The 68,394-nt window shown below is 40.9% G+C and overlaps 1 protein-coding gene across 3 annotated transcripts; it reads right to left on the bottom strand.

Annotated features, from left to right (window-relative positions):
- Positions 1 to 16,093: 16,093 nt before the first annotated feature.
- PLK2 (polo like kinase 2) lies at positions 16,094 to 29,601 on the bottom strand. 3 transcript variants are annotated; one of them, XM_027708594.1, is made up of 14 exons: positions 29,532 to 29,601; positions 21,285 to 21,392; positions 21,016 to 21,132; positions 20,696 to 20,825; positions 20,329 to 20,416; positions 19,836 to 19,931; positions 19,412 to 19,610; positions 19,179 to 19,326; positions 18,659 to 18,756; positions 17,896 to 18,019; positions 17,399 to 17,639; positions 17,177 to 17,306; positions 16,980 to 17,090; positions 16,094 to 16,857 (listed from the first exon to the last, which is right to left on the bottom strand). In XM_027708594.1, exons 2-14 carry the CDS (start codon positions 21,366 to 21,368, stop codon positions 16,666 to 16,668), a joined length of 1,758 nt encoding a protein of 585 aa, XP_027564395.1. In that variant the 5' UTR covers positions 21,369 to 21,392; positions 29,532 to 29,601; the 3' UTR covers positions 16,094 to 16,665. The 3 variants fall into 3 exon arrangements, with proteins under 3 accessions (XP_027564395.1, XP_027564396.1, XP_027564394.1); XM_027708595.1 differs by lacking the exon at positions 29,532 to 29,601 and adding an exon at positions 29,496 to 29,517; XM_027708593.1 differs by lacking the exon at positions 29,532 to 29,601 and adding an exon at positions 21,828 to 22,150.
- Positions 29,602 to 68,394: the final 38,793 nt, after the last annotated feature.

Raw genomic sequence — 68,394 nt, 5'->3', positions numbered from 1 at the left:
CACCCATCCAGGGATGAATTGGTCCCAGCCGTTCTAACCAGGACATTCACAAACTGTCAAATCAGTCAGCTGAGAAATGTAGTGCTAAGGGTATAAGAGAATAATGCAATCAGTGGAAAAAATACTGAAAGATATTTTTAGACAGTTCAATACAATGAGGAAAAAAGTCACTATGCATAGTTGAAGAGAAGTTAAAGAAAATATGTCCATTCCCATATAGTGTTTGAAATCTATAGCAGAGACATAATGTGTTTTATGAATAAACCATATATGAATTAAAGTTTTTATTACAAAAGTAATTTTTCAAAGATAGTTGTTAGATGTCAATTTTTTAAAATACAACACACAATGTTAAGGAAACTATTTAATTGCCCAGCTCTTCATCTAGAGCAGCTATTTAAACTTTAGGCACATGAGACAAAGAAATTTGTTACCTCAAATTTTTGGTGTTGCTTCAGCAATAGAAAGAAGAAACCTGAAGAATAGAGTAGGGACTGCTAATCCTGAGGAACTCAAAAAGCAGCCAGGTGAAACAATCTGTCCGTCTTGGTCACAGACACAGTGCTTGGTTTTTTCTCTCCCTTTAGTAACATTCGAAACTACCTGAAATTAGAGGCCTATGAAATTCTAAAATTTAAAAATGAAGATATTGCCTTTTTTTTGCTTCTTTCTGCATTTTGGTAAGTGATCAGAAGTCAGCTCAACCAGCAGCATCAAGCAAAGCAGCTTCCAGGCTGCTCTTTGTGGCCTGATTCCACAGCATCAAACAGACTGGAAGTGGCAGCACAGAACTGGAGCATAACAGCCCTCAGCCTAGATTACCTCCTAGATTACAGTTTTACCTGCAAGATGCTTCCTTTGCTACCAAATTGTAGTTGAGTTGTCTTAGAGTTGCCTCAGATGTCCTATGGCTTCTATAAAGTAACCTGATTGGGGTTTTTTTTCACATACTGTCTTATGATATAAAGGAACAGACATCCCACTGTAGCTAACTAGGAACTGTACCTAGTGCAGCACTAGAAAGATGAAATATATCTGAGGGGTGCCAGGCCTGGTTTCACTTCAAATAAGTAGTGTCCAGAATGTTGTTTAAATAAAAGGGTGCTTGCATTAGATATTCACATTGTGTTAGCACATAACACAGCAATAAGTTGTTCAATTAGTTTGAGGGAGAACAAAAAGCTTATTAGCATATTTATCATTATACTTTAAAATAAGATTGAATACTCGTTAAACATGCATAGAAGAATGTAAATGAAATTAAATCATCACAGACAATTTTCAAACACAGGACTTCACCACTTCAACCAAAACCTTTTGCCATAGTGCTGTGTTGAGATTAAACATAACGTAAATGGATGTTTTTCCACTGCCTCTGCAAAATAGCAACTACATTTGCAGTGTTTACCTCTCCTTTTGACCGTGCTACCACCTTTTCATCCCTACTCCAATAAGTAGGCTACAGTTTCTTTCTAGTCCAGCTCTCTACAGCCTCTGCTAACAGCTTGTTTTCAGTATCAATTCCTGAAAGCATTAGGTATTTAATAAAATCTTTAATTTTTCCCTTTTGTGATTTATAGTCTATTCAGAATAGCAAAGGGTGATTCAAAAAATCATGTTCCTTCTGAGTACTCATCTATGAAGGCCCTTGTTAAGGAGAACAAATTAATTGTAGTTTTTTAAATTACTATATTTAGAAGCTAAGTCTTTCCTGATACTAACACCATGTACCAACAAAAGAAAACAGCCTGTTGGCTTATTTGCCAAATTTATGTTGTTATTACTTATTAGGTATATAGCTTCATTGATGAACAGCGTGCTATAAACACAATTACAGATAAGTTCAGTTTTCTTGTGATTTGAGTTATCACAGGAATCTTGCATAGTAAGTTCAACAGGCAGAGGTTCAACCCTCAGCTTACCCAAAAGCAGGAACTTTCCTTTCTAAATATCCCTAACTATTCTAAATTTACATTGAAACTCTACAGTTTATATCTAGTAAGAGTACTCTTTGAACCTGCTGTATTCACCACTAGGAGTTTGGCTGAAGAAAGATTGACTAAAAGCTGAGAAATTTTCACAATTTGGACTAAAGAACATTGAAGGAGTAATCCTAGCCCTGAAAAAAATCTCAGTATCAAGTATGAAAGATAGAAAAGAAAGATAGAAAATTATGTTTGTTTTGCTCAGTTTGCATCATTTTTGTCAAAAGAGTGGTCTACTTATGTCTATAGATTAGGAAATTAAAAATAGACTCCCATTTGATAACATACCATATTCAATTAAATTGCAACTCTAGCTACAGAAAGGTAGGGGAAGACAGTGGTAAATGGGTCAGGCAAGGTGGAAAAATACTGTATTGATGTTGCTGCTGTAAAGAATTACTTTACTGTGACATACTTCATTATTCATGCTGATGTTGGTTTGGCACAACAAAACTGTCAAATATGTAATTGTGATCTAAAAAGCAAGGGCTAAATAGGAAGTAGCTTACATTTGCTTAATTAATGACCATAATCCAGGACAAAACCAAAAATTTCAAGTTTTTTAGAAAGAAAATTATCAATACATTTGCAGCATTACTGTTGGAGAATGTTAATTTCCATGGCAGGGTAATTCCAAAAGATCCAGGCTATTAAATAACAGATGCAGATATTGGACAGAACAGGAAAACCATCTGTATTTTCACAGAAAATACGATGTTACAGTAGATTTGACCTTGAAAATATAGTGTTTATCATCCTTGTTTTATTAGTACAATGCTTTTTATAAAACTCACAGCAATGTTTCTTAAGTCTTTGAAATTCCTGATTTTATTATTTCTAAATATTAGGTAAAATAAATAACAAGTCTTTCTCCATAGCGGAAGTCTTAAAACTCAGTAGTAAGCAGGCAAATTCAATTAATGTTCTGATTTTACAGTGAATGTTTCATGTTTGAAACACTAAAATGCAAAAATTAGATTTTTTTTTTAATTGCTTCAAAAAGTCAAACCAGCAAAAAAGGTCCAAAGTAGTCTGAGGAGAAAATTTTGAAACAGATTGAAGTGTTAAAATACTGAGCACTGAAGTGTTAATCCTTAGTAGTTTACCACAAGTGTGATCCACAGTCCCAGAGTAAGCACGAGGAAAAAGCGTCTCTGAAAGCCTCTGCCAATCAGGCATAGAAGCTTGCCAAACTCACCAACAAGAAATATTGAGAAGGACAAGTGTTAAACTTTGTACTCCTAAAGGATTTGGACAACTTTCCCCAGTCTGTAAAGAAATGGTTTCTTATAGGTGGAGAGGTCTGAAACTTCACTTCAAGGTAGCTGCCTACAGCAGCCTTTCTCCCAAAACTCTACCAGTAGCTTCCCTCTGTGTGCCAGTAACTCAATGAGCCAAGACAATTCAGATTGTTGACAATCAATCCAACACCAGATATGTACCGAAGTCACATCTTTCACAAATTTTGCTTCTGACTTCAACTGCCGACTTTGCACCTACTGAAAGGGGACTTTCCTTCTCCTCCTAAGAACAAATTTATCCTTCACTAGCAGAAAGGTCTGTCAACTACTAATATGGATTGGATAAGCAAAAACTCTTCATAATAATACGGCAGCTCAGTGGAGCATGGTCCACCAGCATGGACTGTGTATAAATCTCCACACCTAATATTCCTTGAGCAGTCTATAACTAGAGAAGTTTGACAAGGCATGCCAGAAAATAGAGAAGGCTATTTCCAGACTGTGAAGGGATAACATTTGTGTCATATTATCTGATTGGCAGAAAGAGAAAAAAAACCATGCCAGCCAGCATCCAGGAACATTTATGCAGGTCTCTTGTAGATTCTTTTACAATTCAGTGTGGGATAATACTGTACATAGCATTTATAAACAACATTTAGGCGGGAAAGATTGTTTAACTTGTGATCTGGATCAGCACTAATCCAATTCTACTTCAAATACTAGCAAAGCAGAGCAGAGAATAAGACTGTGGTAGGCAACTAAATCTAGTGTTGTCTGAGGAACTCCAGAAAGTTCAGATGAAGGGGAAGCCAAAGGGATGTGCATTCACATCAGAGCTGTGTGATCTCTTTGTAGGTAAACTAAAAAAACTAAAGAATAAAACACCAAAGTAAGAATCAATTGAGATGGCAAGGAAAGCAGCTAACAAAGAAGCACAGAAGAGGCAGCATGCCAGTCATGCTTCTCAGGTCATCCTGTGTTAAATAACTAGGATGTCCTGTGTTAAATAACTAGGTCTTTCTTAGAATAACAATTAAAAAAACAAACAAACCAAACAAACCAAACAAAAAAAACCCCAAACCAAAACAACAACCAAAAAACCCAAACCAAAACAGCAAACCAAAACAAATAAAAAACAAAAAAAAAACAGAGGGATTTTCTTATAAGTTGCTGGGTACTTTTCCTGGTGTTTAGTATCCCACATTTCCCTACCAGATGAAGAGTGGATTGATACAGAGTTAACTATGTTTCCTGTACAGTAACCCCAAAGAATCAGATTTGCTGGGCATGTGCAGTACTATATATTTGTTCATATTGGACTCACACTTGAACACTTGCAAAGGCTGAGCAGTTCTGATATAAAAAGACATTTACTTTCTAAATTTAAACAAGCTTTTTTAAATTAATAATATAACACTCCTTCAGCAGAAAAAAGAAATGGAGCCATGTTCAAAAAGACTAACTTCCATATAACTTGTGCTTTGGTATTGGAAGGACCAAAATAGCCCAGGAAGCTTTGAAGGGACAGTCAGAAGACGTAACATAGGAACCAGCACAGAAAGGAAACTAAACTTATCAAGAATTTGCACCTGAGTGCGAATTTGTATAATTAGACAACACTTCACACCAGGAATTTTGGGTAACTATTGTCTGTGTGAGTTCAGAAGTTCTCCACATCCCTTTTTCATCCTGGGCAGGGGAAAAAAAAAAAAAAAGATGGAGAGTTCAAAATTAGGAGGACTAGTAAAAACTAGGAGAATTCATGAAACAGATCAGGTACAAGCAGCTATCATCACTTTCCACAGTTAAAAAAAGGCAAGCCTTATGCCTCATAGGAGATGACAAGTTTTGCAGTAGCTCTCACAGATTTCCACAAACCAGCCTTTGATTCCTGGTTCCAGAGCTCCCCCACTATATATTCAAGCCATGCTACTGGGATGGATGAGGCAGGGAGCACATTCTTTGAAGTGTGCTCCCAGGTGGTATGCATGAATGGAAATTCACACTTCAGAGGACATGTTTAGAATTTTCCATTTGTTGCAAATTTAAAGGAAAAATACTCTAGATGTGGAACTGAAGATTTCAGAGTTAGTGGCAGAGTCAGTAAGTTCATGTAGATGGGCAGAAGACCACCACTGCCCATTCTGAGCAGCCTGAGTGCAAGCCAGCTCGATCCACAAGCCATGTAGCTATGCCATAACTAAACTGTTCTTTGTCAGGGTGACAGCTACAAGGACCAGATATGATTGCTTCTGATAGGCTTCAAGCGAAAGGAGTGTGAGCCCATTGGCTTCTGTCTGTGAAGACATTTTCTCAAAAGTGGTATATCTAGACTTGATCATGCCTTTTATCTGTTAATGGTTCACTGATCTTATTGGTGTCAAGCCATATCAGCACTATGCTGTGTTTTGTTACCCAGGTGTGTGACCCTATGGTTAATGTTCCCTACTTTGCCAGTGCCAGCAGCCTCTGTATCTTGGTCCAACAACAATCTCTGGGTTTTCTTCATCTCACGCCCTCTGCACAGAGTGCCTGTCCTGAGTTGTTTTGCAAGTTCACTGTCCTGAAAACTCCTAAGTCCATTCCCCAGAAACACTTCTTTCACAACACCTCAATAATATTAGCAAACAGGACATACATCTTAATTAGAATAAAACAACAAATAAACAAGCCTTCTTAACTGCATTATACCAAGCACCGCCCCTTGCCAAGTGATCACATAATCTTATTGTTGTTCCTCCTGTCATTCCTCACCACCTTATTACCCAACAATTATTCCATGTCTATTTTTAGTTCACACTGCTGCAACAAGAGATACTAACTCAACACCTTGGGACTGTCTGAACATTTCCTAAAACCAGAAGGATTTTGCAGGGAAGAGCAGCCACTGGTGGCAACTGCTTGGAAAGTTCCTCATGAGAAGGGGTCCCATGTCCTTTTGCTTCAGAAAGTCACTTAGCAACCCCTAGAAACCAACAGCACTGGTTTCATTCCTGCTATCTCAGGCCCTTACCTAATGAGATCTCTGGCAACAAATACATCTTCCCTTTCTCAGTGCAGTTCTCTTGATATCAGTTCAAAAGTTAGAAAAGTAAGCCAGGTGAGCATGATTTGCTAATAATAAGCACCTAATGTAATAAGGAATGTCTATTCCATTTAAATTAAGATTTCACACCTCTTCATTTTTAAGAAGCATTCATCATAGACAGACATTCCTTCTTAAAATGAGACTACTAAGTCAAGCTTGGCCAAAATTATAAAATTTCTTTACATTTCTTTATTGCTCTATTCAGAAAAGAGGTCAAATCTATGCTGCAATTTGCTGTGCAGTACCTGAAATACTACAAGTTTTTTCTTCAAAATTTAACCTATAATCATATTATGGATTTTCTTGCACCAAGATAATATTAGGTAGAGTTATTCTACTTGTTCTCTCTGTGTACTATAATCTTACTTTGTAAGCATTCTTGAAAGCATGAGATTTAAAGGACTTAGAGCTTTACGGTTGTTTTACATCTGTTCACTAGTAGAAAATATTGGATAGCTGATCTCTCTAGTGAACTCACAAAGCCTTTTATAAGCATTATTGGAATTACAAACATGAAAATGCTCTTTTTTGGGCTATTAAAGACAGAATTAATATAATAAAATGTCTAAGCATCTTTTAAGTGGTAGACAATACACTGATTATATTTTATTCTATTTTCTAGTTTAACAGAGTCCTAATCAGTTCAAAACCAGCATTTAAAAACCTCTGCAATTGCACATAATAAAATTGCAATGTCCCATACTCAACTTTAGGAAACGGTAGAACAAAGGTTAATTGTACACCATAAACTGGATACACAATTACAGGATCACTCTTTGTTTTTCTATGACCCTAGTTTCAATAAGTCCACTGCAAAAATCCACAGTTTAAAGAAAGAATGAGGGTAAAGTAGAAAATGCCGTGTCTGTCTATAGGATCCTTGCATGGGTTTGGTTGTTCCGACTTTGAGGCCCCAGGAGTGTGATTAGGAAAAATGCTGGGCAAGAAGAGGAGGATAAACAAATTCCCTCTGTGCTGTCTTGCTTTTGCAAAATGGATTGTGTTAGTGCCTCTTATCTGACAGGCATATTCCACATAGCAATGTGTTAGTATCCAGGAAGAATTTGTGGAGTAGAAAACATTTCAGAAGAACCCTTAAATGCTAAAGAGATACCCCATGAAATCTTCAGCAATCTAGGTGCGAGTTGGATGGATACAGCACTGGTCAGAGCCAGCAGGGCTTCATGAGAGGAAAGACCTGCTTATCAAACCTGATTTCCTTTTATGACAAGGTAACCCACTCAGTTGATCAAGGGAAGCCAGTTAGTGTAATCTTTTTGGATTTCAGTAAAGCTTTCAATACTGTCTCTCACAGGATCCTTCTGGACAAAATGTCCAGCATATAGCTGGATAAACACACCATGTGGTTGGTGAGTAATTGGCTCAAGGGTCGGGTATAGGGGTAATAGTGAATGGGGTCACATCAGACTGGTGACCTGTCACTAGTGCGGTTCGACAGGGCTCTATCTTGGGCCTTGTGCTATTCAACATCTTCTTAAATGACTTGGATGCAGGACTGGAAGGGATACTAAGCAACTTTGCAGGTGACACAAAACTGGGAGGAGCTGTTGACTCTAGAAGGCAGGAAGACCCTGCAGAGAGACCTTGACAAATCAGAGGACTGAGCAATCACCAGCCATATGAAGTTCAACAAGGGAAAGTGCCAGACTCTGCACCTGGGATGAGGTAACTCTGGATGTACAGACAGACTGGTGAATGAGATGCTGGAGAGCAGTGTCGTGGAAAGGGACCAGGGGGTCCTACTAAACAGCAAGTTGAATAAAAGTCAGCAGTGCTCTGGCAGCCAGAAGGTCCAACCGTGTCCTGGGGGCATCAGACAAAGCTGGTCAAGGGAGATGAATGTTGTGTGCAGTTTTGGTCACCACAATATAAGAGAGATATTAAGCTATTGGAAACCGTTCAAAGGAGGGTAACAAAGATGATGAAGGGCCTTGAAGGAAGCCGTATGAGAAGCAGCTGAGGTCACTTGGTGTGTTCAGCCTTGAGAAGAGGACACTGAGAGGAGACCTCATTACAGACTATAACTTCCTCGCGAGGGGAAGAGGAGGGGCAGACCCTGATCTCTTCTCTGTGCTGACCAGTTAAAGGACCTGAAGGAATGGCCTGAAGCTGTGCCAGGGGAGGTTTAGGTTGGATATTAGAAAGAGGTCCTTCACCCAGAAGGTGGTTGAGCACTGGAACAGGTTCCCAGGGAAGTCACATCACCAAGCCTGACAGAGTTCAAGAAGCATTTGGACAGTACTCTCAGGCACGTGGTGTGACTTTTGGGAATGGTCCTGTGCAGCACCAGGAGTTGGACTCAACGATCCTTATGGGTCCTTTCCAATCTGGCATATTCTGTGATTCTGTGAAAATTTAAGAAGTGGAACCAGACCATGAGTCACAGAGAGAATAATGCTACAGGCTCTCATTTTCGACACGACACCTGTTTCATGTTGTTGAGTCGTTACCCTTTTCAGGTAATTCTATTTCCAGTGTCCATACATCTCCCGGAAAATTGTTTAAGCCACCAACCGCTCATCTGTACAAAATGTTTTGGATAACCTTAGCTGTGTGAGCCAGGAGACAGGCAGTTTACTGTTTTCTTTATTTAAGTTTTTCTCATTGAAGAATAGAACTTTCTACTGCAGTTCGATATCTGAAACTATATGAAAAGGAAAACCTGAGACAAAAGAAGCAATCTATTAAGAAGACACTAATTTCACTTATAGATAAATTAGAAAACAGAAGTTATTTACTTGGGCAGACAAATGAAAACAGTAACACCCAAAAAGTCAGAAAATAAACCATAGTAAAGTATGAGGACATGGGAAGCTCTTTCCATTCCAAGTAGCAGTCCAGAACAGGTATAGCATACAAATCACCATCACTGCTGAAAGTTTAGGCTCAGAAAATCAGTGTTTGGTTCTAAAAAGGGTACCCGTATGTCACACATCTCAGGCAACAACCACCATTTCCCTGGTCACCCACCCCAAATACTCCACGTAGTCCCTGACCAGTCAGGAGCAACTTCATGGAAACAGGGTGTTTTAGTTGCCATGCCTGTTGCTTAGTCATTAGCCTTCTTCCCTCTGAAGACTTCTACCAAGGATACCAATTAATGCAAATGGCTTGTAATTAGTAGTGATGATTTTTCTCAGTATGAGAATACCTTCTCAGTATGAACAGAAATGAGCCACCAACTCATTTCACATGAGGCAACCATCAGGAGGTAAAGATTTGCAGTTAATAAAGGCCCATGTGAGAACGAAACCAGTGACTCAGTAGAGTAATGCATTGTCTTGTAATACTGGTCCCCAGTGCTGGCACCACTAATCTAACTGAATCATTGTCAATCCTTTGCTTTAGTGAGAATGTGAAAATTCTCTAAACACTTCACATTTAATTTCCTCAGAGATGCATGTTGTGTGTAATACGTGCGCTGCCTCCTGACAGGGCACCTTCTCCACTACTTGGAGGGGAATTTAATCCCTCAGTATGCCTTCTGTTTTCACCTGTCCAGTTCCACTCCCATCTCGTGCCAGCACAATGCCTGTGTCTTCTGCCTTCACTTTCGCGCTGCTAATCCTCCTCTTGACCCACTTCAGCACTGCTCCCCTGGTTCTCCTGGAAGCAGATGTAGAAAGGCTGCTAATAAATAAGTTCCAGTATTTCCCTTCTCAGCTCCACTTAATGTGGCCAGGCTCTAATTTTACTGTGATTTTGAACTTCTTCACTTGACTCATTCCCTTTTGTTCCTTGATCCCTGTTACTGTCTTTTCTGTAGTCACAACACTCAGTGTTTCACGTCTGGTTCATATCTGTTTTTATCACCCATAGAACATGCTAGCTGCCTTCTCTGTCATTTCACATCCCCTCAAACACCTTTCTTTGACACAAAACATGAGATAACACTCGAGCTCACTCCACTGCCCCAAATACACGAGCACACACTTAGTCCTTCTTCTCTTTTATGTGCCCATCATGGATCAATTATCATGGATCAATAATTCTTTGTGGCTCCTAATTGCTATTTTTTTCTCCCTCAAAGACAACTCTCTGCTTTCCCTCCTCAGCCCAGCGATGAGGAGCCCTCCTCTCGTCCATGTGGCAAAGGTGGCTGAAAGCAGGCCTTCCCCACTCCAGGTCCTGTGGCAAGGGCACCTCTGAGCTGCCCTATCCCTGCTCCAAGGTGGCACCTGCAATCAGAGCCACCCTCAGGCAGCCCCTGGATCCCTCTGGGCCTGCTGTGGCCCCTGCCCTGGACCTGCCCACCACTATTGCACCACAAAACTCATCTGTCTCCTGCCTCGCTGGCACCATTGTTCAAATAGTGGGGTTCAAATGAGGGTTCAAAATGGGGGTCTCTGTCTCCCAGGATTCCCCCTCCACCAGTCCCAGCCAGCCCTCCCTCATGGTTCAATCCCAGGTCTCCCTCCCCTGAGTCATGGCTCTCCAGCACCTTCCCTTCCTCCTGTGTTTTGAGCTCCGTCACTTTTTCAAGAACTCTTCTGTAAACCCATGTTCCCACATACCCGCTTGTGCCATGACTCACCCTCTCAAGCTAACCTTCTAATTATTTGTAATTAACAATAACAAGAAGGAATTGACATGGAGATGATCAGATGTGAGTATGAGTTCAGTGCAAATGCTTAGAGAGACAGAAACAGCACCATATAAGACTGAATAGTCCTATAATCATTCTGTGTACTTTCCTCTTTCTATATCCACTGCCTGACACTATCATGCCCTGTGTCCATTTATGAGATATCTAGCCTTGATTGTAAGCAGAAGCCATCCACTTTTATATCCACAGTGCTCAGCACTAACAGAGGTCAGGGCATCTGAAAATCAGACTAGGTTTTTAAATTTTCCATGTAAAACAACATCAAACATAACTGTTGCAGCCTGTGCTAATCTATAATACAAGGCATTTAAATTACTTTGAGCTTGTCTCAGCTTCCTTGGATTCCCTGTACTAAAAAGTCCAGCCTTTCCTGTTATACCCACTTATTGCACCTCTCATGCATCTTTTACTGCAGCTATCCGTGATTTTATGTAATGGCAGACATGAGAATCTGGCCTTGAGGAAGATACGCAAATTGCTTTTTTTTTCATAGAAGATTAAACTTGCTTTGATGGCACAACCTTGCTTCCTTTTTCCCGCTCTCATTGACTTTCCTCCTCTGCCACAGTCTACTCCATAATGCAATATACTTTCCCCTTCTTCTCCCACCGTAGTTCAGTTGTCTTAATCCACTGGAATCAGAATCCCACTATAAAGGCCCTGTCACTTTCACTTCTCCGATGAAGGGCATTCCAAACTCATAAAATTTCTTTGATATTTATTTATTTATAAGAAAGAAGGAAAAAGTCTTATCATAATAAGCTATAAATTACAGAGGGGACTTTATCAGCAGAAAATTTTATGTGTGTAGAATTCTCATGAATTGTCAGACTTTACTATTAATTTGATTCTAATTCTTGTCTCTGTGAAATCAGTGAAACATGACCAGGAGCAGGTGGGGCCTCCCTGAGCTGGAAGTAAGATTGAAAAAGTGACATCAAAGCTTCTTTTATTCATCTTATTAACACTGTTGCTGTGGTGGTCATTTGACGTGAAATACTGTGAACTGAGTCCTTCTGAAGAAAGGTCCACAAGAATGTCCAAGGTGTCTGAGATGACCAGGTTTTAAAGGGCTTATTTGTATTACCATAGCTCTTTGGAGCATTTTGTCTAGGAAGACCTAGTTCTGTGATAGGTTATCAGCCCCAAAGTCCTTAAATCCAGGTAAACAATTTACATGACCTGGTATTTATTCCTCAAGGTGGGGAATGAGACAAAATCCAGCCCACCTCAGCCTAAGATTCTCAGTATGGAGAGACACCCATGCACCCATTCACTCACCCCTAGAGAACATTTGTCCCACCTTTTCCTTTATCTGACTTTTGTAACAATCAACAGAAAATAAGCAGTCATTTTCATGATCACTCAATATATGCAAGGGAGGCACAGTGTGGATTAATCTTCATTTCTGGCCTGCCACATAAGAAGTCAGCCCCACAATCTGGCAAAGTCTAGGTTATTCAATTCTTCCACTCAGCATCCTTAGTGAAGACAACCATGAAATACCTTATTGCTTTCTAACCTCTGAAAAAGGGAGTTTAGAAACTGCTCAGCTGGGACAGTTTAGTACTAATAATGCCTCTGTGTAAGGTACTGTTTTCATTAACTCTTGTATGTTTTCTTCATGACAGATCAAGGTGTTTCTTCAAACAGTAAGCAGGAAAGGGCATTAAAATGAACCATAAAAATGGTCAATCAGGATAACACCTTACTCCTGTTCAGATCACATCTACTTGAGATAGATGATGGAAAATGGTTTTTTTCCCCGTGATTTCACAGTAGAGGAAAAAACCAATTTCAACTGTAGCCTAGTGCTATGTCAGTATAACAGAATCTTTCAAATCAATTTTGTTTCCATACTGAAGCTAATTTACATGGATAAATCCCAGAGGCTAAGTCTTTACTTTCTATTATACTAATTTCCAAATACTCATGATCCATTATATTTGTCTCCAAATTTGAATGGATTTAAATATGTGTATTTTAAGGGAGTTTAACCTCTTGATTTGCATGTATTAGTCTAACATTGTGGCAATTCAATCAAAGATATGTCTGCCACTGTTGATATTACTAAGGCACAGAGAGAATAAAACCAGATCAAAACAAAAAAAGCTGTGGTCTATGCCATGAATGATTCTAGTTGAATTCTTGGATATGCATGTAGCTGGGGGTTCATAATTACTTATAAGAACCTATAATTTTTTTTTATTCATATTTACATTTAGAATCCACTTAATCAGGCACAAAATTCCCTATTATTGATGGGCAGCTGAAGGATCAGTATGACTGTTTGCAGAAGTAACGAAATATCTTTAAAGTGACAGGATCTTTTTGTAGTTTCCTAAGTAACTTGGAGAACGTTGGAAACTTTGTTCAATATTGCAAAGTACTGTATACCTGAGCTCTTTTTTTTTTTTCTTGTATACATTACATAAAGTGATTTCATGAAATGGAATAATTTCAGAACCCTTAAAAGGATTACTGAATGCCCAAGACTATTTGAGTGATTAGTGGCATCACTGGGTCATATATTTTGTTAATGTTGAATCATGACCTATTTGAATAATTTTCTTGACTTAGTTGCTACTGGCAGGTTAGTGCACTGGGTCGTACAAGTATGTGTGTATATTTGCAAAAATATATTTTAAAACTTGAAAATGACATTTTGATAAGAGACATTTGATAAGACATTGTTTTTTCTTTTTTTTTTTTATTTGACTATGTTATTTCCTGTGCCCACCACTCACAACAGAGAAATGTGTGTGCTTTTACCTAATCTTTTAATCCCCACATTTCCATTCAAGTACATATGATCCCAAGCTAAAGTTTTATGCTGTGTTTTCTCTTGGTTTCAAAAGAAAAGATTAGAAGAATTGCCTGACAAGCACAGAATGCTGACCATATAACTGTCTTTCAAGAGAAAGTAGGACATTTCTTATATAGAGGATGCGGACAAGTACTTTTCTAATATTAATCTTCCAATATGCAGAATTACAACAGGGATGTTATGTGTTTAAGTACACTACAGTGTCTTATTTAAGACAGGATCCAACCTGGGAAAGAATTGGAGAATCTTTGTTCCTGATGCAAGTTCTTATACTAAGAATTTTTAAGTGGCTTTCCCTGCTTGGGCTCAGAGTCTATGGCAAAGGTGTACTTTCAAAAGGGTATTTCTCCTTAACCTGATCTAAACATCTTATTTTGCAATACGAAAATAAAAAGTGAGGTAAGAATACAGAGCAGAAGCTGCACTAAGCAGCGCTCAGCATAAGTTACATAAGGATTTAGAAACCACTCAGCATGCTGGTACCACACATAAACGCTGCATACAAATAGCTATTCATTTAACTTATTTTAGTGAGGTGTATTTCAACTGTCCACAAACACCTAGCATCCTACAATAGGATTTGGGGCCTTTACATTCAGTTTTAAAAATCCTACTTTTAAAGTCAGTTTATTTGCTTACACCAGCCTCAATTACAGCAACACAAACATGATTTTGGTACCCAAAGAAATTACAGCAGCTGAAATAAAGGTTCGTACCTTTTCCAGCACATACGCAGTCAAACTAAAGATGCTTTTTCCATTTCAGGAAGTATTATAGCTCAAGTAAATTTTGTGTTTCAAATGCACATAAACTGTATGCTTATTGGTGTCCTAAACAAAAAGGGAGATGTTATTTTGTAAGAGAAAAGCAGCTGGTAGCTGTATGTGTGCAGGAGAATTAGGTAAGTCATGGCCTCCCAGGAATAAAATCAGCCATTATCCCTTTAAGAAAGTAGACAGCTGGGATGCTGAATCCTGCTCACTATAACAAGTATATATTTAACTCCACTGAACTGCCTAGAGTTACATTAACAAATCCATCTGAAGAACTCAGTTGGGTCTTCCTGTCTAGATTTGAAAAGTAAATAAATATTACCTAATGCACGGTATTCAATACACCACCACCTGTCACGTTTATAGACACTTGCTGCAAGATCAAGCAAGCCAGTGATAACTTCTCTGCTCACTATTTTGGGTTGACATCTGTACTTTGTTTAGTCTGCATTTTATTACTCTGACTGCCCATTCCTTGCATTCAGCTGCTTTGATTGATACACTGATGGCAATTGATGTCTCCATTTAAGAACAGACCTTCATTCTAGGTCGAGTAAGCCACTGAGCCACTACTTGGTGTTGTATCAGAACAGTTACTTGAAGACTGCTATGTGCTTATATACATCTAGGAGCTATGTAGTATCTAAAGACAAATAAGTCCAGCTCCACAGGTAAGACCTTTTCCCCTCACATGGAGTCCTGAGTCCTCCACAGTCCCACCTCTTTGCATGGTTTTAACTGACAAATGGCATTGCCTTCAGTTTTGGAAAGCATTTACTCTTCTAAGCGTATGCTTAGTAGCAGTGGGATGGCAGAAAACAGCAGGCTATCCCTATGTTGTTCACAGCTGATTTGAGCTACTTTACAGAAAGTAAAGTACTTTACTTACTGCATACCATGAATCTTACTTGCAGTTGTTTAATATTATCAGTTGGGTAGAATAAGCTCAAAGTTGACACTAAATCACCTTTTAATCTTATCACCCTTTTGATTTTACTTTACATGGTTTACCATTTGACACAGTAAAGCACAATAGAGGGGCAGTGATAGCTAAAGTCAATTCATTCTACCTTGAAGGTATCAGGATACTCCCTTGGCGGGTAAGAGCAGTGCTTCCCCAGCAATTAGAAGAGAAAGCTTATACAGCTCATTATCATAGCTACTGCACGCACCAAGTATTATCCTGAAGTAAGGAGTTCTTTTCAGTCAGTGTAAAACACAAATGCTGAGATATAGCACCCTGAAGAAATCCATGTTTTTGTTTTTAGCCTCTAGGACCATAACTAAGTGTCAAGGCCTACATCATTACCCTAGCAAGATCCATGAGCAGTTGCTTTAGGGATGCAGCTAGAATTAACAGCAGTGTACTTGTGTTCGGAGCGCAAGTGGGCATAGAAACAGACAAGCTCTTCAGGGTTAGCACTTGTCATCCATACCCTGAGCTGTCACAGACTTTTAAAAGATAGCATAAAGAAAGCAAACCTGCAAGATTTTTTGTTCTGCAAAAGCACAGGATGTTGTGTTATAGTGTAGAAAGAGTAGAGAATGCTGCTTCAGATTTCCATTCTCTTTATTGCCAACAGATATTTAAAATGCCAAGGTCCAAAAAACATGTAATAAATACTTCACTTTAGGCTGTAATAAATTAAAAAAAATTAACAAGGAATGCACTTTGCCAGCCACAAGTGTAGGTATTTTTGAAAAATAACGGGGAAAAAAAAAAGTATGGCCATAGTTCACAGTTAAGCAACCATAAGCTGCTTGTTACAATTATCCCCAACAAAAGAGCTCTCCCTTCCCTGTCTTTTCAGATGTGTATTTCACAGTTTTAATCCATCAGAGATGCTCTTTTACAGAGCAAGTAGTAGTGAACTTGCTCTGAGTTCAAGTCAAATATGTCTTTAACACACATGAAGCAAGGAAAATTATGATCCAAAGAACTCCTTGTCACAATAGTTTAGTCCAAAAGTAGGTTTAGGCTTCCAATAGATGTGTGCCCAGCACACTAGGACAGTCAAGTTTTCGTACCACCACACATCCATCAGTATACTAGTTGCTCCATCATCTCCACTGTAGATTCACAGTGAACAAGAGGGTCCATTTGGTTTAACTGAGCCAGTGCCTTCAGTTATATCGCTGCAGCAGCATGTTCAGAGCATATTCCATTCTGTGTTTTAGTTCCAACGAACATCCAGAAACCAAAAGAGTTGTCAGACGAAACGTTGTTGACATCCTGTCTTCATTGATGTATGTAAGGAGATACTCCTCACTCTGATTGCAAATTATGACTTTTGTGTGATCATGATAGAAATTCACCTGTAAAAGAGAAGTTAGTTCCTGTTTATATACTTTCTCCTCTCATTTTGAGACTTAGCCAGTTTTATTGCTAAAGTATTGCTAAAGTATTTTAAGAAATACAGTGATGCTACCAAACTTACTTGAAATGTGCCATCATTAAAGAGCATCATTAATGCTTTATCAGATTTGAGCCACTGTAAGAGATAAAGCCTAGGGCTGCGTACATCTGTTAGGCTGGGCAAGTCTCCTCCCTAGGAAAGGGAACAGACTGTGTTAAGTACTCAGTTCACATTTAATGTATTTTTACAGCTCAAGACCCTGAAGGTGCTGAACTTACATCCATGAGGTTCTCCTCCATATAGTGAGAGAAATACTTCAGTACAGTTACTTGGCTAATGAACTGTTCAGGAGCCTCTGCGGCTGAGAAGACAGAGCATTGGCCCAGCTCAGCATAGTAGTGCACTGTCCTGGAAAAGAAAATAAAGAGGTTAGTGATGAAAAACAAGTATTTCATGTTTAAACTGCCATACTGAGTTGCTGGCTTTGTAATGATTCTTACTTTTTATCTGGCAGAAGGCTCATATGCGCCCCATTGTTGAAAAGGACACCAACAGTGTGGTCTGACAGCTGGTACCCAAAGCCATACTTGTTAGAGTAGTCCACCCATTTTGTAACCCACTGGAAGGATGCTGTCAGCTGTTCTTTGGGAATGCTGTCTGCTTCTGGCATGTTCTCCAGACATCCTCGCAATACCCTTGCGACTGTATCAGCAACACTTCCCATGGTACTGTCTTCCAGACCTCAAAAGGAATGATTAATTATTAGACTGACAAGAGCACATAGCATATTTTAATTCTAAACCTCTCAGTTACCTAGATATTAATTTTAAAAAGTTTAGCCTTTATGACTTCCCAATTTTAATTTTTCAAAAATTTGGCTGTAAAATTTAAAGCATAAAAAATAGAGGATGAAAGCAGATGTTTGTTTCAAGTGTTAGAAGCATAAAGAAAATAAAGGTGTGATTCAGAATTAGAGATTATATTTTGTTGCATTTACATTCACTGCTACTGCTGCAGCTTCCCAAGGTTCCTCTGACTATCATCCGAATAGAGTCTCCAATCTGCTTAGTTTCTGGCAATGCTCCTGGCTTTGCTACTGTTGTGATAAGAGGCTGGATCTCCTAGAAGAGATGTCAGACACACAAACATCAAACATAACACAAGGCAAGGCTTATACACAAGTTTTGCATGGCTCTCCTGTTTCTCAACAAATGATAAATTATAGGGAAACTAGTATTAATGTTTCCAGCACATACAAAGAGCTGCTGTTAGACTGAGCTTAGACTAGCATGCCAGGTCTTTCCATTCTTTAGATCTTCAATTTGCATCTCACAGGCTATTAATCAGTTCTCTGCTCTCCTGCCCTAGCAAGGGAACAGCTGCATGCAGGTCTGAACACCAAATGGCAAGAGCTAGATCTCAGCAATTTATTCTTTTAAGAAGTCCTAGTTAATCATGAACTGAAGCTCTGTATTTGGAATATTGAGAAAGAGCACCTGGCAGACAAGTTACCACATAGCCAACAATGGAGTCTAGGCAGATACTATAATTACTCAAAAGACAAAATTTATAGTCTCCCTACAAAGGCTACCATACCTTGGTGATGCTTGGTTAAGCCCTCTTAAAGCAACTCAGTTAATCATTTAAGCTTGATTATACTGTGTACAGTCCCAGCTCTGATATCCAAGTCAAATATAATTTAATTATAGCTACTCCACCCAACTGTTACTGGATTTGAATTGAAATGAACTTGCATATACCTCATCTGTTCTGTGTTTAGGGGGCTGCTGAGTTATTGAGGTCTTCTTCAAATCATGCCTGAGCCTGTAGATTTCTTCGTCTTCTTTAGCTAGTTTGTCTGCAATACAGGAAAAAAATACTTAACACCAAATCTGGAAGTGCTGTTCAGTAACAGAAAGCATAACAAATTAGCTGCAGAAAGCACACTGTCCCCCTTCAGTAGCTTCTTCTAAACATGCAACAGTCTCCAAGAAGAGTGATGCCATTGTACACAAGTTACTAAGAGAATAAATTTCAATTAACAGTACAAACTAACAGATGATCAATTTAGATTGTCAGTATGCCATAAGAAACATTCACTTACATAAGCTGGCGTAGGTGGGCAGGCTACCATCTATACTTATGAAGAAAGAGGTCAAAATAACCCAGGGAAGCTCTGAGACAAGTATAAGTGCTCCAGTGCTATCTCACAGATGTATATTACCAACATGACACTGATGTAATAGAGATAAGTTTTAAGTCTAACTACAATCCACTTACTATGTGTGTTGAAGTATCTGGCTTTATCCTTTTTACCACCAAAGAGAGCAGCAGCTGCTTTTTTGAAGAAATTTTTAGCAGGACTTGACAAATGGAAATCAGGAACGGTATGACAACAGCTAGCAGAAAGTCTATCGGGCGTAAAGCCCTGTGGAAATATAATACAAAAAAATTTTAGAACAGTGCATCTTTGTGTGGATACTTCTTCAGCTAGAACACTAAACAGTACAAACCTGTAAGAAAAATTCATGTCGAATTATTTCATCTAAACTGGGTCGATCTTCAGGGTTTTTTGACAACATGCTAGCTATTAAGTGTTTTGCAGGTGCCAGGAGAGATGAAGGCAGGCTGTATCTTGCTTCCCTTATACATCTGTACGTTTCTTTAAGATTTGTAGTCTCAAATGGGGGTCTTCCCAAAAGCATTGTGTACCTGTTTAAAAGCAAAGGAAAATAATTTTATTTTACACACCCACAGTACTTACCTACAACTGCAAAAAAGGCTTCATCTGTCTCCTAACATGAAGGAAAATTTCTGTACTTAGACTACACAGGTACAAAGGGCTGCAAATGGATGCAATGCTGCATTCCCTTTGAACTCTTAAAAGCCTAAGCCAGTGATAGAAATATTTCATTTCAAAGGCAGTGAAGTACTTACATTACACAGCCTAAGGCCCAGATATCAGATTCACAGCCGTGCCCTTGTTTGTTGAGGACTTCTGGAGAGAGGTAATTTGGTGTGCCACATATTGTTCTGAAAAAAAATCAAAGAGGCCACAGAGCTGGTTAGTATTTCCAACAGAAAGAGGAGGGAAGCTATTTTTCATATGGCAGGTTTTCTTCTCAAGTTCAGACACGAATTTAAGAGACTCCTAAAGAGGAGCTGTAGAAACTTCGATAGCATACATGTTTTCCATTGTGCTTTTTTGATACAGGAGGGACAGACTCATGCCTGCACTGTTTGTCAGTCAGTACACCCAGCCTCTGGCATTTGCTACTACTCAAAAGCAGAAGTCAAAGCATAGCAGCCCATTTTCTAGACGCTAAAGTCTTAATCTCAGAAATAATTTGTTTTTGCTATGGAACAAGACTTCTTTCTAAATGTATTTGCTTTCATTTACTACTAGACTACACAGTCTTGATGCTCCTACCTCCTTCTGTGCTCCAGTGGTTCCAGCCTAGCTGCCAAGCCAAAGTCACCCAGTTTCAGTTCCATGTTCTCATTGATGAAGAAGTTACCTAGTAGACAGAGAAATACCAGTTAGTCCATTTCTTGCAACGTAGTAATGCATTTGCCACAGGTGCTGAGTCATACTTTGGTCAAAGCCAGAAGCTAGCCAAGATTTTTTTTTTTTCATTAGGAATGCTTAGTGTCATCCCTTAAGCACTCCATGTTTCCACCGTAAAGACAGACTGTGCTGATTCCACTAATTAAGTTATCAGCATACAAGGGTAAATGGTACAATGCTGACAGGGCTGGAGGAGCGTGTTTTGAAGTTGGCAATGTGCAGAACTTACCTAGTTTAAGATCCCTGTGTAAGATTTCCTGTTCATGAAGATACTTTAGCCCTGACACAATTTGCCTGAGGTAGTATCGTACTTCTGGTTCTGTCAATACCTTCCTTGCTTTTAAGATGTGAGCCATTGACTGCAGAGGAGAAACAAAGGTAGAAATGTCATTGAACATTCATGCACAAGATTTCCCTTAAGTAAAAGTAAATGAATACATGGAGAAACAACAACTAAAGCCACAAAAAATACCTTTTACACATCACACATATAAATTAGTTGCAGATTCCATGTAAGTAAATACCGAATTTTTCCTAGTTGATGCTCACCCTTCTACTGCAGTATTCCAGAAGAATGTAAATATTCTCTCTGTCTTCAAAATAATGGTAAAACTGCACAACATGTCTATGATTAAGCATTCTGTGCAGCTCAATCTCTTTATCAATCTGAAAAGACAAGAGAGGGTGAACAAAAAAAGGTGTTAGCCTTACTTCTACAACATTGAGCAGACAGCTCTATCAAACCATTTCAGCAGAAGGGCTAGGCAATCCAGCACACCAAGAGCTGGAGAGAAACAAAAGCACTCATGCATACACACCTTGTCCCTTTGATGAGGTTTTGCTACTCTGCTGTGAGGAATGATTTTTGCAGCATAAACTTTATTTGTTGTTAAATCTGTCATCTCATAACACTTGGCAAATCCACCCTAGAAAGACACAGGAGAAAAAGGCAATTAGAGCAGGTATGAAAGCATTCCTACACTTAGTCATTCACCAGCTCATGTATTAGTCAAGCAGGGCAACTTCCTTCGCAAAGAGCAATTTGCTAAGGACAGGTCCTGGGTTCATCACCTATCGGAAGGTTCGCGCTCCCCACTCCCCGCATGCAACACCTAAGTCATTCCCGCGGGCTCGCCCAAGCCGAAGGCACGATCCCGCTGGTATTTCGAGGCAGAGACGAATCGGGGGCAGGAAGGGCGCTCGGACCGGGCAGGTCGGAAGCAGCCGGTCGGCTCACTCCCTCTTGCCGGGCGAGCGCAGCCCCGCAGAGCCAGGAGAAAGCCCTCCCCACTGAGAAGGGTGGCGAGCCAGACTCAGCGGCCGCCGCCCCGGGACGGCTCGGGGCCCGCCGCGGCCATTACCTTTCCGAGCACCTTGCCGCGGCAGTAGCGTTTCCCCGTCGTGGGGTCGGTTATAATCCGGGAGACCTCGGCGGCGGGGTGGCCGTGCTGGTGCGGCTCCTCCGCCTTCTTCCTGCGCGACTCGCCGCCGGCCGCCCTGCCCGCCGCTGCCTCGCAGCACTTGGCACCGCCGCCGCCCGGCGTGTGCGCGATAGTCCGTAGCAGCTCCATCACCGCGCCTCGCCTCCGTCCGTCCTGCCTGTCCGTCTGCTTCTAACTCTGATTCACTCGCCGTGCCCTTCCCACCTCTCTCCGCCGTTTTCCCACTGCGCCACACAGCTCCCCCACCGCTCCGCTCGCAACTGCGAACAACTCCCCGGCTCGCCTTTATATAGCGGGTGGCGGCTCCTCCCCGGCGCTGCAGGACGGCCCCCTCTAGGGCTCCGCTCCGCCCGCTCGGCTCGGCGGCCCGCCCCCGGGACCGCCCGAGGAGAGCGGAGCCAGACTTGGCTGTCGTGGTCTGCCCTCCCTTGCCCAGCCGTACGGCGGGAGCGGAGCACTGCAGCTGGCAAGAGTGAGCCACACCCTTGTCCCCCTGCAGCTGCGGAGGCTCCTTTGATCGCGGCCGTCCCGGAGGGGGAGCTGGGCAAGGGGAGCTACATCACAAGTTGTGTTTTTCCTCACTCGAGGATTGCACCGTGCGGGAGTTGGTGATGGACGACCCGAGCTGTGGCCTGCAGGAGCAGCACCCTACCGCATGCCTGTTGCTGCACGTGAGGAAGGGAAGGAGTTTTTCTCACCTGTGCCAAAGCAGCTCCATCACAGCAGAGAGATGGGGCCAGCATGGAGCTGAGACCCATGGACTTGCTCGGATGGTGCAAGTCATTGGGGCACATGCCACAGGGGCTATCCTGTCCCTCCTTTAGCAAGGAGAACCCATACCTAGGGACACTCCGCACCACCACCACCTCTCTGACAACAGTCAGGTCTAAAATCTTCTTTTCATAAGCAGAAACATCTCAAATGCAAATCAAGTTTGAAGATACCTGAACGCAATTGCAGTACTAGACCTCTGATCTAGGTGTTTGTGTACAGACAATTGTTGAAGAGTGAAGTGTGTATCTGGGAGAAAAAGTAATGAAATGTGAAACAGTTTTGCGTTTCTCCATTCTGGAGAGGCAAAAATGCTGGAATTCATTACTTTCTTCGTGTGTTACGCATTTCTGAAGTAGTATTTGCTTTTTGGCACACACTAAGAACTTCTACCTACTTTCATTGTTGGTAAAAGTCAAAGACTAGTTGATTTAATAGGAATGACTCTCAGAACGTATAAGTGTATAAATTATTTTAGTGTCGGTCTCTGAAAAACCCTCATTTCAGATTTTAAAAGAACAGAAAAATATTTTACAGTGTCAACATCAGGATGCATGCCTTATCAGCACACACACACACTCCCCCCAGCCAAAACCAGCAAAAGATTGAATAACAGTATTTGATTCCCTCCACTGGTATTGCAGTATGAAGGTAACAGTGCTCAAGGGTTAAATATACTGGATTGTGTACACTCTACTTCTACCCATCTGCAGTCTTTTACTGCTCATGTGCTTCTGCATTCAAGTATCTTCCTATCTCACTCTGCAAAGTCTCATCATGGCTAGGCTTCGCAAACGAAGATTTGGGAAGGGCTCTCACTTCGTTACAAGCGCGTTGGTGGCTAAAAAGGCCAATACGAGAAAGGCATGTCCGGTTGCAAAAGGCACAGCAGAAAGACTCCTTAGATGGTATATTCTGCAAGGCTCGATTCTTTCTGCATTGTCTTTTCTCCTCGAGGGTGATCCTGCGTGCTTTCTCAAAAGCATCAGCGGCGTTATAGATGGTGTGTCTCCAGACCTCCCGATTGGAGGCCAGAGTAGACCAGTTATGGTGATCAATATGCCCGAGGCTGAGATGTTGTTTCAGGGAGTCCTTGTATCTTTTCTTCGGGGCTCCTCTCTTGCGGCAGCCGGTGGCAAGTTCACCATAAAGCAGGATCTTAGGGAGGCGGTGGTCCTTCATCCTGGAGACGTGCCCTGCCCAACGCAGCTGCGTTCTCAGTAGCATGGCCTCAGTACTTGTGATTGCTGCCTGTTCGAGAACAGATGTATTGGTCACATAATCTGACCAGTGGATGTTTAGGATTGTACGGAGGCATCGTTGATGGAAGCGTTCTAGGAGACGCAGGTGGTGGCGGTAGATGACCCAAGATTCGGAACCATATAAAAGAGTAGACAGCACTATGGCTCTGTAAACACTGATCTTGGTACTTTTCTTCAAGTGTTTATTACGCCATACTCTTTTATGTAGTTTTCCAAAAGCGCTATATGCCTTCACTAATCTGTTGTCTATTCTGCAAAGTCTAGTCAAATTATATTAGTATAACCAATGATTAGCCATTGGGGTAGAGGTAAAAATAATAAGAACATAAAATTAGGATACACAGACACTGCTCAGTGCTGTCCCCCCTCACTCCTTAGCCTTACAAACATTGACTTCCTAGACAAATGTTTTTCCCTCACGCATCTTTAAGTTTTTCCAAATTAGTACTAGTTATTGCAAAATAAGTTACTTAATGTAAACATGATTTCTCGATGCTTTGTTTACTGTCAGTACATTCCAGCAGAAAAGCTTATAGGGAGAGTGGAAAATAGGCAGAATAGAAGGACAAGTTTTCCCTCCACTGGAAAGAAGTGGTATTGCACATGGTAAAAAGCAAATGTAAGAAAAGCTTTGTCTGGTAAAGGTTTAGGGAAAATTGTTAAGCTTGACTTTAAGAGGACACAAGCACTTGGTTAAAGCTAAGTATACCAAGCGTTCTGCTAAGCAGAAGTGAGACTATTTATTCTCACCTACTTTTTGTTCTCACCTACAATTTTTCTCACCTTCTTTGCTGTAGCAAAGTCTCTAAGCCGTGTTCTCTCTGAGTTACAAGAGGCTGCCAGACTGCCCCATGCAGCAGTTACTCTAAGATTGCTTCTCCCACTTTTGCATAGGGAGCATATATTTATTTTAAAATGCCAAGGTTAGGATACCATTTATTGTGAGGTTTTACAAAGCAAACTTTTTTCCTTCTACAGGTGATCTCTTGGATAAAATAACAGTACTGTAAAGGCTTGAAACTGACCCTTTTAAGTCTTCCAAGGGAAAGCTGTTCTAGTCGGTGCTCTTAATATCACACTTTTTCTTCCAAGTTACATTAACAAAGTGCTGAAACTTACCTGCAGCATGCAGAAGCAGCTCATCTCTAAGCTAGCTAAGACAGCAGAAGGTCTATAGCCAAATCAGCATGCATCAATGCAGTTACCCTGCCAAGAAACAGGGCAAACCTAGCCCAAAATTCAGCTTCAGGCATGTGTTCTGTCTCTGTCTCCAGATGAAAATAATCACTTAACCCTACAGCTTCATTTTGACACAAGTGTACAGCTTTTCATAAAAGCCTTATTATTGAGGGTCTGGGGAGCCTGGGTGTGCATAAATCCCTGATTTAGGTGAGGAATGGCAATTTGACAGAATCATAAGCTGCTTAATTACAGGCTTGTGGGAAGAAAGTCTTGGCAGGAACCACATTTTCTTACCCTAACATAGGGAAAGTATGTTAGTTCAAAGATGTAGATCTCCAAAAAGAAGTGCATTAAATCCTGGATGTCCAACTCCCTGCATACTACAGAGGCTTGGCACTGTGTTCATGGCCATGATTTTGCCAGGGCAACCAAAGCTTTATGTGAAATCAGGATCAACACCTGATCAACACCATCAGTCTGGCTTCCAGACTGACTCTCAGCTGACCTTCCTGAATATTTGGTGCAATGAATGTGCTTTTCCCTCCTCAGTATGCCAATCTGAGCCAATTCACTATGCTCCTACAAGCATACACAGCAATAACCCTGCAGTCCATACTGGGCTCAGGTGTCAGTCCACACAGGTTTGGCAGGCAGCCCTGACCTTTTACCTGGCTGACCTCATCCTTTCCTTTCTGCTATCAGAACATCTCTCTCTTGCCTCCTGTTAGCTTTTGATAGGACTGTGTTTTTCATTTAGCTGGTCATGGAGTGCCCTTAGTTGCTGAAGTGATGTTAGTTTGTCCAAAAAGAAGCATATTCTACTTAGAGATGGGACAGACTAATGGGTTCCCCAAATAGCATCTTACTATAATATGTGTCAACTATAATATGTATATGAGTGATAAAAAATAAGGAGCTTACTTCTAGAACATCAGCCTACAGAAACTGTGTTATGAAAAGTGTGGCTTTTACACAAAGTGCCTCATGATCTTTAGCGACTTGTCTTGAGAAACTTGGTAATCTTACTGTGCTTTAGTGTCCTAGTTAGGACAGCTGGGACCAGTTCATCACTGGATGGGTGTAACCCAAAACTGTGTAGTCTATAGCCTTCCATGCCATTTCCCAGAAACTGTTTTCAGTAGACTACTTACACCCTCTGCCCAGAGCAGCCTGACTCCTCAGGCTATAAACTAGGTGTTAAGAGGCCTGTGAGATAGGAGGGTGCCTCCCTGTTCCTCACACCCTTTGTGAAACTCCCCGCCCTGAGGAAAGTACTGGGCATTCCTGCCTGAACTGGAGAATATATTATCTTGGAGTCTTGGAACTTTTGGAACCACTCGTGGGATCCAGAGGAAGACTGCAGATCACCACTCTCAACCAAACTGCAGACCACCGCTCTCAACCAGATTGCAACCACCACTTTTCAACCAGACTGCAGCAGAACTCTCACCAACAGGTTTTCCCCTCTCCTTTTACTTTGAACTCAGGGGGCCCAAAGAACACCACTCTGTTCATGCCCCAGGGTGCTGGGTTATACATTTGGGTTTTGTGGGTTAAAACCAATTGTTTGTCTGTATAATCGTACTTATTGTATTATTTTATTAAATTGTTATTCTGACTTATAATCTCTCTTTTGAGTTGAGTTCATTTCCCCTGCTGGTTTACCTTTAAACCAGCACATTTAGATATTGACTAAGTCTCATTTCTCCCCCTAGCATCTTCCCTGACTTATCCTCTTCATTTCCACTTCCCCACCAGCCTTTTCTCGCCACCCGACATGGATCTGTACTTTCTCTGTTTTTGTTTTCCACACTTTCCATGTTCTCCTGTGTTTCCCTGCGTTTCCAGTAAAGTACTGGAAACACAGTCATCCTTAACAAAAAAAGTATAAAACACATAAAAGCTGGACTAGATATAGAACTAAACATTTGCTCTGATGCTGCCATGCAGTTTCAGTGTGTCACTTCCCTTGTGGGATTTTATTGTCATAGATTGTCCTTACACACAGGCATGATACCATTTGTTCTCCCTAAATCATTGCAGAGCTAATGCAAAGCACTTGTTTCTGCAATGATTCATGTATTTTAATTTCCTTTGATTGAAGCTTGGTGAAGTTTCCAAAGACCTAAATTCTTTTGCAGTTTCATTTGAAATGATCTACTAATTAAAAAACAGGCAGATTACCAGGAGTTTGAGGCAATCATTTGTTTTCTGAGAAAGATCTCCAAAAAAAAAGAAGAGGATGCCTAGCCCAGTGGTCACATAGGCTGTGCTAGCTTTTAGTTCCTTCTGGAGTCATGTCAAGGTCTGTTCCCACCCTGCCTGTCTGGTATGAGTTCCCTGGGGCAGGAAGGCAGGGTTGCAGTTGTGGTGGTTATTGATTCTGTATTACATCCCCAAAGACACAAAACTCAATTTCCTGGATTTTAATTCATACTTAAACAGTTGGAATTGATGCGTGGCTCTGAAATGTGTTTCCCCAGTGCAAACATAGAGTATGGAAAATAATATAGCTTCAGTCAAGTGTCAGTGTCAAGTGAAGACAGTGTCAGACAAACTCAGTTTTGTCTTATTGCTCACTACTCTCACACTCCTTTTCTGTGCTTCTTGGGTTGAGTAATGTCTCACAGCTTTATTTCAGGCAGTAGCCTCTGCACTCAGAAAGTGCAGTCACACCTTCATACAGCACCTGCTTCTAAAAGTGAAGTCAGACCACAGGTTTGCACATTTGTTATTTTTCTCATTTTGGTTTTTCACAACTTGACTTATTTTTCTTTCATATGCCAAAACAAAGGTTATACTAACCTCAAAGTGAAGAGTACTGCAAAAGTAAAGACTCTAAAGCCTTTTCCTTTACCTTTAAAATTGACAATGTGTTTGCACAGAGAGTACTCTCAGATACATAATTTCCTTCAATGAAAATATCTATGGCCTCTACTTGCCCCATTCCAATGCACTGAGGAGAAAAAAGAGTGCCAATTGTATTACCTATCCATAAGAAACAGCTAAACCTTCACATGCAAATACTTCATATAGTGTCCCGTAGGAATCACAATTACTCTGCCTGTGACTGCAATGTGAATGCTCCTAAGTGTCGGGGGTTGACAGAGAACCTGTCAGCAGCCTGGCACTTATCGACGAAGCAGTCGATGTTGGCCAGACCAAAGTATACCCCTGAGATGGACTGAAAATGGAGGCCCTGATACTGACAGCATGCTGATGCATCCTGAAGAAGCTGTCCCGTGGGAACAGAGAACACCGTCTCATGAGAACAGGAACATTGTCTCATGAGAACAGAGACCTGTTTTGAATGAGAGTGGTCAGGAAAAACATCAACATGAGAGAAAAATAAGAGCAGGTGCTCGGGACTGTTGTGGGAACCTTACAGGGTTGTTTTGAGAAAGAGCAAAGTTGTTGTGAGAAAGCAGAGTTTAGAAAATGCACCTATTAGCTGTTAGAACTCTGGTGTGAGAGTTTGAACTGTCCTATTACAGTCAATTACGTGTGCTCAAAAACTGTACTTTAAGGAGCTGTCAAGCAGCTCCGCTGTTCTGCTTTTTTCTTGGAAATAAATTCTGCTGGAACCTTTCTTCGTGTCGCACGTCCGTTCCTACAGCGACACCTAAGTGCTCACTTAGTCAAAGAGCACCTGTCCACAAGATATTTAGGGAGATATCCTGGTACCACCCGATCTGCCAGAAGCAGCTTTTTCCAGATTCTACCACTGCTTCTGATGATTTTTGGTATTCTGTTTAAGGTGGTTGGAACTTTGTGAGACCAAGACTTGAGACACCATGTGCCAGTGATATAGTTGTTATGTCCAGAACTAGCCTGCCTCCCACATAAATAACTGCTAGACCCATTATGCAACTGCATCAGTCATGCAGAAGGAACAAAGATCTGTGTGATGGTAAAGCATCATGCCCAGTATCAGAGACACTTATCTTAAAACCTGAGGAACAATCATACTGTTTTGTACGCCAAAAGAACTGTCTAGGTTCTTTTGTGGGGTTTTATTTTTTGTTTGTTTGGGTTTGGTTTGTTTTCTTTTTATATAGCCTTTCTAAATAGCCATATAAATGCCCTCACATATAAAACCTCCTTGTTAAAGGGAACAGTGCCAAAGGGTAGTCAAAATCCTCTAAACAGAACAAAGAAGTCACTACTTCAGTCAGCATGTTTCCCTTCCTGCTGTGGGAAATAATTAAGATGGTTTTATTACAAGCAGGGGCTACCTCGTGCTGGGGCACCTGGGGGCCATTTTGTGGTTGGGGACTGGTGGACTGCTTGTGGTTCTGCTTGAAGTTGCTTATTGCTGCTGCCTACCTGCTACATATAGTTCTGCTTGAGGTTTTTGCCTACAGCTGCTTATAGTTCTGCTTGCTTACTGGTACTTATTGTTACTTACTGTTCTGTTTGCTTACTTTTACAGTGCGAAGGCAAGCCGAGAAGAATATAAAGTGGTGAGACCAGCCTGGGCTGGACCAGCCTGCTAGGGAACCATGCGGCCCAGGGCAGGGAAACAACCTGATAGGTGGATGAGGATAACCAATGGACTGCATCAGAAGACAAAGATCACCTTTTAAGGAAGAAAAGAGAAAGGCCTGGCATGGGAGGAGCGAGGGAGTGGTTATGCAAATTGAAGGGTTTTAAAAGGGCTCATCCCTCCCATTCGGGGTGTGCTCAAACTGGGTCACGAGTTCAGTGGACCCAGCATGCTGTTAATAAAGTTCTTCGTTTCACTCTATTTGGCCGTCTCTGAAATTTTAATTGGAGATATTTCTCATACTGCTCTTCATTCCCCTTTCCATTTTCAGTCTTCAACTACTGCAGGAACAGGATAGGAAAGGTTCCTACTGGCTAGGTTAAGTGCTTATTTTCTTTCTATGGATAGGAATATAGTTTCCTGAATCTTCAGAGCAGAAGTCAAGTTTTAATGGTGCTCTGATAACAGAGACAATGCAGGAACAGAGTTATGAGATATATGATACCCATGTTAAAAGGTTATCTGTCTCCATTACACTCCTGTAGGAAATGAATAAGACAGTTTTATTACAAGCAGGGGTTTCCATGGTTGCCTCGTGCCGAGATACCTGGAGGTCATTTTATTTGGAGAGTTGGGGAGCCATTTTGTGACTGAGGACTGGTGCGCTGCTTACTGTTCTGCTTACAGTTACCTGTTGTTGTTTACTGTTCTGCTTACAAGGTTGCTTACAGTTACTTACTATTACTTACAGTTACAGTGTGAAGTTGTGTGATAGTTTTAGTCTAGGCCTTCCTGGTGACCAGTTTGTAACCAAAGAAGGGAATACCCAGTATTCGCTACGATTTTTACGTAAGCCAGGGATATAAAGAAGGGAGGAGAGGCCTTCACCCTCTTCCCTTCTGGTGGCTCTGGAGGTGCGGGTTCCCTGCTGTCGGTTCTGCCGTGTTGGGGAGTGAGACCTGGTAAGGCCTTGTTGACCTTGGAAAGCGGAGGTTGCTGGCGGTCGTTCCAGCGCGATTTCTGTTGTCCCAAGGAGAGTAGTAAGATATTCTTGTGCTAATTCTTTAGTTACTAGATCTTGAGTTATTGATCGTGTATATTTTATTTTGTTTTGTGTTCCCTTTTATCTTCCCCCCTTCCCTTTCCCTTTTTCCTTGGAACTGTACATAGTATTTCAACTGTATATAACTGTATATAATGTAAATACATTTATTTTCATATAAGTTTGGCTAGTCTCGATTTTTCGTAGGTTTTTTTCTTAGCTCTTTGCTGGAGGTATCTTTCTGTGTTGGGTCTGGGGACTTGGCAGGGAGCCAAGTAAAACTTAGACAAGGTGGGCCAGAAAGTATGTAAGGCAGTAAGACCAGTCTGGGCTCACTGCCAAGGGACCATGTGGCCGGGGGCAGGGAAACAACTTGATAGGTTGGATAAAACAACCAATGGACTGCAAGAAGAAGACTATATCACCTTTTAAGGAAGAAAAGAGTGAGGCTTGGCATAGGAGGAGTGAGGGAGTGGTTATGTAAATCAAAAGGTCTTAAAAGGGCTCGTCCCTCCCATTAGATGTGTGCTTGGACCTGGTCTCAAGTCTGGTGCAACCAGCACACTCTTTTTAATAAAGTTCTTTGTTTCAATTTATTTAGCCATCTCTGAAATTTTAATTAGAGATATTTCTCACACTCCTTTCTGTCAAGAGCAAACATATCTGGTTTTCATACACATACTGCCAGTAATTAGACATGCATAGGTCAGTTCTGACTATGTATTATAAACATGAAACAGAAAAGAAGAGAGCAAGTATTTAGGAGATTGAAAGCATTTGTTGTCTTGTTTTCTGTAATTAACCATGATTGTAGAACAAAATAGCTACAAAGAAATAAATGTTCTGGCAAACAGAAGTACAGGTCATTATTTTTAATCCTCAATAATTGCAGCTAATGTTCAAACTGAGAAAGACAATTATGCATGTCTTAGGCATGTTTAGATTTAGAGGAACTCTGGGGAGTTAGAGTTGAAGATAGGAGAGTACATGGTCTACAGAAAACTGAGTTACTGAGGAATTAGGTGTAAGCCAGGACTTCATTTCAGTGCTGTAGGTACAACAGAAGCTCATTGCTACCAAAGCAAGACGTGCCAGAAGCAACCCTGATTAGAGCAGAAGAGAGAGTCTGCCCAGGGAGGGAAAGTGGGCTGAAAGCTGCTGCTGTCAAAGGCAAGTGAAGCAACCACCTCATCTATGAAAGAGGGGCATCCTGTGCTCTTTTGCTCATTGGGATTAGATTAAACCCATTTAACATTTATTATCTTTTCTAGATTCTTTTCTATGCACTGCTCTGACATCAAAACAATAGGATTAAAAAGAACATTTAGAAAAGAGACTTAACTGCATATGTTACCATCAAAGTCACTGTTCATGAGACTTGACATGACAGAGGCATGTGTTCAGAGATTCTGGGAAAGGCTGAGAACTACACTTTTCAACAAGGTTTTTTTTCTGTCTAACATACATTAGAAGGGTTTTTTTAACCTTAAGAAGTGTTTCTTACCTTTTTTATTCATAGATCACTACAGTTTTTTCAGGTAAGAGTACTTTCTACATTTATGTAAATATTTAAAACTGACTGGCACTACATTTAGTTTATTAGTTATACTTGTCCTGATTGCTAATCTCAAGAGTTGTAGAATGTCATTACTAAAGCTAGTATACCAAGTAAAAATAGATCACATGCAAAAAATGTCCTCTATGAAAGCTAAAGGTATCTAGAAAACAGAGACATATAAAACCCGGTCTGCTGGCCTCTTTAAGAATAGAAATGAGAGCAGGTGGTAGTTAAGACGGGATAGATAAAAGAAAAGATGAGCAAAAGGATGCCTTAAATAAATAATTGTGAAAGTGAAAATCCACACTAGATTTTTTTTCCAGCAACTCACTTTTATCCTTTTGTTCTAGCATCCTTCTCTGATTAAAGCTATTTTTAATGACAGCCGCCCAGAGAAGATAGGTAGGCCAGTACTGTAGTTTTCTTATCCTGAGTTTAGCTGCATGGTCCATCAGTGATCAGAGATCTTAAGCAGTTATTGGACATCTGCTTTTTAAACTAGGGAAGCCAGTACTTGAATAAAGCTACTCATCAGGGCAAATTAAAAAAGCAGGGGAATGTATTTGACAAGTGGAAACAAAACCAGAACTATGACAAAAAACCTTCCGGCAAAATGATAAATGCACTAGCCAGAAGAGTAAATGTTGCCCTCTGAACATGGAATGTCTGCCTGGGTGCAGTCACTGCCACCCCCAGACTGGACACACACTGAGAAGTCAAAAATCTATTTGACTCCAAGCACCATAGCAGATGCTTTTCTGTGCATCTGTGCTGAGAGGAGAGAGTCAGGAGTACCCAAAGGGATCACAAGAATTCAGTTACACAGCTACAGACTAACCCAAGAATTTTGTCCAGTATACAGGGGACATTTGGGGATAATTTTAGTACTATTTCAAATTGATGTTTTAAGTGGGTTTGGGTTGTGGGTTCTCAGTTATCCTTTATTGTTTTGTATTACTTGACATGAGGCAGTTGTTTTCAATATTGAGAGCAGTTACTATTGGCTCAGATCAACTACAGCAAATTCATTGTGTAACAAGTACACTACATTTTCATGTCCTAAGTGCCCAGAGTAAGCAAAATAATGAAGAAAGATAAGACTCAACAGAACTTACAACAAGGTAAAAACGTGAACATAAATAGTTATTGCAGCTCTGCAATGCAAAGAGGAGTTGTAGCATTGGGAAAAGGGGAGCCTAGGAAAGTAAGTAAAACACTGCAAATACAAGTTTAGCAACAGCCTACAACATGGATTATTGGACTTTTGAGATGGGGCTGAGCTAATTTTAGGTCTCTTTTCAGGTAAAACAGAGTACTTTTTTCAGTGAAAGAGTAGCAGTGACCTTCACAGTGAACTGTAAGGTTTCTCCTATCAAAGTCTGCATTTAGCTTTAGAAGTTTCTGCTCCTATTTTAGGCTTCCAGAAGGGCTGGTGTGCTGAAAGAACTGTCTCTTTTTTTAGATGCATCAACTCAAGTATATGAAAAATATTACCTCTCCCTTGCCTGGTTTATATATTTCGATTCTCATGGCAGAGAATTCTTAGTTAAATAACTAAGTTACTGTTAGCCTTAAATTACAGATTTAAGATTAGTAGAATCAGCAGACTCCTGACTTAAAGAGACATGGACATTTTTCACTCATCTGTCAAGCGGTGAAAAGGACTCATGGTTAGCATTCCAAATAATACCCACTTGGTAAGTAAGATGTATGAAGGAAATCCTCCAATACCAACTTGCACAAAACATACCTATTTTTAAAAATTAGAACTTATTTTTCCTGTCCTTTGGCTCCTTGGTGATGGTATTTCTGGTTAGAAGTAAAGTGCTTAAGGAAACATGGCTGCTTCTAGAAAAGCAATACAGATTGAGAGAAGCAGAGATTTCCTGCCCTTTCAGCAGTAAGACAGGCTGTTCACACTTGTATGTGCTTTGCAAGAAAACAGGAAAAGGTCACCTAAGTAGAAAACAATGTGGTAAGTGTTATTTTTTAACTATCTTAGAGTGCTTTAAAAGGTACCTTTATGGTTGGAACAAATGTTTTCAAACCCCATGCATCACTACAGGTCTGGGGAGGAGTGGCTTGGGAGCTGTTCAGCAGAAAGGGAATTGGCGGTGCTGGCTGACAGCTAGCTGAATATGAACCTGTGTGCCTAGGTGGCCAAGAAGGCCAATGGCATCTTGGCCTATACCCAGAATAGTGGCCATCAAGATTAGGGTAGTGGTCATCCCCCTGTACTTGGCACTGGCAAGGCCTCACCTCGACCACTGTGTTCAGTTTTGGGCCCCCCACTTCAAAAAGGACATTGGGGTGCTGGAACCTGTCCAGAGAAGGGCAACAAGGCTTGAGAAGGGTCTAGAAAACTGGTCTTATGAGGAACAGCTGAGGGAGCTGGGTTTGTTCAGTCTAAAGAAGAGGAGGCTCCAGGGGAACTCATCGCTCTTTACAACCACCTGAAAGGAAGTGTTAGTGAGGTGAGGGCTGGTCTGTTCTGCCACGTCTACAGCAAGAGGACATGAGGAAATGGCCTTAATCTGAGACAGGGGAGATTCAGATGAGGTGTCAGGAAATTTTTTTCCACTGTTAGGGTGGTCAGGCATTGGAATAAGTTGCCCAGGGAGGTGGTGGAGTCACCATCTATAGAGGTGTTCAAAAACCATCTGGAAATTTGCATTGGACTGACATACATTCATTCCTGGTTGAGAAAGAGACTTGGCTGTTAAAACTTCTTTGCTAAAACTAATGGAAGAAAACATCTGGAATAATGATTCTGCCACCTAATTTTTTCCTGCTTCCACCATTCTTGACTGCCTTTTTGGGGGGATGTTCTTTGGGTCTTGTTGGTTTGGGGTTTTTTGGGGTATTTTTGGTTGTTTGGTTGTGTGTGTCTGTGTGTGTGTCTGTGTTATTTGTTTTTGGGGATTTTTTGTTTGGAGATTTGGTTCTGGGGTTTTTTTTCTGATTGGTTGTTTGGTTTTTTTAATTTTTTTTTCTGGCTTTTAATCTGGTTTACCTTCTCTTAGCCACTGTGTCCCTCTTATGATTTTTAGTTGGGTAACATTGTCTGCTTCACTGATTTCTTAGCTAAGATGGCCTCCACGGGTCAGTCTCTCAGGTAGCTCTCAGACCCTCCTCTCCAGCCTAACCTTTCCCAACAGCTGCCTGGGGGTCTCTCCTGTTTGCATTAATTCAACATGTTCACTTTGCTCTGGGGCAAAGTTTGAAAAGAAGCATCATCTTTTAGTGGAAAGATGTCACACTCAGAAAAGTCTTGGGAAAAATCTCAAAACTGACTTTCCAAACATCCATAATTCTGATGTAATTATCTCCTTAACAGACATAATTTTCACAACTGAATATGTTTGCTTGAGACATAGCCTCCCACAGTTAAATGAGAGATTCCAGTCCTCTCTGCTGAAGAGTTGGTTCCACCTCACCTCTCCTACCCACAAAGGAACCTAACCTTTTCTCACATTTGGAAGAAAATATACATAAAGGTACAGTACTACAAAGAATTCCTATAGAAGTTTCATGTTTTCATAGCCTCCCCAACTTCTTAGCGTGGTGCCACGGCCCAGTGGGGTAAGGAATAGGGACGCGACACTGCACAGAAGGGTTCAACAAGATAGAAGGTTGGGGTGCAATGGCCACTTTATTGAGGGGAACAAGGACTTATATATAGGGTTCGGGTGAGGGAGGTTTGATAACTGGGGCAGAGCATGGGACAGACATCTCAGGTTTGCAACAAGATTGGGGAGCAGGGAAAAGAGGGAGGGATTTGGGAGGAGTTAGGTATCTGGGGCCAATGGGAGCCCACTCCGCACTGCGGTATTTTTTAGCCAATCAGTGGGGGATGAGCGGGAAAGCAGGGGAGCATAAGGGAGTAAACAACTTTTGGCGAGAAATAACTGGGGACAAGTTCAGACAAGTCTGGGGTAATACCAATCGAGTGGATTAATACAGAGATATATGTGTGGGTACATTAAACTGGGTTCAGAACTGGGATAAAAACGTGGAAGTCCATAAATTGTTGTTTTCCTCAGGCACCATACAAGTCTCTCCAAGCTTGGAAATGCTGCCATTCTGTTTCTTGTTCCTCCACAGTGTGGTGCCTTCCACACCTTCATACTGACCACTCAATGCAATTATTTTTATATAGGTAAACTACAAGGTAAGCTGCAATAAATAATAACATCTGTACATAAGTTTTAAGAAGGTAAACATTAAAATATTACCACCGATGAATATTAATTTTTAATTAAACTATACTCATCACAGAGAGGGTGTTGCCCCAATATGGCAGGTGTATGCCCTAAACCAAAGGAGAAGAAAACACAGCAGCTATTTATTTAGCAGCTGATTGATTATTCTTTTCCATCAACTAAGAAACCAGTAAATTGTTTTGAGTATGTCTATGCAAGGCTGTTTTTCTTAATGACAACTCTATTACACTCATATTGCATGTCTTGACTTGTCACATCATTGTAGGTAATAACACATGTGTTTGAGTTTTCCATACTTTTGAAGGAAGGACTTAATGAAAAACAAATATTTACACTCAAATCATACATATACATCCCACAAGTAAGATGCAAAAGATTAATAGCCCTATTAAGAACTATTAGTTCCATGTTGTGTACATTATATCACTTTCTCATTTCAGCTTATTGGGTCTTTCAAGATTGTGGATTTTTCCTGCAGTATGCAACTATATACATTTTAATTATATATGAAAACATTTCTTTTCCTCTTTATCCTTAACAATATTTCCAAGTCACAACTGCACTGTTCAAGCCCCTTTAAGATGTGCCATTGTTAATAAATAGGACATTCTCAGTAAAAGCAGGAAGAGCTATTTTTCTTCTTGCTCTCCTACACTGCCCACAATTCGAAGCAGAGCATTAAATACTGTCATTGTTGAGTTCAATGTTTTCAGACATCCCAGAATTCTGATGGACTATGGTGGCAGACATTTTGGAATAATTACAGAATCACAGGATGGGTCAGGTTGGAAGGTATCACAGTGGGTCATCTCGTCCAACCTCCCTGCTCAAGCAGGGTCATTCTAGACAGAGCACATGGCACAGGATTGTGTCCAGATGGTTCTTGAATACCTCCAGTGAGGGAGATTCCACACCCTCTCTGGTCAATCTGTTCCAGTGCTTAGTCACTAGCACAGCAAAGTTCTTCCCTGTGTTCAGGTGAACCATAGTTCTCAACTCACTCATTATCCTCACCAAGATATAGCTTGATACATTCTAAGGGTTGTCTCACAGAGAGGGCAACTCCAGCACGGTGCCTTCCTGATGTCTCTCTCCTAAACAGCATGTAGCCCTTCATGACAACATTTCAGTCATGCAAGCTATCCCACTGCAGAGGGCATGGATGAAGAGAGAGAGAAGTTTATGAGATGGAAGAAGCAGCTGCGAGAGGTTATGGCTGAGGCAGCAACAGAGGAGGATGTGCTTTGAAGACATTTAGCACTGATTCATGAGAACAGACAGTTGACTTAATGGAGATTGATTCAAGTTGTTAATACAAATTAAATGTTTATCATACCCCAGTTTATACCAAACGTTATAATACTTTTCCCCTCACATTTATCCCCTGTTTTTTTATTGGTTGTAATTTGCTGCATTGCAGACACTCCCCTCATTGGCTCTCACTAACCCTTCATTCCCTCCTTCCTCTCCTAGTTGGCTGTTGTTCCTGCCTGTCCCATGCTCCTCCCCAATCTCTAGAACCTTCCCATGTGACCCTATAAATAGAGCTAGCCCCCAAAATAAAGGTGCAATAGCTTTGAACTGCCACTCTGTGTGAACCCCCGGCTGTTGTGTCTTCCTTTCCTCAACAACTGTGGCATCCCACCACATCCACATAATAGCAATAAGCTCAAAGCCCTGTGACTGCCCACAGATCTCTGGTTCCTCCTGTTTGTTCCCCATACTGCATGCATTAGTGTACAGGCACTTAATAGAAGTATTTGATGGTGTGAGTATCACAGTAGGGGCTCAAAGTGATGCCCCACAATCCTGTCTAGTGGTTGCATCTTTGGCTGCTTCCCTCTTAAGCCTTCTTTTGCTGTTAGGGTGTTCCTCTGGTGTTTCCTTATTGGATTCTATTATCTCAGGAGTCTGTGGCTTGTCTTTGTAAGCTGCATGTGGGCTCCAGTGTGGCTATTACATCTCAGAGTCGCCTGCAGAGGGCCTTCACAAGTACCCTGCCCCTCTAACTTTTTCATACTATCCCACCATTTATCAGGAACAGACCTGATACTGTCCCCCTCTCCATATCTAGTTTAAAGCTCTGCAAGTCCATGGGCCTCACCAGGCTTGGAGTTTTCCTGGTGACATCCTTAACCTGAGTCCCAGGGAGGCCCCTATGGGTTGGGCCCAGTTGGCATATTGGGTCCTCTGTTCCCTTTAGCCTGGAATCTCCTACGGCTAAACCCCATCTTTTCTTTCTCTTGGAAGAGGTTATAGTGTAATGGTTTATTACTGATTTGGTAGTGCCTCCAGTGTGATGGAACCTTCATCCTCTTCATCCTTAGGCTAGTCTTCCACATACAAAGCCTCATACCTATTCCACATACAAAGCCTCATACCTATTGTGTGAAGGCACCTGGGGGAGTGAGGTGGGCAAAGAAGGGTCTCGCTTGCCTCCCTGAGTATGGACTACCCATTACTCTCTTCTTCCTTCCCAACTGGTACCTGCTTCTTGCTGGGGGACGGATAGAGTATCCCCTTGATCCTAAATTATTTCTATTGGCTGCTCATGTCTCAGGGAGGCCAGAGCATGGTCCCACCAGTCTATCTCCCTCTCTGATTCTCTAATGCTTCTCTACCTTTCTACTTTGTCTTGTAATTCTGCTACCAGGCTGAGCAGGTCATCCAGCTGGTCACATCTGATACAACTGCCATAACTGCTGCAATCCACTGAGAAACTCAGGCATTCACTACAGCCTGAAGCTTGGACAGTTGCATGTTTTTTTGGGAGCTCTGTCTGGGTTGTGGCATTTTTTTTTTGTGAGCTTAGACGACTTGGCTCCCCACCAAGTGGACACCGTATTTGAACACTCTCAGTGAATGTAATGACCAGCAACTGAGCTAGCTGCCTGTGCTGCAGTGCCTCAGCCTGATCTGACACTCACACCTGGACTTCTGTCTGTTGCTGCTGCTGCTACTGCCACCTTGCCAACTGACTGAGTATCCAACACTATTAAAGTATTCAGCAGTACTAAATGAGTATCCAGAGTTACAGTAGGATGTTACTGTGGGAAAAAATAGTTGGCTTTAAGTAAGCGGGGAAAAGAATATTCAGCTGAATGACCCTGCTCTGTACATGGAAGCAGTGTGCTGGCTGGGCCTCATCTGGACAAGATGAGCCAGGGAAAGCAGTAGAAGTAGTTTTCTAGACCTTTCGTCTGGAGAGGGACAGTGGATTTAGAGATCCCTTGTCTTGACTCTCTATATAAAACTGGAGTAGGTGGTATTGGTAAGGGATTACCTTTTAATCTGGGCCAAATACAGTCATAGCAGTCACAACAACTACCCCTACACTTAATCACCTTAAGAGCTTTTTTTCACCGGTGTTCTCCAGCACATTCAAAAACATTATTGTACACTCGCAACGTTCGTGCAATATCCCCTGCTCATCAAAACAGAGAGCAACTTCAATACTCATTATTAAACAGGTGTTGAGTAGACTATCACAGTTTGACATGTGCAGTTCTGCTTATTGTGGCAGATTATAAATGAGAATGAGGTCTGGAGCATAAACATTTGCTTTTGGGTGCCCAGTTTTGATGAGCTATTGAATGTTTTGCCTCATACAAACATTAAACAAAGCTCCAGACCTCTGATTTTTAATTTTTTTTTTTATTTGATTGAAAATTTAGCCGCAAAAGTGATGCCATTTTAGAGAAACTTCTACTGATCCCACGATGACAGACCCACTGAGAAGTCCATCTTTCCTGTGAGGATGAGCAGAGCAAGCTCCACTTGTCAGGGCCTTCTAGGAACTGCCACTACCTTCCTTCCCTCCTTGTGCACCTGATGGAGCCAGCAGAGACTGTCCAGATGGCAGACCTGTGAAGGAAATTCTGCTACATCAGTGGCAGAAGAAGAAAAGGAAAATTAAAGAAAAATTCTTTGTATTATAAGAAAGCTAAGGCAAAAGACTATCTTTAGCAGGCAAGCATTTGGACACTGACTGTTCTTGCAAGATATGCACTAATATGAATAGTACAGCTTGTTCCTTATCAGGCTTCACAATGTTTAATATCTGCCTTTTAAAATAACATTTTCCAGATTGTTTACTCAGCTCTTTGTTTCCCCGTTTTATCTGTTTTTAATTACCATTGGAAGTGATAATACAAAGAGCACTTTGCAGCAGCTAGCCACCCTCCTGTCAACAGCATTGCCCTTGTATTGCATGGCTGCAGCTTGCTGTTCCACAAAAATAAGGAATAAAACAGGCTTAAGTAGAATCAATGTCTTATCACTGAAGACTACAGCTTGCCATGTTAGAGAAGGAAGGAATATAAATCCCTTTCTGATGTAACTTACAGCAGAAAAGGCAGTTGAGATGAAGCTTTGGAAGTACAGTACGTACTACACAGATAATCTGTATTCTCTCTGTACAGAACCACAGAACATGTAAGGTTGGACGGGACCACTGGAGGTCATCTGGTCCAACCTGCCTGCTCAAACAGGTTCTCCTAGAGAATGTGACTCGGAAATGCATCTAAATGGTTTTTGAATATCTCCAGGGAAGGAGACCCCACAGGCTCTCTGGGCAATCTGTTACCATGCTCAGTCACCCTTACAGTAAAGGTCTCCCTTGTGTTCAAGTGGAACTCTCTGTGTTCCAGTTTCTGCCCATTGCCTCTTGTTCTATTGCTGGACATCACTGGGAAAAGCCTGGCTCCATCCTCTTGACACCCTTCCTTCAGATACTTGTGTTGATGAGGTCCCTCTCCATCTAGTCTTTTCCAGTCTAAACAGGCCCTGCTCCTTCAACCAGTCCTCATTAATGAGGTGATCCAGTCCCCTGATCATATTTATAGCCCTCCACTGGACCTGCTCCAGAAGCTCCATGTCTCTCTTGTCCTGAGGAGCCCAGAACTGGACACAGCACTCCATGTGAGGCCCCACCAGGGCTGAGTAGAGATGGAGGATCACCTCTCTAGACCTGCTGGCAATGTTCTTCCTAATGCACCCCAGGATACTGCTGGCTTTCTTGGCCACAGGAACACGCTGCTGGTTCATAGACAGCTGTTGTCCACCAGGACCCCCAGGTTCTTCTCCACAGAGCTGTTTTCCAGTAGGTCAGTTCCCATCCTGTATTGGTGGCACGGGGTTATTCTTCCACAGGTGTAGGACCCTGCATGTACCCTTGCTCAATTTCAGACAGTTTTCTCTGCCTGTCTCTCCAACCTGCCAAGGTCCTTCTGAAGGGCTGCATAGGCCTTTAGGGTATTGGACACTCCTCCCAACTTTGTGTCATCAGTGAACTTGCTGAGGAGGCATCTGCCCCTTCATCCAAGTTACTGATGAATAATTAAAAATAGTTATTTATTTAAACAATAATAGTCCCAGTATTGAACCCTGGAGGACACCACTAGTGACAGGCCTCCAACTAGATCCTGTGCCAGTGATTACAACCCTCTGGGAGCTGCTAGTCAGCCAGTTCTCAGTCCACCTCACCATAGGCTGCACTTCCATGTTGTCATAGGTTTACTTGTTCTAAAAATCCAAGCAGAAATTTTTATTTCCCCTGTCCCACTGTAAAAAGAAGGATGTTGAACAAGGGAAGGGGAAGGGGTAATTTACCCATACAAAAGAACTAACTGGCAGACCTTCATTCCAAGCTGATGACCCTTCCTAAAACTGCAGAGAAGGATGATGAATTTTTTTTTCTTTCTCTCCTGGGAAATGGGACACTTCACTTTTTGCTTTAACTCAGGTAAGGTGTGTGTTTGAGGAGTCGGAGGTTTACTCTGTTTTCAGCCTGGTCATCTGGCTGTTTTTCTGTCCTTGGCTTGCCTACGCCCTGCTCTGTCCCTAGCTCAGATCTGCTCGGATTTTATCGGAGAGTTTTGGCTCACCTACAGAGGAATTTTTTGGAGGGGGATGGCCTTTTCCCTCCTCCGCTCCCATGTTTTTTGGCAGCCATTTGTGCTCATCGATGAAGGGGGGGTCCTGACCACAGCCAGCTGCAGACAGCATGAGTTTCGTGGGAAGAAACTGCCATTCTTTCTCCTTTTCCCCTTCCCCTTCCCCTTCTTGGTGTGTGGAGGGAATCTCCATTGCTGCTTCTCGTGCGTACCTGGGCTCCATGCAGCGACCACCAGGACCCAACAGCGCCCCCTGCTGGCCACTACAGAGCACTGCAGGCTCTGCTCCTCCAGTGATCCAACAGCGCCCCCTGCCGACCATGATTAGAATTGCACCAGAGGACAGGAAGTATCGAACCATTTCCTTTTTGAAGGGGACTTTTGGATACAGGATTATTGTTTAGTTGTTTTTGTCTTTTTTTGTTGTTCTGCCAATACACATATATCCTGTAATAAAGGCTTGTTATTTTTCTTTCTCCATAATTCCTTGATTGGAGCCTCTTAATTTCGGATTTACAATTGCTGAGAGAGAGGAGTTTGGTCTACCTCATAACTCATCCTCCTTAGCAAAACATTTCAGTCTCATTAAACTGAGACACATGTCTACGAGGAAATCACGGGACACAGTGTCAGTGGCCTTGCTGAAGTCCACTGGTCTACCCTCATCTATACAATTAGTCGGTTGTCTCATCACAGAAGGCGATCAGGTCGGTCAATCATGACTTCCCTTTGGTGAACTACTCCTGACCACCTTCTTATCTTGCATGTGCTTAGAGATGGTGGCTAGGAGGAACAGTCCATCACCTTTACAGGAATTGAAGTGAGGCTGACTCGCTTGTAGTTCCCTGGGTCCTCCTTCTTGCCCTTTTTGAAGGCTAGAGTGACATTTACTTTCTTACAGTCCTCAGGCATCTCTCCTGACTACTATGACCTTTCAAAGTTGATTGAGAATGGTCTAGCAATGACACTCGTGGATGTATCCCATCAGGGCCCATGGACTTGTGGATGTCAGGTTTAACTAAATGATATCTAACGCAATCTTACTCAACAAAGGGCAAGTCTTCCTTACTCCAGACCTTTTCCCTGGTTTTCTGGGTCAGGGACTCCCAAGGACTGGCCTTGGCAGTAAAAACTGAAGCAAGGAAGGTGTTCAGTATCTCAGCCTTCTCTGTAACCTCTGTTGAGAGGGACCATGTTCCATTCAGTTGTGAGCCACATTTTCCCTGGTATTCTTTTTGTTATTGATGTATTGGTAAGGGAATTTGGGGCACCAGTTATGTCATCCTCTGTATTTCCAAATTGAAGGCAGCAAGATAGGAAGAAACAGATGGGCTGAATCTATCAATACCTGGTTCCATGGGTGGTGTCACCACCAAAATTTTGGGGTTTTCACAAGAACGGAATGGCTCACTTTTCTCACTGAGGAAGAAGAGTCTTTGCTCAGGAGCTAGTGGGACTCATTGGCAGAGCTTTAAACCAGATGGGAGAGGGAGAAAATATCAGTCTTGTCCTTGGCAAACTGTGGGATGATATGCAAAAGTTAGAGGGTCCTAGCAAGGGTCCTCTATCTGACTGTGAAATGTGCTGGCCACACTGGAACACATTTGCAGTCTTACAGAGACGAGCCAGCAAATCCTGAGGTAGCAGATGCCAACAGGGAAACATCAGGGAAATATCTCAAAGGAATTCTTCTCTAAGAAGGTGACACAGCCGACAGCCCAGCTGAGATGCCTTTAAACAAATTCACACAGCACAGCAACAAACAGGAGGCCATCATTCTGCTAGAAAGTTATGACTTTCTTGCCATTACGGAAAGTTGGAGGGATGAATCTCATGACTGGAGTGTGACTATTGATGGCTACAGACTGTTCTGAAGAGACAGGGGAGAAAGGAGAAGTAGAGGGCTTGCCCTCTACATTAAAAGTTGGATTGAAGAGTTTCTGTTTCTGTTTCTGAAGAACAGAAGAGCAGATCAAGAGGCTGTGGTAAGAATTAGAGACCAAGGCAGCAAAGGAAACCTTGTGGTTGGTGTCTACTACAGACTGCCTGACAAAGAGGAACCTACTGATGAAGCACCAGCTACAGGAGGCATCGTGCTTACAGACCCTTGTCCTGCTGGGGGGACTTCAACAACCCTGACATCTGGAAAAGTACCATGGTGAGCTGTAGGCAGGCCAGGAGACTCCTGGAATGAATGGAAGATAAATTCTTGGTTCGTGAATTGGCAACCCCACCAGAGAGGATGTGTTACTGGATCTATTGGTCACCAATGCAAGTGAGCCCCTGCCGGCCTCGGAGCAAATGCAACCATCGCCAAACTCAGAGCAGCTTCTATGCTGGAGACAGCCTGATGGAGGAAAAAGAGGAGATCTTAACTCCCCAGAGATCCTGGGCGAGCTATGGCAGCTCGGGCTCGGCAGGACAGGAAAACCGACAGAAAGACAGGCAGTTTTGGATCCTACAGAAGAAGAGCAGCAGATATGGCTACAGGTACTGCTTCAACCCAAAGAGGAGAATACAGACTGGGAGAGCACATGGAACATATGCCTACCCGAGCTGAGATTATCAGTGAAATCAAAGCTGCTGATACTAAAATGGACAGTATATATTTTGGCTACGCTATCAGTGCTAACAGCCCTTGGTTTTATGCTGCGGGAATCTCAGCTGGGACATCACAAACCACTCACCAACACAGCTAACAATCCAAAGGTGACACTGCAAAGCACAGCAGTCATACAGCTATCAGCTGCTATATTTAACTTTCTAAGTCACATAAAGGCAACCTTACTAATTAACAAATTATCTGCTATTATAAAAAGTTCTTTTGTGTTGCTGGGGGGGAAAGATAAACATGCTTGGAGGGGCCCTAAATCAAGTGTTTGCTTCTCACAAATTCACAGTGCTGTTTCACATAATGGGAATTGATATGCAATACACAACATGGGAAGCCGAACCAAAACAAGTAGCAAAGAAACAACCAGTTACAATTTCAGCTGCAGAAACACAAAACCCTTTGCACACAATCACTGCAAAAGCTTTGATAAAGCAAAGCAAACAAGTCCCTCATACAATACAAGCCCAAAGATGCCCTGCTGGGCTGCAACAAACAACACAGTTAGACATACACACCTCTAAATCCATTCAGGACACAAACACACATGAATTGCCTTTTACCCAAATTAAGGAACTAAAACAGTAAGCAAAGAGAGAAATATCAAACATTTTTAACAGCAGAACAGACATAACAATCATATCTACCTCACCATGGCCCTTAAAAAACACCCAAACCTGTTTAACAAGTATTCCTAAACTAACATCCCCGAAACAAAGCGGAGACATCATAGGCACCAAGACATTAACTCTGTTTCCATTAGACCCACTGAAATCACTCATTCTGTAGAGCAGAGACTGCTTCAGTCAAGGGGATGGTCAATTAACAGAAGATTCTTCCTAAAAGTACCTCTATTGCAACTAAATCCACAGGTAACCCAAGAAACAGATAGCCCTAAATCTGTGATACAGTGGCCTTTCGTTAGGACAGAGCTGATGCATTTACATACACTACTAGAGGACCATATAAACACAGCCCCCCTATTAACAAAAAGCCTTTCACTAATCTATCAGTCTCTCAAAACTAAAGAAAGATGGATTTTCATACTTTTTGCCCCTGTATCAGAGTGGGGAAGAATTAGAGTTTTTGAAAACCGAGATTTTACAACTTACTTTTCGATTAAAGAAAAAGGTAAAAAATACTTCTTACATAATTGCCTTTGCAAAGAAAGAGATAATATGTTACCCCTCAAAATAATAACAATAATTTACTGCTTAGCAACTGGGTGGAATTAGATTTTCTCATCTCCTACCCTATCCCTGTTCCTATAACAACTTTCCTACTGACTTTTTGGCTAGACAAATGGGTAGTTTGCCTTTTAGTGAGGGGGACAGCAAACAAACCTCTCTCATCCCTCACTCAGAATCTCCCTTCCTACATAATGTGAGAGAAGGAAAGCAAAACATAGCGAGCTGAAACTTTATCAATTGTTTGCTCACACCATTGTGAGGGAGAAAAATTCTCTTTTTTGTCTAAAAGCCCTTGTGATTACCTTTCACTATGTCAATTGTGTCATTTTAACTAAGAGTGTTTATCTCCACAAAACCAGAACACTGAAGCTTTAGAAGTTTTTTCCTATTTTTGCAATAGTTTTCCAGTGGCTTTATTGAATTGTTAAAGATAAAAGTCGTTAGAAGTTGTTAAAGTTATTAGATTCTCAAATACATCCACATACATACAACCACATACATACAATTATTGTAACAATGTTATTCAAATAACAAGTTTAGAATCTTAAATATCCCTGAATTTGTTAATTAATAAATTCAAACATTCTCAAAATATTTTGCTATCACAGAACAGTGTGCATAATGTCAACAAAAGTGCAAAATAGCTGCTCGTAAATCACAACTGCCTAAGAGACTGAATTAAAACTGATTATAGTTGCTATAACTCATATTATTAAGAAATAGGACTGTAAAACATTGCAGAAAAAGTTCAACAGACCCAACAATGGAACAAATCTCCGATAGAGACGACTACACAACGAAAGATTGTCCCTAAGCCTTCAACTTTAAGGTAAAAGACACTATAACATAAAATAACTCACCACTATTGCTTCAAAAACTACAGATTCACCTGATCCTCACATCTGTTCCTGCCCATTTTTCGTCTAAAACTGAATATACTGTGATTGACATGTTTACCAAGATTGTTTTTAAAGATAAAGAACAACTACAAGAAACAAATGAATGGGACACCGAAACCATCTGCTTCTGGACAAATAAAAAAGGACAATGGAACAATAAGGTACAGACCTTGGACCAAGGTTCTGTACAAGTTTTAGAACCTACTCCTACACATTTAAGTTGTTTTGTAATTAACCTATGAATGTTATAACTGATTCATGCTATACTGTGCTACAGAATTACTTTCACATCTTAAAGCTTCCTTCCTTCGAGATTTCACTAATCCTCATATACTTGTAAAAATACACACCATATAATTCCTTGTCAATCACACAAAATCTAACTTTTACATAATGCACATCCATTCACACACACATTCCAAATACAGTAATGCAACAACACACACTAGAAAAAAGAAAAAGACTTATCAGACGCTAACTTAATTGGTTTGCAATTTTAGAAATTCCAAAAACCATAAACATAAACAATGATCCTGTATATTATTCAACAAAAGCTAAAACATATCTCACAAATCAGAAGATATTCCATTCCACAACATACTGCACTCACTCACAAGACTAATAATAGTAAAAAACACACCACACAGTGATAAACATGCTACAAAAACATGCTATAAAAAGGGGGGAAGGAGATATATGGGTCTGTTCCCTATATGTGTAAATCTACATTAACACTTCTTCAAAATAGGAACAATCACAAAGAAACAATAATTGATAAAACAAAACCAGAAAAACCACACTAACTAACAAACACTACAAAATTGAAACTCTGTGATTTAAATGAAGACACAATAAAAGGTTCAAATATGCATGTCTGAAGAAAGAATGAGACAGTGGCCACTGTGGTGTGAATGAGAATAGTTGCGTGGAAATATGTATGTGTGTGAACTCAAATACACTTTATAGCAAAAATACTTATATACTCATTCAACAACACTACCTCAACCACAACAACTACAATCAAACACGACATCGATAACCTAACACATTTCCCTTTCAAATGAAGATGATGCCTTTACCCAATAACACAAAAATCACCCTCAGATAAAAGGTCTTACATATCTACAAACCCTGGATAATTTAAGCTCACTTGGAATATTGCATGAACCAATAAAATTATCAAAAATTCAATAAAGGCCTTATCACAAAAAGGCCCTGGTTTTTATAAATGGTTAAGATAAGATTGGTTATGATAAGAAATGTTTAAAAAGTGTACTGTTTTACAACTTGTTAATTATATAAGGAAAGGGGAATTGTAGTAGGAAGAAATGTAGCAAAGGATTTTGGGACTTGTAGTTTTCCAGACTCTCATGCATACTCAAAGAAATACTTTATTGTCATTGGATGAGAGATCATGTGACATGTTTTAAGCACTGTATTTAAACCGGTATTCTTTGCAACAAAGGCTAATTCAGAGTGCATCCATATGCAGCTCTGGGTTCGTGCAACAACAAGCACCTCAAAGGGCTTCTACAGGCGTGTTAACCAGAAAAGGAAGGTCAAAGAAGGAGTACCACCCCCTGTTAAACAAGGCTGGAAAACAAGAGATGACAAGGCTGAGGTACTCAACAACTCAGACTTCAATGGCAACCTCTCTTTCCACACCTCTCAAGTAGATGGAAGCAGGATGGGGACCAGGGGAGCCAAGTCTCTCCCACTGTAAGTAAAGATCAGGTTCGTGACCACTTGAGGAACCTGAATGTACATAAGTCTATGGGACCTGTTGAGATGCACCCCAGAGTCCTGAAGAAATTGGCTAAACCATTCTCCATAATATTTGAAAAGTGATGGCAATCAGGTGAAGTTCCAGGTGACTGGTAAATGGGAGATGTTGTACTAATCTTAAAAACGGGTAGAAAGGAGGACCCTGGAAACTACTGACCTGTCAGCCTCACCTCTGTGCCTGGCAAGATCATGGAACAGATCCTCCTGAAAGTTGTGCTATGTCACATGGAGGACAGGGACGTGATTCAAGACAGCCAGCATGACTTCACCAAGGGCAAATTCTGGCCTTCTATGATGGAGTAACTACATTAGCAGACAAGGGAAGGGCTATGGATGTCTTGGACTTCTGTAAAGCCTTTGACATGGTCCCCCACAACATTCTTCTCTCTAAATTGGAGAGAGATGTATTTGATGGGTCGACAGTTAGATGGATAAGAAAGTGGTTGGACATTTGCATCCAGAGGGTAGTGGTCAAGAGTTGAGTCCCAACAGACACCAGTGACAAGTGGTGTCCCTGAGGGGCCCATACTGGGACCAGTGTTATTTAATACCTTCATTAATGACATAGATAAAGGGATCAAGTGTACTCTCAGGAAATTTACAAATGACAACAAAATGAGTGGTGCTGTTGACACATCTGAAGGATGGAATGCCATCCAGAGGGACCTGAACAAGCTTGAGAAGTGGGCAAAAAAGGAATATCGTGAGGTTTAACAAGGCCAAGTGCAAGGTGCTGCACCTGGATCTGGGCAGCTTTTGGTATGAATACAGGCTGGGGTGAACAGCTCAAGAGCAGCTCTGCCAAGAAGGACTTGGGGATGCTGGTGGGTGAGAGTCTGGACATGATCTGTCAATGTGTGCTTGCAGCCCAGAAAGCCAATTGTATCCTGGGCTGAATCAGAAGCAGCATGGCCAGCATGTTGAGGGAGGTGATTCTACACCTCTGCTCCAGTGAGATCCCACTTGAGTTCTGAATCCCCAGCACAGGAAAGACATTGACCTGTTGAGTGGGTCCAGAGGAGGGCCACCAAGTGTAGAAGGATGGAGCACCTCTCCTACAAGGAAAGGCTGAAACAGTTGGAGTTGTTCCGCTTGGAGGAAAGAAGGCTTCAGGGTGACCTAATTGTGACCTTCCAGTACCTGAAGGAAGATAAGGATGAAAGAAGAGGGAGAGAGCCACAGGAGAGGTCAGCTATAGAAAGCAGGTGGAGTTTTTTGTGTTTTCTTTAGCAGCTTGGTGGTTACATCTAGGATGAAAACTTTGAAAAAGAAAGGGAATATTGTAATATTTTCCTTGGGCAAGTGAAGCTTGGAGAAAAAAGAAAAGCATTTCTGGGTAGAACTTAATCCTTGTCTAACAGTTTCTAAAGTGCTTTGTTTCTCAGAATGTGCTGATACATGTTTTGGTTTTTTTCTTCTTTTGACGCAGGAGTGACTCATCCTCTCCAAGAGATGTTTGTGTTCACAGTATTAGTGTGTACCCTGCATGCAAACAAACATGATAAAATAAGCCTTCTTCTTCTGAATAGACGAGGTGTAAGCAGGAAAGCGCAAAGAGAAAGATATATGCGTTATTAAGGACTTTTCCAGAATAGCTTGATTGTTTTTACTGCTATAGCCCAAGTATAATAACATAGTCAAACATGCGTTGACTATTTTGATAATATTAAGAAAATCAAAGATATGATGAGATTATACTAAACATATTTTAAAGGGGCTAGGTATAAGACTTTCTAGCATCTAAATGAGATTGTGGAAAGAGTGAAGCAGAGTTTTAAGTACCAACAGCACCTAGCAGGAGGGTTATATGTCTCAAAAATTGTTTATCTGTTGCCTTCCAAAAGCCTAGCTGCCAACAACCAGAAAACTAAGCAGTACTCTGGGCAGCAGGATGGTACTTATAACAAGCAGCGCACTCAATTCTCAAGGATGAGCCTGGAGGTTGGAAACCAATGAATTTTACTGTGAGGGAAATACAAATCTAGCTTTGAACTAAAATGGTACTGGGTTTATTCTATCACCAATATTGCCATGTTGGCTGTTAAAGAATATATCTAGTGCAGGTAGCTTGGTGTGCAGCTGCAGGTTGAGCTCTGGGTAGCAGGAGCCTGAGGCAAGAGGCCATGAACTGGTGCTGACCATTTGTACAACAAAGGGCATGGGGACTTGCGGCACCAGCCAGAGGACTAGACGCTCAGAGGCACAGCAGGAACTGATGACCATGATTAAAATTACTTTAAGGATCCAGACATATAAGACTCTGCAATGGGAAATCTGGAATTGAAGCTGAAGAGAAAATGTTGTCTGACTGTGTGTAGGGAGTTGAGTGGGGCACTTAGCAGCTCACTGAAGCCACCGGCTGAAAAGAGGCTTTGGCCCCAGTAGTTAAAGTCCCTGATGGTGGAAATGTGACTGTCAGAGTGTCTCCTAGATGTCAAGACAATAAAGTTTATTTAGCGTGGCTATAGCATTTGAGAGAGTCTCCATAGAATGGCTGGTGGCTGCAGAGGCACTGTCTTTCTTTTATACTGTACAGCATCATGATTTATTACCTATGGATGATGATGTTGAATCCAAGGGCAATTTTTTTATCTTGTGTTGTGGGCACAGAATCATAGAACAGTTTGGGTTGGAAGGGACCTTTAAAGGTCATCCAGTCCAACCCCCTGCAATGAGCAGGAACATCTTCAAATAGATCAGGTTACTCAGAGCCCAGTCCAACCTGACTCTTAACACTTCCAGGGATGGGGCATCTAACATATTTCTGGGCAATGTGTTCCACTGAGGGTGTTTCACCACCCTTATAATGAAAAATCCCTTACTAATATCTTGTCTGAATCTACTTTCTTTAGTTCAAAACTATTACCCTCTTTCCTATCACAAATGGCTTTGCTAAACAGTGAGTCCTAGTCTTTCTTCTCAGCCCCCTTTAAGTATTGAAAGACTGTAATAAGGCCTCCTTCGAGCCTTTTCTTCTCCAGGCTGAACAATCCCAGCACTCTCAGACTTTCCTCACAGGAGAAATGCTTCTTCCCTCTACCCATCTTTATGGCCTCCTCTGGACCTGGCCCAACAAGTCCATATCCTTCATGTGCTAGGGATACCCCAGAACTGGATACAGCAGTCCAGATGAGGTTTCATGAGGGCAGAGTATAGGTGAAGAATCACTTCCCCCAACCTGCTGGCCATGCAGCTTTTGATGAAGCCTAAGATACAGCTGACTTTCTGTGCTGCACATTGCCAGGTCATGTCCGCTTTTTTGTCCACCAGTACTCCCTAAGTCCTTTTCTGCAGGGCTGCTCCCAATCCCTTCGTCCTCCAGCCTGTATTGAAACTTGACCCAGGCACAGCACCTTGCACTTGGCCTTGTTTCACCTAGTTTGGTTCACCTGGGCCTACTTCTCAAGCTTTCCCATGTCTCTCTGGCTGATAGGAACACCTATGACTTTGTTTAGGAAAGCTTTCATTCAGCTGGGGAGTCTTGATTTGCTCAGTGCTTCAGAAGACATCTGCATGTTACAGACCTTGATTCACTGGCTTTGCACAAACTCATCTTTTCAGGGAAGAAACAGCATTACATTGAGGTTTCTGTTTTAACTCAAGTGCTCTCATTCCTACCTCTTGCCCTGTTCAAAGCTTCTTCACACTATTGCTTCAGGTTTGATGAGAATACCCAAGGGTGCAACTTTCTCATAAAATGGTTTTTATTTCTTTTATTCAGAATTTGGCAATTGTAGAAATTTTACTATGTGGTGTTATTATTCAAATGTCTTCATTTTTTCTTAAAATGGCAATACCACGCATTCAAAAATAATAAAAGAAGAAGAAGGTATGTTATGGTCCTGAATAGAATTTAAATGAACTAACTTAAGGACGAGACCTCATTTGTAGTCTGCTCACTGGAAGCCGCCAAGAGAAGATTGTCTTCCAGTCTGAGACTTACGTCCATTCATCTTATCAGATAGGCTTCAACAGTTCTTTTTCCTGCTCACCAGCAGGCATCATTAAGAAGACCTCCCTCTTGTTCTGAGTTGCTAGGATGAAAAACACCTGATACAATGCATATAGCCCTTTACCTGAAAATCAGAGCTGAATATAAAAGAGATATCAGGTATCTGATGTCTCCTTAAAAATTACTTTGTTCCCCATGAAACCTAATCTAGCCCCTAGGGTATTCATCTTAAAGCAGCCCAAAATTATATGAAGTATACTTCATACCTCATCCAGGTATGGTTGACTTAGACTAAGAAATCTTTATATAAAATCATGCTTTCTATAGTGACTAATAAATTAAGATTTTAAGACATGAATAAATTGAAAATCTTTCCCTGACTTTTCTGATACAAAGTTTCTTTGAGGAATTGTCTCTTATTGTAAGTAACCTATTGTAAGTAAGTCTCCAAATCAAGCTTTTTATTCCACCAAATTATGTTATATACCATGTACAAAAGTTTGTTCATAACTAGAATGTCAAATATCACTGTTATTATGGCAGTCTTACATCATGATGTACGTGGTACCTTCACAAATGAAGAAAGCAGCAGGTAACCTACAGTTAAATGTTTTTTCAGCAAGCATTAAACGATTTAAACTTTTTGATCACAACCACCACATGCAGCCTTCAAGTGTCCTCACTACCTGGAAATCTTATTCAGAACTGCTCCAAACTCTCTCTTTTGCAGAGCTTAGCAGTCCTGACGGTGGACAACCAAATCTGCCATTGAGGTAGGGTATGGTGCCATGTGTGTATTCCACGTGGTGCAGGGGGATGCAGAAGTAAATATTTTGGAGAGTTGTAGGAGAATCCTACAGAGGTTACCAGGTGAAAGAGGCAGAGATAAGAGAGGAGCACCTGACTCACAATCACTTGTTGAAAGTGGCAAACACCTTAAGCAGCAGTTAGCAGGAGAGCACAAGGAGGAGAGGTTTAAAAGCTGCAAGCAAATCAGAAGAAACGTAAGCAAGGGAGGACAGTGTCTAACAGAAGAGTAATACTTTAAAGTAAGTCTTTTAACGCTCAGTTGTGCGTGCTCCAAATAGGATTTTACAGCTTGTGAACATTCAGAGTCCCATGGACAGGAATTTCCACTCCCACATTGTTACAGAGAAGTGCTTGACATTTATTTTTGCTTTCTCAGCACTTCCTCACAAACATGACAATTATCTCACTGAGGACTGCTTTGACAGGCACAAGAGTGAAATGGAAGTTTGCAGGTTTCTAATGGATACTTCCCCAAGATAAGAAATTGGGTATGTGCAGATACCATCAAGAACCCAGTGACAGAAGGGGGGCCCCTTCCTACTTGACAATGCCAGGCTCTGTGACACCACTTGGCCAGCTCTCTCACACTTGCATTTTATGGTTCTCCTGCAGGAACAAGTTGTAAGGAAGGTCTTGATGCCATTTCAGGCAGTTAGTTTTAGGATAGCAGTGGTTTGAGTAGCAGCTTGCATGCCTGGCAGCATTTGTCTGATGTCTTCCAGTTCACCTCATAAAAAGTCACATATAAACAATCTGCTGCTTCATACTGGATCCATTATTTGATGTTTTGGGCCTGTATAGGTGAAATTTGTTCAACCCAGGGCTTTTAGGGTCAAATCATATCAGGTAGACGCATATTTATTTCAAAAACAGGGCAGGCTAAGGCTGAAGGGAAGAAAAAAGGGTTGTCTCACTGAATTTTGTACATCACAAAGCATGCTGTTTGAATATAATAAGCAAATTGGGGAAGAGAAGAAGAAATAACAAATTAATCTAGAAACTTAGGTTTCACTATGATGCTAAAATTTTGTTACCTAGTTCAGACTTCTACATGCATAATAACTTAGGTCCCAGATCAAGAGATGTCAAAGAGTTGTGTCCATAAGGCCCCTCCCCCCGTATGGAACAAAAATCCTTGCTTGGGAAAAGCAGTCTACCTGAATGGTCTTAATTATGTAGATAATGAAGGCTTCATTATTTGCTCATAACACAAGATGCAGTGTACTTTAGTCAGGCATTATGTTTCATTTAGCAGAATTAGTAAGTGCCTTACTTAAACTTGTATTACTTAATTAAAGAAATAGGTAGACCATCAGGGAAAGATTTGCTAGAAGGTTCTGAAGTCTAATCTATTTCAAAATATAGGGCAGTTCTCAAAGGGGGCTAACTGGAAAATTAAAGAGTAGAATACATGTGCTGCTGTAACCCTTTCAATGCTTCAATTCTCCTCCATGCCCCTTTTTTAAGAATTGCATCACTTGATACTTCTCCTGAAGCACTTCAATGGCAACAGGCCTCTTAAGAGAACTGTCACTTTTCCTGCACCTCGGCTCCCTCCCATCTCCTGTTTTTAACATTCCTCAGCACCCTGGTCTTGCCAAATACGAGCCTTTCACAGCCAATCAGCTTATGAAAGAAAAAAATTTATTTCACAGTGCCTGGTGATTCAGTTACCTACCCAAATCATGCAGGTGCTGATCATCAATGGTATCTCTATTGTTAGTCCTTTTCTAATGGTGGGAACTGGCTGTTTTGCCAGTTCCTGCCCTTCCTTCTAAAACACCCAGCACGCAAATCTCCTTTCTGATATACTCTCATTCTATACAATTAGCAGGCTGATCTGCAGCTCTTATGAAAAAAGTTTCTTCTTTTCTCCTTAAAGAACTTTGTTAATTGTTTAAATATTTATGTCTGAGCTTTATTTGAAGGGACAAGCTCTCTTTAGGGGAAATTCTGAGCCCAGAAGAATTGGTGACTTTGCTGATACAAGATGAACTCCTGATGCAGGGCTCTGTGGCTTGCAATGGCTTAGTTGTTTATTCATAAGCAGCTTCCAAGTTTTAGATTACTTTGAAGTTATGGACAACTATGAAACACAATTAGAGTGTATGAAATATTCAGATCTTTTATTTCCATTGGGATTTTTTTTTTTACTAAACCCAACAATGACCCAGATTCCTCATCGGACTTAGGTTTGCTTTTGTTGCCTGGGAGCTGGAATAAAAATTGCAGCTGTGTGGTGCAAATCATGAGCCCTTTGCCCTGATTCTAGAAGTCTAAAAAAATTCTGACACCTTGCAGTAGCACTTTTGCAAAGAGTGGGCAGTATAAGTATGCCAGTTCCATTCTTTGGTTTTCCTCGGCATATGGAGAAGAGCCAGTGATATTAAAATGGGCTTCCATTTATTCACCCTGAATATTCCCCAGACTTTCCTACATTTACATCTGCAGATGGTACATGTTTGTTGTGCTGCTGAAAGATGTAAATGAGATTTTTATCTCCTCTTCTTATGGAAATGTACAAAGAAATATTGGACAAAGAGATGTTACTTGCTTTTGCTAGATAGAAATTTCAATAGAGCATTTGAAGACTGTCCCAACTCTTTTGGTTTTTCTCAGTTTTTAGTAAGATTATGAAGAGACCCTAATTTAAAATTACGACAAGGGCAGATCTCTCATATTCTGTGATATAAAATTTGAGGTCCATCTTGGATCATATGCTTCAACTGTGTGGCTCCAATTATTTTTTTTTGTATGCCTTCCTTCAGGTTAAGGGAAAAATGGAGTGTCCTGGTTAGAACGGCTGGGACCAATTCATCCCTGGATGGGTGTAACCCAAAACTGTGTATTCTATAGCCTCCATGCCATTTCCCAAAAAACTGCTGTCAGTAGAGGCCTGCAAGGTGGGAAGATGTTCCTGTACCCTTTTATGGAATTCCCTGCTCTGATATCCTTATATGGAACTCCCCGCTCTGATACCCTTATATGGAAGAGGGACTGAGCATCCGCATGCCCTTTTATGGAATTCCCTACTCTGAGGGAGGGACTGAGCACTCCCGCCTGAACTGGAGAGTATATAACTGGGAGTTTCAGAGCCTTGGACACTCTCTCTTGTGGGACCCAGAGGAAGACAGCAGACCACCGCTGCTCCCAACCAGGCTGAGACCACCACCCTCAACTGAACTGCAATCACCACTTCTGACCAGACTGCAGCAGCTCTCCCACCAGCAGGTTTATCCGCTCTCCCTTTGCTTTGGACTCGGGGGGTGGGCCAAGGTACACCACTTTTGTTCATACCCCAGGGTGCTGGGTTTGTACATTTGGGTTTTGTGGGTTAAAACCAATTGTCTGTCTGTATAATTGTACTTATTGCATTATTTTAATAAATTGTTATTCTGACTTATAAATCTCTCTTTTGAATTGAGTTCATTTTGCCTTGCTGGTTAACTTTTAAACCAGCACATGGAGTGAGTTTGTTCAAGCTTCAGAAACCTTGACAGTGACAAAAAGCCACTTTAATAAGCAGAGTTTTCCAAGCTTTAGCATCTTAGGCAAACTGTGCATAGGAAAACATTTCAGAAGATTATAATGCTAAAGAATAAAGCAACAGAGTAAAATGGGGGTAGGAGGGAAATAAAGAAAAGAAAAAAAAAAGAAGTTTCTGACTACCAAAAGCAAGTATGAATTTATATCCTTTCCCCCTCATATCCTAATATAAGACCAATTAAATAAACATCCACCATAGTTTCATTTTCTGGTTTCAGAAAATGTATGTGTAGTATGAAAATCACAAAAAAGGGCATTTTAGCCTGAAGACCAGGGACTGAAAGGATGATCCATTACTACATATCTTTCACAGAACCCTTCACTGCATGACAAGAGCAAACCTGATTGAACTCTGCGCTTTAGCAATTCTTCCATTCCACTCTCAAGTGGTGAGTCGCCCTTCTGAGAAATACAGACATCTTTTTCCATGGTCTAGGGTATGAAATGCTGGGTGAAATGGAGGGTAAAGGAGGCAAGTAGTGACATTTTTAGTGTGAATGTATTCACACTATCCATCTACCCATTTCAAACTTGTGCTTTATGGAAGAGGTGTAGTTGGTAACATTGAACTAGAATTTGTTGCAATTAGGAAGAGGATCAATGACACCAAGGCTATTCTTTGCAGGTCACTGTCCATCCTATTCACAGACAGATATCGCTAATGATTAGCCTTCATATTATAGCTTTCCTTAAGGTCAAAATTTTGCTGCAGTATAAGCCTATCATTCCCAATCCCGTTTCTGGTGAATATAAAGGATTTTTAACTTTTCTTTTTTTCATATATTCGAAGACTGTTGTATTGTTTCTCAGTTTCTTCTTGGTTAAATGAACCCAATTTTTTTCCCCTTCCTCACACAATTTCTATACCTCTGCCTGTATTTCCTGTCTAGACTCCCCTGAATTCTTCCCCATTTGCCCAGAAGCAGGATCATCATGTCAGGACTGCAACCAAAGCAGTCCTGAAAATGTAGTATGCAATGGGAAGACTATGTGGTATGTCACCCCAACTGTGCTCTAGATTTCATGTTTGAACTGATCCCTCTTCCTTCCTTTGAGCTCAGTGATTCAAAATATCACTCTGTTTTTTTGGTGGTAATCACTCTTTATGCTCTGGATACTCTTCAGCAGCATGCAGCACAGTCATTTCCACAGTAAAGAGCCCATACTCTTTATTGCTCCTATTTCCAAGTGTGGAAATTACTGCTTTCCGTTTACTCATTTCATCTTATTTTTTCAGTTGACTCAATCCTATTTGGTTTGAGATGTAGAGCAGAGGGAGCGGGAAAACCTGGAACAGTTTTCACAGCTGATATTTTCAACAGTTTAATTGGGAAAAAAAATCCTCTTTCATAACTTTGTTTTCTCACATTAGGGCAATACATGGTAAATCCTAGAGAATTTATCACATGGGGAAAACTTGGGTGATACCGGGGAAAAGGCAGGAAAGGGCACACACACTGTTAGCTATATCTGTGATGATGTTCCACACACAAACATGGAGATCACATCTCCAATTTAGATAGGATCTTTATATTCCAAAAATCCCATCGCACCAGTGAAAGCACATGGCCGTCTGTATGTAGTTGTTTGTGAAGAGTCTCAGTCCGATGCCTTTCCCAAGACTTTGCCTGGGCACTGCCTTAAGGCTGCAGACTGGCTGTGCTGGGGAACATGCTAATACTTACGCACTTAGGATGGTCGGACCCCATTCTTATGCTCAAGTCCATGCCCTAACCTAGTTAGGTCTGTTGCAAATATGTGGCTGCAGATTCCTTTGGTGTTTGCTACCTTACTTGCTGTTGCAGTGCTGACTTATTGTTCAACCTCCCTGATATGACTAAGGAGCTGAACAGCTCTGATTCCTAGTTTTGGAAGGATAATATTCATCCACAGTACAAACTCTTATATATAAAGATGTGGTTAAAGCTGGCTTATAAAGTTAGCTTACTACCCTGAGCTAGCCAGGACTGACAGTGACCTACAATGTGATAGCACCGGATAGATGTTTGCTTTGTTCTTAAATCAATTTAAAGGTTCAACGTCAATTCCCCTGGCACCAGACTATTATAGGACATGCTTTTCCTTGCATTTGCAGGTGATGAAAATAGCCCAGAGTGACTTGCTGAAACAGTGCACTTAGCAACCTTCAGCTATTTAAAATCCCAGAAATAGGTATAGGGTTATTATATCCCCTATCGTTTGCCAATTACTGTCACTCCCACTAAGAGCCATGATAGTCATTTAGTTTCAATAAAGGACACTGTTAATTCAGCAGACATGCAGGAAAAAAGTCCAAAAAAAAAAATCTACTCTGAAATGACAAAAATGTCATGACAGACAGAGCTACCAGCTTGGAAAACCAGAACTTATTTAAATACATATATACACATAAATCCTTCACGTCCTTTTGCTTGTGTTTTTTGGAAAGTAATTGTATTAATGAATAAGACAATTGTATTGATATCTTCAGGGTTTCACATGGCCACCATAGTACCTTATTCATCTGCAAAGCATATGCTGGTTTTTATCAAGTTACTGCATTCAACAGGATTCTTTCTCTCCTTAAGAGTAGTCTTGAACAAGACTGACCAAAACATTTGATCAGAAACAAGAAATAATGGTTAAAATTAGCTTAAGCTTTTAACCAAAAAACCTTTTCCATCTGGGGGAACATTTAAAACAAGGTTATCCTGAAAAAGTCTAGTGGTTCAGAGCTGCTTGCTGTTTTCTTGTTGGGTATTTTTTCTTCATACAGTTTTTGGGTACCTTGTCCAAAGGCTGTCCCAGAGCAGCTGATAAGTAAGATCATCATGTATGAGAGTTTGCATTTATATTCCTTCTACTAATGTCAATAATAATGACAAGAGATGAGCTCTAATTCTACACTTTGACCTACAAGACATTTACATCAGACTTTTTGACTTTTGTATTTTGGGATGATGGATCCTATGGGTTTGTCTTAAAGTGAAGTGAATGCCATTCTCCCATCATATAACGGTGCGTACCATCCAGTAATAGCAGTTCACCTCCTGAAGCCTTCCTCAAATAGATAAGCTCATGGTTATTCTGCTTTGTGTCCCCTCTGTTTTCAATTTTTCCTAATTGTCTTCCCTTGCTACTACTGGCCTCATATTTCAGCATTTTCTTAGTGTATTTTAGCCCAAAGAATGTAATTTAGTGTCTTCTGTCCCAAAAATAAAGATCAGAAAATTTTGCCTAGTGATGTTTCATTTAGCCCTAACTAACTTTTGCTTGACCTGCTGGTTTTCAGTTAATTTGGAAAGTCAACAGGTGTTGATGCTTGTTTTCCAGCACTTGGAATTCTTTGTATCTTGTTATCACTTTAAATGCTTAATTGTTCTTTCTGTTAATCTTGCATTATCTCCAGTTTGAGCTTTGATGACTTCTGCTTCAAACTTCTTATGTCTTGCCTTTCTCTGCTATACTGAAATAGTGCGCTACCATCAGCTGTCAGCAACATCTGCAGAGTGCAATGAAAACATTCTTACCCTCTTTCTCCCAAGCTAAATCAATTAGGAATCTGTCAACTGTTAAAGACAAACAAACAAAAAACAAACAAAAAAACTCACCCAGAACAAAAAATCACCAACTAAAAAAAAATCACCCAAAACCCACCACATTTTTTTGACATTTCTAAAAAGAAAGGTCTTCTAACTCCAGTGCAGTTCAGAGATATTAAGGATACAGGAAAGATATATAAGGGAGACCCATATCTATAAAATACTTTGGTGACCTTAAATGGCATGACCTTCCATATTACTCTATCACATGCAGAATAGCATCAGCATCCTGTGTTACAGTAGCCTTGTGCCAAAGGCTCCTTTGTTTGTTAAGACTGTATAAAAGACAATAGACAAAGTGTAACCTTAAAAAGTCTGAAGTTTTAATACTTTGAAAGCCTGAGTTATGAATTATTTTTAATATAATGAGAGCATCTGCCACTAGAGGCCCTTCACGTCTAGGAGACTGGCTGAGCCAAGGTACCATAAACTATCCTTCTGGTTTGATTTAGCCCATCCAAAGGGGAAATATCAAAATGATAAACCACCCAGCTGAGATGCAGCATTCAGAGTGTCAGTGTTAGGTACCTCTGAGAGGATTTGATCTCTTCTCAGCTGTTGTGTTACTCCAAAACCACCCTTGATATTGAAGTCCTTTTACTCAGGCACATCTTTTCATTTTCATCTCTTCATCTTATTTTCTTAGTTGCTTAAATTGAAGTGTAATTGCTGATCTTTTATACTGTTTCTAGTGTTAGTCCTCAAGGCACCTTATCTTGAAAGTAGTAGGGGACCCTGGGACCCAGGTGGGAGAAGCAGCATGAGGGCCTATGCCACACTGCTGTATGTATATCCTTCCCCAGCAAAAAAAGACAAAGTAAATTAGGTTGGATTTGCCACAAAATGGGGACTGACATCTGCAAATATTTATTGTGAATGTTTAGATGGAAGCATAAAAGTCATGTCATGGCTCTTTCTGATGTATTCTTGGGAAAGGGAATTCATAGTGAATTAAAATTCTTTATGTTACTACTGTGTCAGAGCTTCAATAGGAATTGAATTTTTTTTTTGTGCTGGATGCTTTTCAAATAATAACCTGTTTTGTTTGCATGTGATGCTGGTCCAATTTTAGCTCTGGAGGGCAGGGCTTGGGATGTACTGATATATTGAAAAAAGTGTTTACCAGAAGAAAAATGATTCTTTGTCTTGTAAAATGACTAATACATTCTCCAGATCTACTTCCTGAAGGCAAGTAGTGATGCCTGGTCCACTGTCTCTTTCACAACAACACACAAGTGACAAAGGAAAACCTAATGTGTCTCAGCTGCCATCTGTTAGGTTTTTTACTGTGTTTACCTCTATGGCAATTAATTATCATTGCTGTGGTCTTTAGTGTTGTTACAGTATTCATGCAAAAAATTTAAAAAAATAGGATCCCAGTTGGAGATTTTCAAGATTGTAGTTAAGTGAAAAAGAAGTTCTTTCAAATGACTCCCACCTTGCTCAGGATCAAAATAACCCTTTAAAATAGCCCAGCAAAACTTTGAAAAACTGGTAGGCCAGAAGAGTTGTCGAGCTAGTCAGACCAACAATAAGAAGCAGAAGATCTATGTGTTATTGAGATTGTTATAACATATGAATGATGGAGTCATGTCTCATCATGCTAACATCACCACAAAAGAAAGCAGATCTGTGTGAAAGAAGGACATCAAGCTTCAGAAGGACTAGAAAAACTTTACTCAGTAACATTCTCAAAAGTTGTAAGGAGTCAACAATCCTGTTAAGGGTGGACAGACTGTGTGCTGTAAACAGTGTGATTACTATGGAGGGCATGGTAGAGATTACCAGCTTTAGAGCTTTATAACAAACTAACCATTCTGTGATGAATATGTACCCATCTTTGTGTTGTTCATTAGTCTATATTCCTTACTTATACTTTTCAAAAGAGTGTATTTTAAAAGAACTTTTTCTTGTACTTGGCTATAAATGAATGATTAGCTGCTGAATGATTAGCTAAGAAGATAAAGTGTTTACTACTTTTGCAGGACAGAGTGGTAGGAAGAAAACAGAAGCCACAGAATGGACTTTGACTTGCCCGGAAATACTCACTGACTGAATAAAAACCAGATTGCAAGTGATGACATATAAATGTGGGGGGACAAAAAAAAAAAAGGCTGAGAAGAGGCTTGTACTAATTTAAACTTCCTAAACATACAAGTAAAAATCATGGTGGAGGATATCTATCAGCATTTTGATTTCACTGCAATATACATGTATTCAGTGCAGATCTACATTATTCTTTCTTGTCCCTTTCCTTTATTATCCTTCCCTTTACATTTTTCTCCCAGAGTAGCACGGCAGGGCATAATCAGAAGGAGGGCATGGAAGGGTTGAAGGAGTACCAGCACTACTGCTTCAGCCTTGCCAGACAAAGCCCATGGGTACCAAGTGTAGGTGCCGTGGCACATCAGCTTTAATGACCACACATGGCACAACCTGCATGTGAAATATATCACGAGCTGAGAAATGCTGGTGTCTGAAGGGGAGTCAGTGGACTCCCGGAAAGGTCCTGGGGTTTGCATTGCAATGAAGGCAGGGGCAGCTCTGGCGTTTATTCTTTGCTTTATTTAGCTGTGACCTTCTGAGAGACATTTTCCTGGAATGTGACCTGATGAAAATTCAGGCCCCTAGGAGATGGAGTGGACTTCATTTCTTTCTGTGTCGTGATAAAATCTACCTGTGCCTTGTCTCTGCCGTGATTTTTCCACTGCAGGCAGACATGGTACTGTGAAAGAAAGCCTGAGATAATTTTATTCAGTCCTTTCTATCTATATGTCCAACCTATGAATGAGCACAAGTTAAGGGATTTTGAGGTCTTGGGCAAATCTCCTTGTTCCTTTGGACTCTGCTTTTTCAACACAAGTTGAGGTAAGGCACGTTAGTGTCGGGAAGAAGAACTGGGAAAACTACAGATCTTTCTCTGACAGGATGTCCTAGAACAGAGATGACAGTATCTCATATAACATTTGCAGAAAACATAGTCATCATCATGAACAAGTGGAAAAGACCAAGCTTCACTCTCTGGAAATATAAATCTGTTTGGAAATCCAGTGTTTTTGTGGATTTTATTCTTCCAGACCAGTTTGTACAAATGTATATGTTTAGGAATTTTTACAGTATCAAACTGCATGGAATGAGTACCAGAAAATATTATTAATAATACGTCATATACCCCAAAATTATAAAATTGAGGCTGTCTATGCAATATAATTCAATCTCTTCGCGTGGCCGTATTTTTGATAATCTCCATTTCAGATTGTGTGTGTTTTTTCTACTCTCTTTGCATGGGATAGGTATAGGCAGCACTCAGTTATTTTGAGCTTACATTGTCAGAATCTGCTGTGAGGACAATATTAAGAATTTTCTCCTTGGTTTTCAATAGTTCTTGTCAAATATGTGAACCAAGAAATTAAAAAAAAAAAAAAAAAAAGCTGAGTTTACTCATTCCCATTTTACAGCTAGTAGCAGAAAGGTTTGGAAAAGAGAATACTCACTTTTTTTTTTTCTTGTATGCCCAACCCCAGATTTCTTAGATGTAACCTAGAGAAAAGTAGCACCATTCAGTTCTTGTGACCTAGGCAGTTTCCTCTTGGGTCAGCTCTGCTGCTAAGCAGATCCTATATTCATGAACTTAACAGATAGCCCTATTAGTAGATGACATTCAGTTTTGACAAAATCACAGTGTTACTGGAGGACACTGGATTTTTAATCACATTTCAACAGGAAAGTGTAAAATAATTTTGAGATATTTTCTGCCCACAGAAATGGAAAATTTTAGCAGAATTTCACAAAAATTAGAAGCTGATGACAACTGTCCAAAAATGGTGGGTGTCTGGCAGTGCTGGAGTAAGCTGTCAGTCCCATTTCCTGCAAATGCAGGACTTGCTGTGAAACAAAATAAAGATAGCTTCTTTCCTCCTCTCATTTTTTTGTCATTGTAAGAAAAAAAAAAGAATAGAAAAGGGGAAAAAAATCAAGAGTCTTATCACAAAACATTTATTACACTTTTATCAAATGTTGCCAAACCCTTTATGAGTAACTTGCACTTTGGACTTGTTGCCTTTTGTCAAATCTATGACCATTAGGAAGGAAAGAATAGAAAGGGTTTTACTTACAAGCTCCCAGTCTTTATTGAAATTGCTATAGCTGCTAGAACTGAACTTTGGAAACTCATGTCAGGCTCTTCAAATTTTGTTGATATCTTATCTTTAAGGCATTTCTTTTAAAAGCAATTTTCTTTACTTTATTGTACTTTCCCCCAGGGCTCAAATGTACATAAGTTAACAATTACTGAGGATGGTTTAATACGCAGCTGTGTTCCTGCATTCAGTAACAACAACATTATACCTGGTCTTTGTTGATAAAGCTATCATTTAATTGAACAATCTTTCAAGTAACATATTTAATCCTGTTGCCAGGATGCAAGCTGGAAAACAAAACCAACCATTGCTTTGAAAAATTGTATGAAATGCATTGGGTTTAAATTCTTTTAGATTAAAAAAAAAAGAATCTTTTTAGCCTATCTTTTAATTGTCTAAGTCTTCTGGCTTGCTAAAATTATATATTCTGGAGTGTTCTTTGTTTTCTTTTGTGAGCAAATTCCTTGTCTTAAATTAAAAATTTTTCATTAGTGTAAGGAAAAAAACCCAGGATTATCCACGTGGAATAGAGCTGATCACCTTTACCTTTCAAATTTTTTATGTCTGAAACCATCTCAGGATTGTTTAGTGGATGGACAGACTGCCTAACAGGGAGTTAATGTCTGCTGATAATTAAGCTTTTTAATAACTGAAAAAGAATAAAGATAGCATGGGCTAGGCAAGATTGGCATTTTTAACTTATTAGATTAATTTTGCTGAGGAAATTAGGATGCAAAAAAAAGTTTAATAAAAGGTATATTTACCTCTCCTGAAGGACAGACACAAAAGACAGTAGGAAGATTAGGTCTATAAATTAACATAACTAAAAATAATAAATGATATCAGTGTATGAAGAATGGACATATGAAAAACATATGAATGTGGTCAACACTGGAAAATGAAAGAAGTGATTGCAGTCAGTGCAACCTGCAACACCTCAGAAAAGGACAGTGTTAAAAGAAAAGAAATTGTCTGCGTGTCTGTAAAGAAATGGTAGTGACAGGAGGGAGAGCTGCCTGGATGAGGGTGTCTGTGCATATGTTGGCATGAAAAGCATTCTCCTCCTCAGAGAGACTATTATGCCAAGCCAAATTTCAGGTCTTTGTTTCATGATTAATCCAGAAGATGGAGTAATATTTTAGCAAGTATTGTACTGGCAAAGTTCCTTGTACACATTTAACTTCCAGTAAGAAATTAATAAACCCAGAAAATATTTGCTAATAGATTTGTGAAAAATTGATCTCCTAACTAAGGACTCAGCAGAACAGTGATTACTGACAAAGGAGAAATGAGACAGACCACCTGCAAGTGGAGAAATAGCAAATAGCTACTTAGCTATCAGGTTGCTGCAAAACTAGACAGTTAAAAATAAATGAAGAAATGCAGAAACACACCAGTATAGTCTTGGCTGATATGTTACCATATTTTCCCAGTTTGGAATTTCATGCCACTGATTTTTTTACACATCAAATTTCTGTGTTGAGATTCCTTTCTTGTTTCCATTTAGCTAAAGCAACACAGCCACTGGAAAGGAGAACTCAGAAACACTGACAAATTGGTCACAGGGCATAAAACACATACAAAGCCAAGAACTCTTAACTCTTAAAATTGCATGGGATCTGAATTTGATGATCTGATGAAAAAATATTATGATGTGAAACATCTATGAATAAGAACTTCAGGTGAAATGTTAATGCATCAAAGAGATCAAAGATACAAGTGGCACGGATGTCCACCCCCTCCGATTTTCACCTGGCTGCATAGTGTGGGATGGAGAAAGAGATTCTGCTTAGGGCTTTCCATCACCGAACTTGGGAAAAAGTGTAGCAAAGTTAAAAAGCTGCCTGGGTGTATATTTAAAATGTGATGTGGTGTCACAATACAATATTTTCATTAGCTCATAACAAAGAACTCTAAATGAGAATATTGGAAAACAGTCTAAGTAAATACTGGGGAATATTCTGAAGAAGAAGCAACATAAGTATTTGAAGAGTACAAATAGTACAAAGCTGTTCATGATCTTACTTAATTGTCATCAGATCTGAGTGTTTTGAGGGTAAATTTTCAAGAGAAGAACATTTGTTGAGAGCTAAATGCAGTGAACACTACCGAATACCCTAAAATTGTTTTGGAGATTAAGCTTTCGTTTAGCAAGTGTTTCATTTGAAACCATGTAAACAAGTTGGATAATGACATTGAGTCAAATAGTGGGAGGCTGTGGGAAGCATTTATTTTCCTTTCTGGGAAATTTCCTTTTGGGGATTTCTGTGCAGTAGCTAACTCATGTAAAGCCACAGAATGAGTTGGATATGAATCCCTTGTGAACCAAATCCCTGTGGTTTCAAAGAGCAAACAACATCACAGAATCACAGAATCAGCTAAATTGGAAAAGACCTCTGAGATCATCAAGTCCAACCTATGAACTAACATCACCTTGTCAACTAGACCATGGCACTAAGTGCCACATCCAGTCTTTTCCTAAACACCTTCAGGGTCAGTAACTCCACCACTTCCTTGGGCAGCCTATTCCAATGCCCAATCATGCTTTCTGTGAAGAAATTCTTTCTAATGTCCAACCTAAACCTTCCCTGGCACAACTTAAGACTGTGTCCTCTTGTTTCCTGGGAGAAGAGACTGACTCACATCTGGCTACGACCTCCTTTCAGGTAGTTGTATAGAGTAATAAGGTCATCCCTGAGCCTCCTCTTCTCCAGGCTAAACAACTCCAGCTCCCTCAGCCTCTCCTCATAGTACCTGTGCTCCAGACCCTTCACCAGCCTCATTGCTCTTCTTTGGACCCACTCCAGCACCTCAACATCCTTCCTGAACTGAGGGGCCTAGAACTCGACAGAGTACTTGACGTGGGGCCTCACCAGTGCCAAATAAAGGGGAAGAATTACTTCCCTTGTCCTGTTGGCCACACTATTCCTGGATCCTGAAGGCCAGGATGTCATTGGCCTTCTTGGCCACCTGGGCACACTGCTGGCTCATGTTCAGGCTACTGTTAATCAGTACCCTGGCTGGCTGCTCTCCAGCCACTCTGTCCCCAGCCTGTAGCGCTGCAAGGGGTTGTTGCCAAAGTGCAGGACCCGGCACTTGCCTTTGTTGAACCCCATACTGTTGGATTTGGCCCATCTATCCAGCCTATCCAGGTCACTCTGCAGAACCCTCCTACCCTCCAGCAGATCAACACTCCCCCCAACTTAGTGTCATCTGCAAATTTGCTAAGGGTACACACAATCCCCTCACCGAGGTCATCAGTAAAGATATTAAACAGGACTGGGCCCAACACTGATCCCTGGGGGACACCACCAGTTGGATGCAGCACTGTTCACCACCACTCTCTGGGCCCAGCCATCCAGCCAGTCGGCAGAGAGTGCACCTGTCCAAGCCATGGGCTGCCAGCTTTTCCAGGAAAATGCTGTGGGAACATGAACAATGTTAATTCTATAAAATTATTCTGCAGTGCTGATTAGAAGTAAAAAAAAAGAGATTCTTAGTCCATTTCTGTTACGACCCGCCCCGGGAGAAGGGGAGGGGGGTAACTCAGGTTTT

The sequence above is a fragment of the Neopelma chrysocephalum genome, unplaced genomic scaffold (genome assembly GCF_003984885.1).
Source record: "Neopelma chrysocephalum unplaced genomic scaffold, ASM398488v2 Primary Assembly neopelma1_96365, whole genome shotgun sequence".
Classification (NCBI taxonomy): domain Eukaryota; kingdom Metazoa; phylum Chordata; class Aves; order Passeriformes; family Pipridae; genus Neopelma; species Neopelma chrysocephalum.
Note: the sequence above shows the minus strand (reverse complement) of the source record. Positions and strands in the feature narration are given on the sequence as shown.

What these genes read in the sequence shown, in the direction of transcription:
- PLK2 (XM_027708593.1), bottom strand. Translation starts at nt 22,037, where the DNA reads ATGGAGCTGCTACGGACTATCGCGCACACGCCGGGCGGCGGCGGTGCC. An exon ending in CTAAACACAGAACAGATGAG is followed by an intron (nt 18,020 to 18,658) that starts GTATATGCAAGT and finishes CATCTCTTCTAG; the next exon opens with GAGATCCAGCCTCTTATCAC. An exon ending in CTGCAGCAGTAGCAGTGAAT is followed by an intron (nt 17,640 to 17,895) that starts GTAAATGCAACA and finishes ATTCCTTTTGAG; the next exon opens with GTCTGGAAGACAGTACCATG.